The sequence below is a fragment of the Cicer arietinum genome, chromosome 6, assembly GCF_000331145.2.
Source record: "Cicer arietinum cultivar CDC Frontier isolate Library 1 chromosome 6, Cicar.CDCFrontier_v2.0, whole genome shotgun sequence".
Taxonomy (NCBI): domain Eukaryota; kingdom Viridiplantae; phylum Streptophyta; class Magnoliopsida; order Fabales; family Fabaceae; genus Cicer; species Cicer arietinum.
This window is the reverse complement of record NC_021165.2, coordinates 14432860-14504320: the sequence shown is the minus strand read 5'-3', so window position 1 is coordinate 14504320 and position 71461 is coordinate 14432860. Positions and strand designations below refer to the sequence as shown.

Below are 71461 nucleotides of genomic sequence, written 5' to 3'. Positions count from 1 at the left end.
TGTCTCCCTTACTTAATTCTAAAATATATTTCGATTATTTACATGTGTCTTCTACTGTTGACGTGTCTGATAAGAACATTGACTGAGAAAATATCTTTGGATTGCCATTTATTTTTATTGAGTCAAAATCTTTTGAATTAATACACTAATAACATGCATGTAATTAAAATACTAATTTAGCAACATATGTTTTTGGTGACGATATCATTTCATTTTGAAGCATGTCCTCTCTTGAATGTGGATTCAACAATATATACTTTTTTGTTGGAAAAATATTATATATTCTTTTGGTGTATCAAAAGGCATTTCAATATGATGTGTCATATATACTCAATTCAAAACTTTACAAACTATGTTTAAGAGATAGAAATTTATTAGTTTGAGAAAGAATACCATCTTTGTTACAAATACAAGTACATGTAGAATTTTTATTCTTATATAAGTCTCATTTTTCTAAATATGTATTTTTTTATAGTTAAAAATAATATCTCAACTCTTACAATACAATTGATTAATAGAGTTAGCCATTAGAATTCTACAAAATTTTTGTCACGATACTCATTCTTTAAAATAATTTAACATATCATAAAGAGGTTCATAAGAGATCATAACATATCTATTTTTTTTTCAAAAGTAAAGAGGTTCTAACATATGACACATAAAATAAATAAATAAATAAATAAAAAACAGCATAAAAACCACTAACTTTATCCCATTGAATACAATCACAATTTCTAGCTATTGTGTTATCTTTAGTTAGCACCCATAATTTCACGGGAACACATTTGGTTATTTCCACTTTGTTGACCACGTCATTCCAAATATTATTAGCATACACTAATCCCAATAAAGACTCAAAATGTTTTTTTGATCATTATAAAAAATTTGTCAATTTTCATTCCTAACCATTTTATAAGAATGGAGAGTTTTAGGGACTAAATCATATTTAACCATCAATTCTATATTGTAAACAATACTCTAAAGATCAAGTCTTAAGAGAGCCTATCAAATAGATAAAATATTATACATATTTTGACATATACTACAAATTCATAATTAACCATTCATTGAGACATATTATACTACTCATTATACAAATTTTAGGGAGACTATGATTCATCCCAACCCAAACAATATAAAAGATAACTTGGTCCAATGAAGAATTAATATTGGCCCCTCATATTAATTATATATTTGAAAAGTTTAGATTTTACAAATTATGAATTATGAATGTTTAAAATATCTTATCCCTATATTTCTTATTTAAAAATGATTTATCAATTATTTTACTCAAAATAATTAACTTCGCGATATTCATATCATCTTAAAATATAAATTAATTAACAATAGCACAACACGCGAGTCACAATCTAATTTCAAATGATATTAAAACTCTGATGCACAATAGAGTATCCCTATTTTAGAATTTACCTCATTTTAAACACCGTAAGGCCAAAATAAATATTTGCATCATAATAAAAATACATGACTGAATATGATAAAAGAGAAAAAATAACACGTTGAATGAATGTTCTCTCTTAATTCTAAAATGATTGATCCAAATATATATTTTAATTAATATTATTTGCATTATTTCTACTGCTCATACCTATTATACCTTTTAATTCAGAAATGTTATTTGAACACACAAATTGACACATAATTGAATACAATACAATAGTTATACATACTAATATGTCATTAAATTTGACGATTTACAAGTGCTGATGACAAAAGTGTGGGCCATAATCTCTCCCTCTCCCTCATTCCACTTTGTCTATTCCTTCTTTCCTTCTTTTAGTGTAGGTAATTTTTTGAGCCAATAGTTCTATCATCTATGTGTTTGTGGAAGGAGAAAGAGGGAGTAAGTATGACCCACATTTTTGTCATTAGTACATATAAATAATCAAATTTAATGAGATATTGTGTTTAATTATGTGTCCAAATAACATTTACGTTTGTTAAAGAATGAAATGACCAAGGTACTATTAAATTTTTTTGGGGTGTATCGAAATATTTTAGTATTTTTTTGAGTTCTGTTACTAGTTACTATGAGTATCTTGGGCGACGATATGTCAACTCTAGTTGTTCCAGTATGATCCTCCTCAATCTCATTCCCTCTAATAATTGCTTTCCAATGATAACCCATTCACTTGGTACAAACCTCAAAGATGGAACAAACAAGGAAGCTGATGAAAGCTGTTCATCAAAACGCCAACAACCCCAAACTAGCATGGCATCTCTTCAAACGAATCCTATCTTCACCTTCCTCTTCCACTTCAACTCATCATCTTCTTCCCACCATCACCCGCATCCTTCTAACCGCTAACATGCACCGCCAAATTGACAACCTCACCCAACTCATCACTAACAACCACCCCAACATTGCTCATTCTTCCCTCATTTCTATTCTCCGTGTATTAGCCCAATCACCCCACATCGATTTCGCCTTTTCCCATTTCAAATCACTCAGATCCCAATTCCCATCAACCCCTCTTCCTCTTCAACTCTACCATATCCTCCTCCGTTCAAGCCTCCATCATAACCGTCCACATTTCGTTACTTCTTTATATACTGACATGATTCAAGCCGGTGTTCACCCCCAAACGTATACTTTTAATCTATTGCTTCAGTCCCTTTGTGAATCCAATGCTCTTGACCATGCACTCCAATTGTTTGATAGAATGTCTGAAAAAGGGTGCCACCCAAATGAGTTCACTGTTGGGATTCTTGTTCGCGGGTTTTGTCGAGCGGGTAAAACCCAACAGGCTTTGGAGTTTATTGATAATAAGTTTTGTAAGAATGTTAACAGGGTTGTGTATAACACTCTTGTGTCTAGCTTTTGTAAACAGGATATGAATGATGAGGCTGAGAAATTGGTGGAGAGGATGAGAGACCAGGGTTTGTTTCCTGATGTTGTTACTTTTAATTCTAGGATATCTGCACTTTGTAGAGCGGGGAAGGTTTTCGAGGCGTCGAGGATTTTCAGGGATATGCAGATGGATGGAGAATTGGGGCTTCCTAAGCCAAATGTTGTCACTTTTAATTTGATGGTTAAGGGGTTTTGTCAGCAAGGGATGATGAAGGAAGCTAGTTCTTTGGTTGAAACCATGAAGAAAGCTGGTAATTTTGTCACTTTGGAGAGTTATAATACGTGGTTGTTGGGTTTTCTTAGAAATGGAAAATTGTTGGAGGCTCGATTGTTTCTTGATGAAATGGTGGATAATGGCGTTGAACCGAATATTTACTCTTATAATATTGTGATGGATGGGCTTTGTAGGAATCATATGATGTTGGATGCCAGAAGGTTGATGGATTTGATGGTGAGTAATGGTGTTTGCCCGGATACTGTTACTTACACTACTCTATTGCATGGCTATTGTAGCAAAGGGAAGGTTTTTGAAGCTAAAGCTGTTCTTAATGAAATGATTAGGAAAGGTTGTCACCCGAATACTTATACTTGTAACACGTTGCTGCATAGCCTGTGGAAAGAGGGGAGAAAATCAGAGGCTGAGGAAATGCTGCACAAGATGAATGAAAAGTGTTATCAGTTAGATACTGTGACCTGCAATATAGTGGTCAATGGTCTGTGTAAGAATGGAGAATTGGAGAAAGCAATTGAAGTTGTAAGTGAGATGTGGACCGATGGAACAAATTCCCTTGATAAGGAAAACTCGTTTGCTGGTCTGGTTAGCTTGATTCACAATGTATCAACCAACATGCCTGATGTGATCACTTATACAACCTTAATTAATGGACTTTGCAAGGTTGGGAGGTTAGAGGAAGCCAAAAAGAAATTTATTGAGATGATGGCGAAAAACTTGCACCCTGATTCTGTGACCTACGATACGTTCGTATCGAGTTTCTGTAAACAAGGAAAGATATCATCAGCTTTACGTGTATTGAAAGATATGGAGAGAAATGGTTGCGGAAAGACTATTCAAACATATAATTCATTGATCATGGGGTTGGGAAGTAAAGGGCAAATATTCGAAATGTACGGTTTGATGGATGAGATGAGAGAAAGAGGAATACGCCCAGATATTTGCACTTACAATAATATGATTAGTTGTCTTTGTAAAGGAGGGAAAGCAAAGGACGCCACTTCTCTTTTACATGAAATGTTGGATAAGGGAATATCTCCCAATGTAACTTCCTTCAAAATATTGATTTTAGCCTTCTGCAAGTCTGGAGATTTTAAAGTAGCATGTGAACTTTTTGACGTAGCTTTGAGTGTATGTGGCCACAAAGAAGCCTTGTACAGTTTGATGTTCAATGAATTACTTGCCGGGGGGAAACTCTCCGACGCAAAGGAGCTATTTGAAGCTTCGTTAGATAGCTCTCTCTTAGTAAAGAATTTTATGTATAAAGATTTGATTGACAGACTTTGCAAGGATAAAAGGTTAGATGATGCCCACAGCCTTCTTCAGAAATTGATTGATAAGGGCTATGGATTCGACCCTTCATCATTCATACCAGTGATCGATGGCTTAAGTAAAAGGGGAAACAAACAACAAGCTGATGAACTAGCAAGAATAATGGAACTAGCTTTAGAAGATAGAACTGCTGATAGGATTTATCGAAATGGAAAAACCATCTTTCGTCGAAAACTCCACAAAGATGGTGGAAGTGATTGGCAGGATATAATTAACAGGTATGACCTTATGGCTGTTATTTCTTTTTGTCCGTGGTTACTATTTCCAAAATCTGCATCATTTAATTACTAAACGCGACTATTATTTCTCCTTAAACATGTTTTATTTAATTGCTTCTTGTTTGATTGAGTTGAAGACTACCATGTGATAAAATGTGTGTATTCACTGCTATACCTTGTTTGTTTGACAGTTTCTAACTCAACTGGTTTGAAAATCTCACATAAACATATACGTTTAATATTGTTTGATTTGTCTTCATCTTTGAAAGAGTTGCTTTATAGTGTAACATAAAAAAGTTACCTCATTATTATTTGCTATCATTTCAAATATATTAGCTCTATCAAACTACATAACATGGATCCAGATATTATCTTGGAAGTTTTGATTGTCACGAGTTCTATGTCTATGGCTTTTTAATAAGTGCTACCACCATTCCTTCATGCTTCGTATTCTACAATATTTTCTAATGATCTGTTACCTATTACTTGACAGGGATGTTGGCAGTGGAATTGCATTGAAAACTCTGAAGCGTGTAGAAAAAAGCTGGGGTCAAGGAAGTATATCAAGTTTGCTGCCTCAAAAGAATGATTTTCTTGATTACTATGATGGTTAATGTTGGTTTTTTGAGGTTGTTTTCTTTTTATTTCAACCCCAGAGATGGGCAGAGGAGTGAGTAGCAAATAGTTAAATGTAAAGGTTTGAGATTGGAGATATTGAAGACCTCTTTGTAAGTAAAGCAAGTTTTCATTCTTTATCTATCATTCCTTTCAATCCTAAGATAAGCCACACAAATATTAATTCAAAGCCCACTATTAGTTCCGTGAGCATTTCTCCATCTTGTATGTACACACAGTACAGTGAATATTAACTTGCTGGCAAGTTACCAGAAAATTTGTTTGATATTTGTTGGTCTGAAAGGATTTAATTCAAGAAAAGTATTACACAAATTATTGGAAATAACAATTGAATGAATCATAAAAAGGTTGTGGTTTTATTCTAGAACTTGTCTCATATGACCTATGATTCTAAAATATTCCAAGAAACCATGTTAAAATTCCAACTACGTGTATTTACTTTTCATGGATGAGTTAATGCAGACAATAAATTTTTTCATGGATGAGTTCATTGTTACTCCCATTCGCATAAGCCCACTTACCGGTCAATGGATGGAACATTATATCAGACTTTTGAAAGGTTTGAGCTTGGATCTGCCAAATATTTCACATAAACACACTTTTTAGGCATAAATTTGAAGCCCATTTGAAAAATCATATTTATACATTAGGCTCATCACATAACATAATAACTTGTGGAAGTGTGGGTTAAAATTTATGAAAATAGCGTTGACATCTTCATCATACTATTTTGAGCTTATATCATTAAACACTTAAGTGATCACTCAAACATGCTCTATACACATATTAATAATAAGTTGTGCATATGATTATTTTAATGTACAAATATTTTTTACGTGAATGTGATAATGTGAAGTACTAGTATGTATTTATATCATATCATGTGTACCTTGAACCTTCTTATGGAGAAGCTGAAATTTCTTAGGGAATTTAGGGTCCTTGAAATTTTTCCAATCATAGTCCATTACAGTATATTATACGACTCACCAGCACCGATCATGTTATATCCAAATTCACTTCTGAATAAAGGTATGGGTTGTTGTTACTACTCAATGGATCCCTCTTTTTCTTTCACATGTCAAAAGAGAGATAAACACAAATAATTTAGATGATCTTATACACAAACAAAAATAAGTAAATAGTTATTTGTGTGTTAATATTTCTCTTGCAATGAGGGAGAAAAAGGAGACGATTCAAATCCCTACCCAATCCACTGGTTGCAAGCTCCACCTATCTTGGTTTCAATGTGTGCCTCGTACACCAATTTGTTAGTGAAGTTTAGATTAATAAATAAATGTGGGTTGCGTTTGGGAACCGTCTTTGCTCCTTGGCTCACGTACTTGTAGGCAAATTTGAGGCCCAACTCTTAGCAAATTCCTCAAGTCCATAGCTATCACCTTCGTATAACAGCAAGAATAAGGTATGTTTTTTTTACTAAAGAATACGAGTATATTTTTTTGACAAAGAAGAATAGGGGTATGTTAATGCAAAAGAAAAACGAAATATTTATATAATGTCATCATTTTATAGACTTTTATGAAAATCTTTATAATTTATTTATTTTTCAATAAAATACTAATATTTTTTAAAAGAAGTATCCAATTTTTAGTTTTTAAGTTCCTTTGCACATTTGTTAACTAAAGTATGACTAATTTAGTCATCTCTGTTAAAAGGCAAACCGAAATCTGACTAGACCTTTTGATGTGGCATTCTAATTGACATGTCGTGGTAAATGAGTCATTTTTATTATTTTAAAATTGTTAATTTTTTTTATACAATCATATTTTATTATAAAGTGACTATTTTAAACTAATAATTAAATTGAATGATACAAAAAAAAATAATTATATTGAAAAAATGTGTAAGAACATTTCCAAAAGAATTGATCATATGATGAAAGAAAATTAAATATTACTTTTATAAATGTAGTATCAATTGTTAATTCATTTATTATGTTTTAGAAATCAAAATAACTTTCTCTAAAAAAATATGTTTTAAAATTGAGGTGATTTTGTTCCAAACTGTTCATTAGTATTAGCCTTTGTCTTCAGGATGATTTTTTTTCTTGTTTTTGGTGAAATCCAAATAGCCTTATCATAATTATTATTTACCAATTATTATTGCTATTTGTGTTTAAGTCCAATTTCAATGATGTTATGCTCCTACTTTTGACCTAGCAATAGAAAGCCCATCAATAATACTGATATTTTTTCTCACTTTCCTTTTATTTAGTTTTGAAAGAAATTGGTCCAAAATAGTAAACCTATTTAAAAGGGTTAAAAGTTTAAAGTGTTTGAGTCAACTTGCAGTCTCCACTCTCCATATGAAAGAATCCTTGTCCATATAATCCCCACTTTTAACAATCTCTCTCTCTCTCTCTCTCTCTCTCTCTCTCTCTCTCTCTCTCTCTCTCTCTCTCTCTCTCTCTCTTGTTTTTCCCTTTTCAAAACATGAGAGGCTTCACTCTGTGTCTTCTTTGTCTCTCCACTTCAATCCTTTTTTTCTCCAAACCTTCAATCTCTGCTTCTGATACATTAACAACAACCCAATCGCTTAAAACCAACGAAACCCTCTTGTCACCAAACGGTATTTTCCAACTAAGTTTCTTTTCCTTCAACAATTTCACTTGGTACTTAGGAATACGTTACACCATCGACCATAAAAAAACAGTAGTTTGGGTAGCAAACAGAAACACCCCAATTCAAAATTTCAACGCTTTTCTCAAATTAACCGACGCAGGAAAACTCATCATCATCGATCAATCACAAAAAACCATTTGGGCCTCTAATCAAAGAACGAAAAATGCTACCTTTAACAACCCAATTCTTCAGCTTTTGGATTCTGGAAATTTGGTTGTAAAAGAATCGAACGAGAATGACCCAACAAAGTTTATCTGGCAAAGCTTTGATTACCCAACAGATACTTTGTTACCTGGCATGAAACTTGGTTGGAACTTCGACACAAACACAGAAACATTCATAAATTCATGGAAAGTAACAGATCAAGACCCTTCATTTGGAGACATATCTTTCAAAATGGATTATCACGGTCTTCCAGAAATTTTTCTTTTGGACAAAGGTAGAAGAATTTATAGAAGTGGACCTTGGAATGGTAAAAGATTCAGTGGCGTTCCAGAGATGCAACCTGTTACAGATTCAATAAAATTCAATTTTGTTGAAAATGAACATGAAGTTTTCTACACATTCTCAATTGGGAATGAATCTTTGTTTTCAAGACTGAGTGTGAATTCATTAGGTAAACTTCAAAGACTTACATGGATACAAAGTGGACAACTTTGGTCAACATTTTGGTATGCACCAAAAGACCAATGTGACAATTATAGAGAGTGTGGTCCATATGGTATATGTGACACAAATGCTTCACCTGTTTGTCAGTGTGTGAAAGGTTTTAGACCAAAGAATCATCAAGCATGGAATTTGAGAGATGGATCTGATGGGTGTGTGAGGAATAATGAATTGGATTGTGGAAGTGATAGGTTTTTGAAATTGGTGAATGTGAAGTTGCCAGAGACAAGCAGTGTATTTGTGAATAGGAGTATGAGTGTTTTTGAATGTGGAGAATTTTGTAAGAGGAATTGTTCTTGTACAGGTTATGCTAATATTGAGATTGTTGATGGTGGAAGTGGTTGTGTTATGTGGCTTGATGAACTCATTGATATTAGATTGTATCCTTCTGGTGGACAAGATCTCTTTGTCAGATTATCAGCTTCTGATGTAGGTATGTTTGTTGTTTCTTTCTTCTTCAATTTATATTTCTTTTTTAAATAAATGTTTGGTTTTGATTTTCTAGATCACAACATATGGTTTTGGCTGATTGAATTTGGTAAAAATTGCTCTTTTTTTTATTTATTTAAAAATGACTGGATATTTTTTATAACTTGACCCTTGGAGAGAATGGTTCTTTGTGGCATATAGAAGATGTGATTCAGAAGTTTGTGGAATTCATTTTGATAAAACATTACTAACTTTTGCATCAATGGAAAGAATATTCCAGCTTGTTTAACATGCTGATAATATTAGAGAATATCCTGGCTATTACATACATACATATAGGCACAATGATTATTGGTTATGAAAATATTATTTATATATCGGTTGAATTACTTTTTATGGAATAATTTTTTTTTTTTTTATAAATATTGTAAACATGTGTTAAAAAATCATTTAAAAACATAGGTGAGTGGTGACAATTTTCTAGGATAATTTTGATGTGCAGTAACACCATTTCCGTTTTACATAAAATAAGTTGGAATAATAGTTTTTAAAGACAATTTGAAATCAAGACCTCTTTAAAATTAGTTCATTATTCTATAATTCACTGAGTAAAATACCTAGGCGGAACTTTCTGTGTAAGAATTGAATGATAACAACTCAACAAGCCAAGATGATCCATGTGCTCTTCAATATTTTGGGTCCCATTACCTCCTAATGTTTTCATTTTCAAACTCTTCCTTTTTTCTCTCCAAAAATATGAAACGTTAAAGTGCCAAATTTCTCATAAAAGAAGGGATCTATAACAAGTTTCAAGGAGAATTTTTACTATATACTTATATATATTTAATCTTAATTTTTAATTAAATATATTAATTTTTTAAATATCATTTTTATTTATACTTTATTTCTAAGAAAAGTACTGCACAATTGAACATTAGTAACAGTAATTAAAATACTAACCCAGTCAAGACATTTATTGTATAAATTTTACACTCATAGAATCATAGTGAATTGAATTGAATTAAGTTTAACTTTATCATATATCATTGAATTTCACAGATATCATTAAAATATAGATTATGACTGGTCAGAATTAGATTAGCAAATTAGGTTTCACAATTATTTGAATTTATTATTATTTAGTTACATTAGATGATTTATCTTCTGACTAAACATCACAGATGAACAACCTTCCAAACTTTAATACTAAACATTACTAATATCTAGCTGTTTGTTGACGGAAAAAACATGTGCACAAAATGCATGTCTTGATTCGTTGCGTCAGTTAATGGGATCTAAATACATAATAATTTTAATATAGGATTTTTAATAAAGTTATGTGGGCCCACTAATCATCCAGGACGGTGTTATGGACCTTCAAAAATTAAATAATGGGCTCACGAATCGGTGGGTTGTGGGGCAACATTTTTGACTCATGAGTCTCTAAATTTACTTTTCACACCTTGCGCAATTAATGCAAAATACATGAAATTTTGTTGAAGTCACGTCAATGATCATGTATCTATTGGAATTTGAAAAAACTAAAGTAGTTCAAGGGGGAACAAGAAAAAGGTTGGAATCATCTTGCTGCTTCAGACCATTAAATTTGTAAGGATAAGGATCCTTGGTGATTAAAATGGAACCCCACCTTCTTTGGTGGGACCAAACGTGATTTTTTTTCTTCTACTTTGGTAAAGTTGCACGTTTTCCTCCAACGGGAGAGAGTTCATTAAATTAAATTCCTTAGCCTTTATGTGACGGATTATTTATTTTTAATAAGAAAATACATTATTAAAATATAAAATTTTGTCTGATTTTATATGTACATAAAAGGAAAAGTGGATGTTGTGTTTAGCAAAATCGTATTGCTACTTTCTTGCATTGTACTCTCTTAAAATAACAATTAATTGCACTTTTTACTTTGTATTATTGAGCTAATTGCTTTTATTTTTTAATTGGAAGATTTACATGCCTTTATGTCTACAATAATTTATTTATAATATACAGAATATGCCTATGTTCAATATCAATTAGTTTGTAGTTGCACATCTTAATGCTACATTCATTGTATTTCTCTCAGAGGAAGATGAGGCAAGAGAAAGTTCTGATCACAAGACAGCTAAGGCTATAGGCATTATGGTTGGGGGTGCAGCTATTATATTTTTGATAATAGGAATATGTTTCTTGTGGAGGAAGAAGAAATTGCAGTGTCTATTCAAAATGAAAAGCGAAAAAAGAGGTAATGTATACATGTAATGTCTCACAATAATATTTGTTACATATAAATGCATGAACTTTGTAGAATGATGAAATGTTGTCTCTAAAGCAGCTTCATTGGAAAGAAGTCAGGATTTGCTTATGACTGAGGGGGTGTTTACAAGTAATAGAGAACAATCAGGTGAAAATAACCTGGATGATCTTGAATTGCCATTCTTTGATTTTAATACCATAACATTGGCTACAAACAATTTCTCTGAAGAAAATAAACTTGGACAAGGAGGATTTGGTATTGTTTACAAAGTAAGTTTTTTATTTTTTTATTTTATAATCAATAAATTTTGTTACTTTTGATGTAATGATTTGTTTTTTTTTTATATATATAATATTTATAACTATTTATTATCACATCAAACATATTTCTTTGCATTGGACTTTGAAAACGAAGAATAACTATGAACAAATTGTGTTACTTTTGATTATGGTTACATCAGGGTAGGTTGATCGAAGGTCAGGAAATTGCTGTGAAGAGATTATCGAAAAATTCCGGCCAAGGGGTTGATGAATTTAAGAACGAGGTCAAGTTGATTGTCAAGCTTCAACATCGAAATCTTGTTCGGCTACTTGGCTGCAGCATTCAAATAGACGAGAAGATGCTAGTGTATGAGTACTTGGAAAATAGAAGCCTTGATGCCATTTTATTTAGTGAGTTAATTTAATTTCAACATTTATATGATTCATGTTTTTTTTTCACATGCTTGGCTTTAATGTGCATACAAATTGTTGACATTCAGACAAAACTAAAAGAGCCTTGCTCGATTGGCAAAGACGCTTCAAAATTATATGCGGAATTGCTAGAGGACTTCTTTATCTTCATCAGGATTCCCGATTTAGGATCATCCATAGAGATCTTAAAGCAAGCAACATTCTACTTGACAAAGAGATGAATCCGAAGATATCAGACTTTGGGATGGCTAGAATTTTCGGCACGGACCAAACAGAGGCGAATACAGTTAGAGTTGTTGGAACATAGTAAGTACCTAAGTATATATCACACTACCAATACAAAAGATTCAAACTTAATGATTTAATTATCGTACTATTTCTAACAATTATGTTACTTGCAGTGGCTATATGTCTCCTGAATATGCTATGGATGGAATCTTCTCAGTAAAATCTGATGTTTTTAGTTTTGGCGTTCTTGTGATGGAGATTATAAGTGGAAAAAAGAACCGGGGTTTTTATTCCGCGAACAAAGAATTGAATCTTCTTGGCCATGTATGTAGATGAGTTGCTTTATTAGTTATAATTTGTAATAAACTCATAGTATAATTTCTAACTTTTGCTAACAACTAAATAAATTTTTATTTTTTGTAGGGGTGGAATCTGTGGACAGAAGGAAAAGCTTTGGAACTTATTGATTCATCCATTGATAATTCATATTCACAATCTGAGGTTCTTAGATGCATACAAGTTGGATTATTATGTGTACAAGAGAGAGCAGAAGATAGGCCAACAATGTCTTCAGTGGTTTTGATGTTGAGTAGTGAAACAGCAACAATAACACAGCCTAAAAACCCTGGGTTTTGTCTAGGAAGCAATCCTATAGAAACTGATTCTTCCTCAAGTAAACAAGAGGAATCTTGCACTGTGAACCAAGTTACTGTCACAATGTTAGATGGTAGATAGTGGAAGGCTGTGTCAATATTGAACTTGTATGAATATAATACAAACTTGTGATTTCATGGGATTGGCAGTGAAACATGCTTACATATAAAAACAATTTACATGACTTGTTAGTTTTGCATTAGTTAGCTATTTTTTAGGTTTTTAGTTTGGGCTATTGCAACTGTTTTTACTTAAAGCCTTTCAGGCTGTTTTGTAGACTAGAATCTAGGCCCATTCTGTATTTTTTGAGTAATCAATTCAATGGAGAGGTATTATTCAGCAATTTTTTAGAGTAAGTAAAACTGAAATGAAAAAGTTAACTTTTATTAAAAAAAAAAAACCAATTTTATAGTTTTCATCTCTTTATTTTCACATAATCATGCAATTAGTCATTCTATTTTAAAATAAAATAATTTTGGTTCTTCATTCGGATTTTTAAAATAAAAATAATAATATGACATGTTTTAAATAACGTACATGTGATATGATTAACAATCCATAAAATCTCTAATAATTTCAGTAATAACTTTTGAAATTATTTATTTTTATAATTTAATTAAAAACGTGTGAATCATTAATGCATCGTATTGCACGAATATTATAAGATTCACATCATTTAAAATATGTTACGTCACTAATTTTAAGTTCCAAAATTTTAAGGAGCTATCAAAATTGTCATATTTTAAAATAGCATAATCCAATTTTATGAATTAATAAAAATAAGGGATCAAAATTACAAATAAGTCAAAATCTTAAAAATAACTTAATGTGACTAAGTTTTTTTTTTTGCAAAATCTGCAACGCTAGTTAGTTGTGAATCACATTTGATTTAATGATAAATTAAAAATAAAGAAAAGAACAAGTTTATAAATTAGGTTACTTAGTTCTTAAGTTATAATTCAACGGATAAATATCGATATTGTTAGATTTAATATTATATTTCGGGTTTGAACCAGGACCTCACAGTTGTGTGAGTGTTTTTTTGTGGTAATTATATCATTTTATCTATAAAAAAAAATCAATTACTTATTACTCACATTGTCTCAAAATAATTGAGTTATTTATTTATTTATTTAACACATTAAAAAAATCCCACCGTAGCAAAATAATTGAACTATTTGTTTATTTTACATATATAAAGAAAATATATAAATAATAAATATAATATTATTTTTATCAAATTATACTTCTTAAGTATATATGTATTATGAATGTTATAAATGTATAATATAAATAATACGTTCTTGTATAAATTTTTAGTCCAATTATAAGAAAAAGATACACATTTTAAAGTGCATTAATTGTTAAAAACAATTATACCTTTATTTATTGTGAGATATATATTTACTAAAAACTCATATAATGTGATAAGACATTTAATGCTAGGGTATATTTGAAATACCATTTAAATTTTAAAGCATTAAATAAGTTTATTCATCTTTGCAACTTTTATAATTTCTTCTTATATTAAGGACAAAAGGAATATTATATTAAACATAATATTAATTAAATAATATAATTATAAAAATGTATTAAAGATTAAATAAATAAATAAAAGTCAATTATTTGAAACAAATTTTCCTTACAAATAGGTAAATTGGTTTGTAACAAGGGAGGATTTATGATGAGCTGTTGTTCCAACTGAGTCATTGGTAGTTGATGATGACTTGGGGTACTCATGTGGCTCTAGAGAGAAGCACGTAGTTTTCAGCAAATCTGTTTATTTATGAATGAAGAAGATCTCATCTCACTTGAATATTCATGTAAATATGTTGCGGGTTAACAAATATTCTAAAGATATTTGTTAAAATATAAATAATAAATAAATAAAAAAGAAAAATTTTACTGATCGAAATTTTAAAGTTTTAATTTTATAATTTTTTATTTTTATATTTAAATTTTTAACAATTTGAAACACTTTTAACATTTGTGATAAATTAATTAGAGCTGATCACTGTGTTATCGGCATTGCATACATAAGTTAGGGGCATAAGGTTAATATTGTCTACAGAATAAGCTACCTCATCTCAGGAATATATATATCGAGTTACTATAGAATAAATCATAGTTGATATTGAATTATTAAATAGAATAATTTATCGAATTACTCGTAAAGCCAACAAATTTTTAATATATATGTATATAGTGTTTGTTATTGGGAGAAATTAGTTAACAAGTTATAATGGTAAATAAACTCTCTAGTTATATTTATTTTTATTCCTTCTAAATATATTAAATTTTATTTTTGTCCTCCTAAAAAATTCATATGAACTTTGGTTCTTTTAAATTTTTTGTTATCAATTTTAGTTTTTATAAAAATTTATGTCGAATATTTCAAATGACTTTTTTTTATGACATGTAATTGATAAGAATTCAAAATATTATTAGTTTAATAATTTAAATATTTAATGTTTATTAGTTTATCAATAATTTCAAATTAAATATTAAATAGCTAAATGATTACATTAGTAATATTTTAAATTCTTAATAATGAACTATTATCAACAAAAATTAATTAAAACATAAGACATGAATTATTTTAAAAAATTAGAGATTAAAAATGATTAAAAAAAATTTAAAAATCAAAATTTAAAAGAATTTTATAGAAAAATTACAAATGTAAATTGATATCTCATACCAATTAAAATCATATTTAACCCATGTAGGTATCGTTATTTATACAGATTTCAAAGTCAAATTACCGCACCAGACACATGTAACATATCTTTATCTTTATTAGTGGCGAATTGAAAGCATTGAACGCCCGTGAAACAAGTTTTATAGATATGTGCACTTTAAATATTCATATATATTTACATTAAATTTGTTGAGATTTGACATTATAAGTTACTCCCTCGAACCCTATAAACGTAGATTGCATATTTGACTTTTATCGGAAAAAGTATAGTTAATTGAGATGATAATTGGACTCATATCAATTACATATCTCTGTAAAAAATACTTAAAATAGATAAGATAAAAATATACAAACAAATGTGGGTAGGAGTAACTACTCACAAAAATACGCAGGTATGAATATATATATCTTAATATTCACTCATTCATTTTAGTATTCACTCGTTCGCATAACATATATAACATTTTTATTTATATTCTTCTTATTATTAATAATAAAAATGTTTAAATAATCATATACACAAAAATAACAACAAAAGTAAAATGAATAATTTGAGTATGTATCTGTTTCGATAAGGTTATCCGTTAGAATTGGTCTTTTAACACAATGTTACGACAGTGGTTTGATGAATTTAATGTAACTTAAATCATTCAATCAAAAACTTGTAACATGCATAAATTTAATTAGTTAACTATGTGTCTATACCAGATTATGTATTTGTTACTATACAAATCTGCAATGCTAGACCAATTGGGCATAAGTATAAATTCATCATAAAGGGTTTTTCTGCCTCTCAAATTTTTAAGAGTTTTAAAGACTATATAACGCATATAAAACTTTTTTACATAATTATCCATTTGATTTCTCAAAGATCAAAAGAAAGTAATATAATGTATACTATTATATTAACTGAATTTACATTTTTCGTACAAATATGTATCTAAAGATTTGTTTGTGGCTTTAACATACAAGGAGTAATGTAAGTTACAACACACTAACATCAAACAAGAAGCATGGGCCTTTAGCGAGCTTCAATCATAGTCATACTTACATTATTTACTGAGTAAATTCCTTCACTGGTTGATGGATTTGAACTCTCACAATTACTTTTCTTGAAACTAAATGCTGGTTGTTTTGGAATAGGAAGAGTTGAGTCATTACCCAACATGGAAACGACAGCTGACATAGATGGTCTGTCAACAGCATAATCTTGTACACATAGAAGCCCGATTTGGATGCATCTTTCGACTTCAACCTCAGAGAATGACTCGCCTAATGATCGATCAACAATCTTCATGGTTGTGCCTTCTTTCCATAGATCCCATATCTGCATCAACAATTATTGAACTTACTAGATTAATTAGACTATATGTTAAAAGGTGAATTTGAATTGGAGTATAGTTTCTACGAAATACTGACATGTCCCACTAAATTTGTGGATGCAATGTCTTCATGGTGACCACTATTCTTTTTTCCGGTAATAATCTCTAAGAGTAAAACTCCAAAGCTGTATACATCAGATTTTACTGAAAATTGTCCTTCCATCGCGTATTCTGGAGACATATAACCACTACAAAAGCAAAATATAAATAATTAAGATCGCTAAAATCTTATTTTTATCAAATAAGTCAAAGTGAGTTGCAAAATTTAGGAGTCTGAATAGTTATTGCTATTAGGATAATGTCATGACATAATACAAATCATTAAATTACAATAGAAATCTAAGTAACACGAAGCAAGGTAACAAATGGGTGTTTACGCGGAATACTTACTAGGTTCCAACGACACGATTAGTAACTGCTTCAATTTGATCTCCGCCAAACATTCTAGCCATACCAAAATCTGCAATTTTCGGGTTCAATGCATTGTCTAGCAAGACATTACTGGCCTTTAAATCTCTATGAATGATTCTTAATCGTGAGTCATGATGAAGGTATAAGATCCCTCTAGCAATACCACAAATAATATCGAATCGCTTTCTCCAATCTAGTTCTGAACTTTTAGATTTATCTATAGACCAAAAATCCATTGTATAATAATGAGTTAATTGTATCAATAGTTGTGTAACTTTGATGTATGACAATATCAATATAAATGCAGCAAAGGTGAAAATTAACAGCACATACCAAAAATGAAAAAGTCCAAACTTTTGTTAGGCAAATACTCATAGATTAACATCTTCTCTTCTCCTTGAATGCAACAACCTAAGATCCTCACAAGATTTCTGTGTTGGAGTTTTGAAATCAAAACAACCTCGTTTTTAAACTCTTCTACGCCTTGTCCAGAATATTTTGACAGTCTCTTCACCGCAATCGCCATTCCGTTGCTCAATATACCCTAAAACCATCATCCAAAGTAAACTTAATTATATGTTTAAATTTTCAAAATTGACATTGTTACAATTACAGTGCATTAAAACCAATGGACGCTAAAAAAGATTGGCTACCTTATAAACAGAACCAAAACCACCTTGGCCAAGCTTGTTAGCCATTGAGAAATTGTCTGTTGCAGAAGCTATGGAGTTAAGATCATAGAATGGTAAATTTGAACTGTTTGTACTCTCAAATTCTTGTTGATCAGAAGAGTCATCGAAGGTGAGACGAAAGGAATACTTGTGATCCTTTCTTCTCGTCCCTATCATCAAATAATGAAACAGAACACATTTGAAAACATCAATAGAATTAAGAATTTTCACAATAGCATGTTTGAAAAGAATTTAAAACTTACATTGTTTTCTGGCTTTTACTAACCAAGAGATCAAAATGATAGCAATAGACAATACCAAGCAAGTACAAATGACTAAAACTGCCACCAATCCCTTTTTGCCAAGAGAACCATAGGAGTGTTTTGCATACATAGCTGCAAATTGCAAATGCAAATAATCTAATCACTAGAAGAAACAATGGCCACCACCTAGATGAAAATCTGAATTGAAACATGAATTAAATAAATAAAAAATTAGAAGAGTAGCTACCTAATTCATGCTTATCTACACGTACGTACAAATCTTGTCCAAGTTGTGTGTAACTTCTCGTATCCTCCATATCTCCATGCCAAGTAACACATCCACTCTCACTGCTCTCATTTTCACTTGTATAAGCCACACAAGAACAATCCCCCAAACATTCCTCTCTACATTCTCTCAAACCCAAACTTCCATTCACACGTGCCTTCGAACTATCCGGCACCTTCACACGTGCCACTTTCACAAACCCCTCCCCACTTCTACACATGGAAGCATTCCCCTTCCTCACACACCCACCCGACCCGTCTCTCAAATACCACTCTCGCCCGAATTTCGGTTCGTACCCGGGAAAACACTCGCACTCGAACTTCTCCGCGTTATACGGGTCACAATTTGAGTTCGACCCGCATTGTTTAAAATTATCACATTCCTCTTTCGGACCGTGCCAGATTTGAAACCACCTATGTTCGTTAGGTTGCCACGTCAGCCTCCTCACTTGACCCGGTTCTTCCAGAACCATTCTAGACAACACATTCGGATCCTTCACATTATACTCTATCGAAATTTCATCTTTATTATTCACAAAAGTAACATTGAAGATGAAAATCGGAGTCATTTCGGGTACACCACTCCACCTTTGACCCGTCCAAGACCCGGTTCTCCAAATTGGAATTTTATTTCTGTAGAGAAATAGTTGGGGAAACCCGGTCGGGTCGATCCGGTATGTTAAATTCCCGGTTCTTGGATCATTTGGGGATTTCCACGATGTGAGGAACCGGTTCAAACCGGTTTTACGGTCCAAGCCGAGTTTCATGAAAGGAAGTAAAGTGTTACTTGGAGAATCAAAACTCTGCCACACAACGTTATTATTATGAGTCAAAATGAAGTTTCCTGTGTCCAAAAGCTTAGCTGAAGCATTCACAAATGAGGTAGAAACGTTGGAAGACCAAACGGGGTTAAGGTTGTTGTTGCTGTGGAGTACGAGGTTTCCGTTTTTGATGGAGAGAACAGACGAATTGTCGTTGAGAGGAGTGTCTCTGTTTGCAACCCACACAATGGTTTGCTCTGAAATTTTGTTGTACCATATACCAAGGTATCGAGTTTTGGAATCTGGGTGGAGGGTGAAGAAACCAAGTGCGAATGTTCCTCGATCGCTGGAGACCAAAACGTCGCCGTCTTTAATTGAATGGTTTAGTGTTATGGTGTCGAGTGAGTGGCAAAAAGGGTAATAAAGGATCAACAGCAGAAGAATAAGCTCTTTCATGGTGTTGCAGTTCTTGATTAATAATCGTCGGTTGTGATGAATTGCATTTGATGATAAATTAAAAATAAAGAAACTAACAAGTTTATAAATTCGGATACTTAATATTTATGACGAGTTGTTGTTCCAGATGGGTCATGTGTGTGATTGAGACACACAACTAATTCAGTCATTGGTAGTTGATTGATATTAATTCTAGAGAGAAGCACACACTTCAGCAAATTTCATATGCAACTACGGAGTTTTTCTTTGAAACATAGGATAGCCACGACTAACTTACTCTAAAATTTTCAATGTTTCTTATTGCGTCGACATCAAATTCGCAACACCGTGTCTTCAAAATATTGTCTATAATTTGAACTCTCACTATTTTATCTATTGTAAAAATGCAGCGGAATACTTTGTTAATGAGTGGACAAAAGGTTAAAATTCTCTTAAGAAGAAGCCACCTCTCTAAATAATACTAATATATATTCTTCGGAAATGGAAATGGAAATGGATCTCCTCACATTTAAATTACACGATGGAGTAAAATTTGATTTTACATTCTTCATAAAGAGAAAATAATACATAAGAACTTTTTCAATATATAACACTTTACTCTAACACGTGATATAATCATTTCTCAGACTCTCACCTCAATAACAAAGAGAGTATATATACGGTATTTGTTAATTTACACCACTAAATGATACTCACTCATTTCGATTTAATCAATACTCAGTACTCTCACCTCAATAATAAAGAGAGTATATATAGTGTTTATTAATTTACCCCACTAATATATACTCGCTCATTTTTTAGTTGCTCTAAATTAATAAGTTATAATTTAAATTCTGTTAATTTATGATCAAAATTAAAAAATCAGAATAAACAAAAAAAAGTTTTTGAGCCGTTAATTAATATATCTATATATCAAATGAAAAATTATGATTTATATATTTAGAGAACTTGAGAGCGACGACAGAGTGAGAGAATACATATACATATAAAAACAAAAATATATCAATAATATTATATAAAAACTGTTAAAACACATTAATTTTTCTTAAACTCTCAGTAAAACGACAATCTCCAAAACAAATATCTGAATTGTTAAAACAATATTGGGATCTGCAACAAGAATTAATCAACAAAAATAGAAGATTAACAATTGCAGAAAAAATTGAAACCAAGAACATTCTTGATTTTCTGCTGAAAATGGATAACGTTCTTGAACAGAATAGAAAACCAGAAAACGGAGATTATTTAACGTTCTCCTTTCTGCAGTTTTGAAAACCAATTTTCAAAAATTAAAGTAAATGAAAGTTAAAGAAAGATAGGAGAAGAATGGCACTCATATCTTTATGTGTTCAGTCTCAATTGATGAGACTTACGTCACGAACAAGCAAACAAGATTAATCCACTATTAATGATTGAACTTTACAAGATTAAGGTCTTCTCAAGATTGATCTCCTAGTATCTATCATTGTCTATGAATCAACAATACTAGCTTTTTTACTCAATCTCTCTTTTTCTTCTCTCTTAATCTTCTTTCTGATTTCTCATAAATCACGAATTGTATATGTCTATCTCTCAATCAACAATTACCACTTGCAACAACACATTACAACTATAGTATTTAAAGACAAACTTTTTAACTAACTATAACTAACATTGTCTTAACTAAATTCACTTATAACTAACTAACTAACTCCAAGTTGTTACTGATTTGAGACACACTTCCACATAAACTATATCTCACAACACTCACACAAAAAAGTATAAGAAAAAAGAAAAAATCAATTATAAATTCAAAGTGTTTATGACTGTTGCAATTTTTAATAAATAACTAAAACTATATATATATAAACTATAACATTGGACTCTATTTTCCTTTATAATTCTAAACAACGTATAATTTTTTGATAAAAAATTTCAGGACCACAAGAGATTTTGACACCACATTTTCAATTAAAATCTTAAAACAATGGATATATGAATCAACTATCTTATATATCCAACATTTAACTCATTCATATTGAATGTGAGATTTAATCACTTACACTTGAATCTAAAATATTGAACTACTAATTTCATTGCTGTATAAGATTTATCGCGCTAGATTAATAGATTTGCAGGTCCAACTATCATAACTCATTCAAAAACATAATCCAAAACATAATTCGTCAATTAATTAGCACTTAATAACAATCAATCATAAAATTAATTGCTAATATAATTAATTAGGTCAATCCAAAAATTAGCACTTAATAACAAATAATTGCTAATATAATTAATTAGGTCAATCCATAATTAATAAATTAAATAATTAATTTAACAATATCTTGTCTATAAAAGTTGATTAATTACTTCAGTAAACTTTCACCTCCTAAATTACAGGTAAAACCGTAAAATTATTTGTTTTTTAATTACAATAAAACATGTCCACTATTCTTAAAAATAGAAAAACATGCCCACTACTCTAACATATTCATCTTAAACTATCCGTCCTCTTAATTTTTTTTTCTCAAAAGAAAAAAAATTACTACTACTACTATTTTGTTTTTTATTTATTTATAAAAACTACATTTTTATTTTTATTTAAAGTTACTTTAAACTACATCTTTTTATTAAAAAAAATTAATTAAATATTTTCGAATTTATTTTAGACTCTTGAATTACAAATAATTATACACTTTGATCTCTTAATATATTATTTCCACTTATTATATTATTATGTATAAAATTAATTAAAAGTTTGTCTTTTATTGTATTCCTCCCACTAATTATATTATTATGCATCATTATTCATTCAACCACTTCTTTTTGGTAAAAAAAAAAAAAACGCATCTTATTTTCTATACTATTAACTCGTTTTGCTGACTCATTGGAATTTAGATATTGATTAATGAGTATTTAAGTAGCATAATGTTCTAACATTCTCTGCTTTTTATCCTTAAGTAGTATGAGGTACCCATTAAGATATTACGTTTCTTTTCCTTCTCTTCACAACAAATTATACTTATTTAAAAATGATTAATATTTTCAATTATAAAATAAAAGAACAAAAATAATTAAGTAATATAGATAACAAAATATCAATACTATTGTTTACCATTATCATAGAAAAATAATAAAATATTATACTGAGTAAATCTAATATTCTTCAAACTAGAGACTTTTTCACATGAACTTAAATATTTTAATTAAACTTAACAACAAAGTAATCAAAATATTAGTCAAATAAATCTATATCAAACAATAATAAGATGATAAAATTGTAAATCTCCCAAGACTATTGTAAATGCAAAAAATATTAAGATGACCTCTCAATAAAAATAAATAATTTATTTTGAGGTCTATTTTTAGACAACCCCTTATTTATTATCATAAAAATTCATGATCATTAAAATTTGTTGAGAAATTTGTCAAATATTATTATTCTATAAATAAATATAAACAACATTTGTGTCAAAGTAAATCCTGTGGATTGCACGAGTGAAACATGTTTTTGGCATCTCAATTTTTTTACTATTTACATCCTCTAATTTTGCATGAAATGTAATTTTTGTTGGTTTTGTTTGACTCTTAACATTCTATCACATAAGAAATAAGTGGTTTGGTTTTCCATTAACATAAAAACTTTGGTATTTTGCATTATTAATAAAAATAATTATATTGAGTAACAAATGAAAACAATTATATAATTTGTCTAGTTATATATTCTACACATTTTTAAAAGTAAAGTTCAATTTTTGTCGTATAATTTTTCTACCGTATAGAATATCTAACACACATCATCTTATTTTTGTTATATGTTGTCTTTTCGGTCCTTACAATTACTACCATGTTTGTTAGAGTTTTTTGGTGAAAAAAACTATTTTTTTAAAAAAATAATTACTTTTAAAGAGTTTTAAGGTCAGTTTGTTACATATAATAAAAAAAATTGATTTTGAGTTCTATATAATATAGATATTATTTGTAAGATATTTAAAAAAAATAGAAACTGCTTGTTTATTGTAACAAAAATTAATTTTAAAAAAGAATCATTTACAAAATAAATGTATTTATGAAAAATTACTGAAAATATCTTTTCATTTGAATCAGTTTTAGGTTATTTTAATATTTGAGTTTTTTTAAAACTGCATAAAAACAGATGTAAATTTCTAAAAATCGAGCTATTGATCTATTTGTTAAAAACATTTAAAATTATATTTTAGAAAAATCTAAAAATTGTTTTGAGCAATTTTTATGTGAAAATATATATACTTGTTTGAATAATCGATTTTAGAAGTTTTGATCTTTTGTTAAAAAAAAGTTTTCAAAATGAGATTTAGAAATAATAAATATAAACATATAAAACCGCTTCAAATAGAAAGTGTTTTTGAATGGCTTCTCAAGAATATTTTTTTCATAATAATTTTTTGTTAAAAAAATATTCATTGAAGTTAACAAAACATAACAAATTCTACTCTTTTTAAAAATCTCTAAACTATTGAAAATTAAAATCGTTTTATTTAATAATTTGTAGTAAATGACAAACAAATTATTTTCATTTACTAACAATTATTTTTTATATATATGGTATAATTTTTATTTATGATATATTCTTTTAAGCGATACAATTTCTTATTTTATTAGGATTTGGCGACACTACCTTCATATATATATATATATATATATATATATATATATATATAATAGTTGTAGTATTAATTTTTATCTAGTGTACCTTTAAAAATAATGAGTTGATTAGTTTTTCATTATACTATTTATTACATATTGCAAAACATTAAGAGTGAGGTAAAATATAAAATAAATCTTATAAAAAAGCGAGGGAAAAAAATTAGGAGTGTCGAATTATAGTTACACAAGATAGATGCCCAAATTAATTAATTATCTCCAGACACATTTTAACGGTACTAACAGTTCCAACGGCTTTACACCTGTCATTTATTTTCAAATAGAAACCTAATAAGTCCTTTTCAACCTTGATCTTTGAGGTAGATATTTCAGGGCTATTCTTATCCATTCAAATAAAATAAATGTTCCACCTCTTTTTGTCCAACCCACCTTTGACCCGTCCAAGACCCGGTTCTCCAAATTGGAATTTTATTTCTGTAGAGAAATAGTTGGGGAAACCCGGTCGGGTCGATCCGGTATGTTAAATTCCCGGTTCTTGGATCATTTGGGGATTTCCACGATGTGAGGAACCGGTTCAAACCGGTTTTACGGTCCAAGCCGAGTTTCATGAAAGGAAGTAAAGTGTTACTTGGAGAATCAAAACTCTGCCACACAACGTTATTATTATGAGTCAAAATGAAGTTTCCTGTGTCCAAAAGCTTAGCTGAAGCATTCACAAATGAGGTAGAAACGTTGGAAGACCAAACGGGGTTAAGGTTGTTGTTGCTGTGGAGTACGAGGTTTCCGTTTTTGATGGAGAGAACAGACGAATTGTCGTTGAGAGGAGTGTCTCTGTTTGCAACCCACACAATGGTTTGCTCTGAAATTTTGTTGTACCATATACCAAGGTATCGAGTTTTGGAATCTGGGTGGAGGGTGAAGAAACCAAGTGCGAATGTTCCTCGATCGCTGGAGACCAAAACGTCGCCGTCTTTAATTGAATGGTTTAGTGTTATGGTGTCGAGTGAGTGGCAAAAAGGGTAATAAAGGATCAACAGCAGAAGAATAAGCTCTTTCATGGTGTTGCAGTTCTTGATTAATAATCGTCGGTTGTGATGAATTGCATTTGATGATAAATTAAAAATAAAGAAACTAACAAGTTTATAAATTCGGATACTTAATATTTATGACGAGTTGTTGTTCCAGATGGGTCATGTGTGTGATTGAGACACACAACTAATTCAGTCATTGGTAGTTGATTGATATTAATTCTAGAGAGAAGCACACACTTCAGCAAATTTCATATGCAACTACGGAGTTTTTCTTTGAAACATAGGATAGCCACGACTAACTTACTCTAAAATTTTCAATGTTTCTTATTGCGTCGACATCAAATTCGCAACACCGTGTCTTCAAAATATTGTCTATAATTTGAACTCTCACTATTTTATCTATTGTAAAAATGCAGCGGAATACTTTGTTAATGAGTGGACAAAAGGTTAAAATTCTCTTAAGAAGAAGCCACCTCTCTAAATAATACTAATATATATTCTTCGGAAATGGAAATGGAAATGGATCTCCTCACATTTAAATTACACGATGGAGTAAAATTTGATTTTACATTCTTCATAAAGAGAAAATAATACATAAGAACTTTTTCAATATATAACACTTTACTCTAACACGTGATATAATCATTTCTCAGACTCTCACCTCAATAACAAAGAGAGTATATATACGGTATTTGTTAATTTACACCACTAAATGATACTCACTCATTTCGATTTAATCAATACTCAGTACTCTCACCTCAATAATAAAGAGAGTATATATAGTGTTTATTAATTTACCCCACTAATATATACTCGCTCATTTTTTAGTTGCTCTAAATTAATAAGTTATAATTTAAATTCTGTTAATTTATGATCAAAATTAAAAAATCAGAATAAACAAAAAAAAGTTTTTGAGCCGTTAATTAATATATCTATATATCAAATGAAAAATTATGATTTATATATTTAGAGAACTTGAGAGCGACGACAGAGTGAGAGAATACATATACATATAAAAACAAAAATATATCAATAATATTATATAAAAACTGTTAAAACACATTAATTTTTCTTAAACTCTCAGTAAAACGACAATCTCCAAAACAAATATCTGAATTGTTAAAACAATATTGGGATCTGCAACAAGAATTAATCAACAAAAATAGAAGATTAACAATTGCAGAAAAAATTGAAACCAAGAACATTCTTGATTTTCTGCTGAAAATGGATAACGTTCTTGAACAGAATAGAAAACCAGAAAACGGAGATTATTTAACGTTCTCCTTTCTGCAGTTTTGAAAACCAATTTTCAAAAATTAAAGTAAATGAAAGTTAAAGAAAGATAGGAGAAGAATGGCACTCATATCTTTATGTGTTCAGTCTCAATTGATGAGACTTACGTCACGAACAAGCAAACAAGATTAATCCACTATTAATGATTGAACTTTACAAGATTAAGGTCTTCTCAAGATTGATCTCCTAGTATCTATCATTGTCTATGAATCAACAATACTAGCTTTTTTACTCAATCTCTCTTTTTCTTCTCTCTTAATCTTCTTTCTGATTTCTCATAAATCACGAATTGTATATGTCTATCTCTCAATCAACAATTACCACTTGCAACAACACATTACAACTATAGTATTTAAAGACAAACTTTTTAACTAACTATAACTAACATTGTCTTAACTAAATTCACTTATAACTAACTAACTAACTCCAAGTTGTTACTGATTTGAGACACACTTCCACATAAACTATATCTCACAACACTCACACAAAAAAGTATAAGAAAAAAGAAAAAATCAATTATAAATTCAAAGTGTTTATGACTGTTGCAATTTTTAATAAATAACTAAAACTATATATATATAAACTATAACATTGGACTCTATTTTCCTTTATAATTCTAAACAACGTATAATTTTTTGATAAAAAATTTCAGGACCACAAGAGATTTTGACACCACATTTTCAATTAAAATCTTAAAACAATGGATATATGAATCAACTATCTTATATATCCAACATTTAACTCATTCATATTGAATGTGAGATTTAATCACTTACACTTGAATCTAAAATATTGAACTACTAATTTCATTGCTGTATAAGATTTATCGCGCTAGATTAATAGATTTGCAGGTCCAACTATCATAACTCATTCAAAAACATAATCCAAAACATAATTCGTCAATTAATTAGCACTTAATAACAATCAATCATAAAATTAATTGCTAATATAATTAATTAGGTCAATCCAAAAATTAGCACTTAATAACAAATAATTGCTAATATAATTAATTAGGTCAATCCAAAAATTAGCACTTAATAACAAATAATTGCTAATATAATTAATTAGGTCAATCCATAATTAATAAATTAAATAATTAATTTAACAATATCTTGTCTATAAAAGTTGATTAATTACTTCAGTAAACTTTCACCTCCTAAATTACAGGTAAAACCGTAAAATTATTTGTTTTTTAATTACAATAAAACATGTCCACTATTCTTAAAAATAGAAAAACATGCCCACTACTCTAACATATTCATCTTAAACTATCCGTCCTCTTAATTTTTTTTTCTCAAAAGAAAAAAAATTACTACTACTACTATTTTGTTTTTTATTTATTTATAAAAACTACATTTTTATTTTTATTTAAAGTTACTTTAAACTACATCTTTTTATTAAAAAAAATTAATTAAATATTTTCGAATTTATTTTAGACTCTTGAATTACAAATAATTATACACTTTGATCTCTTAATATATTATTTCCACTTATTATATTATTATGTATAAAATTAATTAAAAGTTTGTCTTTTATTGTATTCCTCCCACTAATTATATTATTATGCATCATTATTCATTCAACCACTTCTTTTTGGTAAAAAAAAAAAAAACGCATCTTATTTTCTATACTATTAACTCGTTTTGCTGACTCATTGGAATTTAGATATTGATTAATGAGTATTTAAGTAGCATAATGTTCTAACATTCTCTGCTTTTTATCCTTAAGTAGTATGAGGTACCCATTAAGATATTACGTTTCTTTTCCTTCTCTTCACAACAAATTATACTTATTTAAAAATGATTAATATTTTCAATTATAAAATAAAAGAACAAAAATAATTAAGTAATATAGATAACAAAATATCAATACTATTGTTTACCATTATCATAGAAAAATAATAAAATATTATACTGAGTAAATCTAATATTCTTCAAACTAGAGACTTTTTCACATGAACTTAAATATTTTAATTAAACTTAACAACAAAGTAATCAAAATATTAGTCAAATAAATCTATATCAAACAATAATAAGATGATAAAATTGTAAATCTCCCAAGACTATTGTAAATGCAAAAAATATTAAGATGACCTCTCAATAAAAATAAATAATTTATTTTGAGGTCTATTTTTAGACAACCCCTTATTTATTATCATAAAAATTCATGATCATTAAAATTTGTTGAGAAATTTGTCAAATATTATTATTCTATAAATAAATATAAACAACATTTGTGTCAAAGTAAATCCTGTGGATTGCACGAGTGAAACATGTTTTTGGCATCTCAATTTTTTTACTATTTACATCCTCTAATTTTGCATGAAATGTAATTTTTGTTGGTTTTGTTTGACTCTTAACATTCTATCACATAAGAAATAAGTGGTTTGGTTTTCCATTAACATAAAAACTTTGGTATTTTGCATTATTAATAAAAATAATTATATTGAGTAACAAATGAAAACAATTATATAATTTGTCTAGTTATATATTCTACACATTTTTAAAAGTAAAGTTCAATTTTTGTCGTATAATTTTTCTACCGTATAGAATATCTAACACACATCATCTTATTTTTGTTATATGTTGTCTTTTCGGTCCTTACAATTACTACCATGTTTGTTAGAGTTTTTTGGTGAAAAAAACTATTTTTTTAAAAAAATAATTACTTTTAAAGAGTTTTAAGGTCAGTTTGTTACATATAATAAAAAAAATTGATTTTGAGTTCTATATAATATAGATATTATTTGTAAGATATTTAAAAAAAATAGAAACTGCTTGTTTATTGTAACAAAAATTAATTTTAAAAAAGAATCATTTACAAAATAAATGTATTTATGAAAAATTACTGAAAATATCTTTTCATTTGAATCAGTTTTAGGTTATTTTAATATTTGAGTTTTTTTAAAACTGCATAAAAACAGATGTAAATTTCTAAAAATCGAGCTATTGATCTATTTGTTAAAAACATTTAAAATTATATTTTAGAAAAATCTAAAAATTGTTTTGAGCAATTTTTATGTGAAAATATATATACTTGTTTGAATAATCGATTTTAGAAGTTTTGATCTTTTGTTAAAAAAAAGTTTTCAAAATGAGATTTAGAAATAATAAATATAAACATATAAAACCGCTTCAAATAGAAAGTGTTTTTGAATGGCTTCTCAAGAATATTTTTTTCATAATAATTTTTTGTTAAAAAAATATTCATTGAAGTTAACAAAACATAACAAATTCTACTCTTTTTAAAAATCTCTAAACTATTGAAAATTAAAATCGTTTTATTTAATAATTTGTAGTAAATGACAAACAAATTATTTTCATTTACTAACAATTATTTTTTATATATATGGTATAATTTTTATTTATGATATATTCTTTTAAGCGATACAATTTCTTATTTTATTAGGATTTGGCGACACTACCTTCATATATATATATATATATATATATATATATATATATATATAATAGTTGTAGTATTAATTTTTATCTAGTGTACCTTTAAAAATAATGAGTTGATTAGTTTTTCATTATACTATTTATTACATATTGCAAAACATTAAGAGTGAGGTAAAATATAAAATAAATCTTATAAAAAAGCGAGGGAAAAAAATTAGGAGTGTCGAATTATAGTTACACAAGATAGATGCCCAAATTAATTAATTATCTCCAGACACATTTTAACGGTACTAACAGTTCCAACGGCTTTACACCTGTCATTTATTTTCAAATAGAAACCTAATAAGTCCTTTTCAACCTTGATCTTTGAGGTAGATATTTCAGGGCTATTCTTATCCATTCAAATAAAATAAATGTTCCACCTCTTTTTGTCCAACCTTTTTTCTTTACTCTCTTCCACAATATATGTGAGAAAAAAAAAATTATCTTAAAATAAATAAATATTATTCTAAATTTTTAATATAATTTTAATCATTTTTTTAAGTACTATTTAATAATTATTATATAAGTAATTTTGAAAATAATATTATATCTTATATTAATAATAATAATAATAATAATAATAATAAATTCATAAATAATTAAAATAAATAATTTAACAAAATAATATTCTCTTTTAATCATTATATTTCTTGATAATTTAAATTTTGACGTCTTTGCATTGTACACAGATGTTGCTAGATGATTGATTGTAAGAAGCAATATCAGCCCTTTGCTTTGTGAATAACACGAAATGTTGATTTCATTCACAAATTAATGATGGACAAATCTTTGGGTAACCTTCTATGTGACTTTGACCACCAAAAATCACCTCATCAAAACTTGCAATAAATATATGTAAAAGTATAATGAAAAATGTCTGTTGATAAGTACTATAAGATTGCTTTTTATTAAAAAAAGAGAGAGTATAAGATTGCACGTAAACTAAATTTAATTTATTTAAAAAATTAAAAATTGACGTAAAACGAATCCACCCACAGGCAGAGCTAAGATTTTTTTTTCAAATTAGACAAAGGAAAGTTACAAATGAAAAAAGTAAATAACATTTGATTCATATTACAAGTATTATTTTTATTTTATGATGGATATAAATAAAAATAACAAAAGTTTGACTATTACGTCTTTTTATAAAAAGAGATGTGCCTCTTATAAATAAATAGTTATGATCCTAATCGTAGATTAACATAGTTATAATTCTCTTTATCTCGTTAAAGAAAAAATAAAAACAATTTATAAAGAATCTACAATTAAAATTTTAAGACGTTTCAAGTACATTTCTATATTCATTATTTTGAATTGACATGAGATTATATAAATAATTTTATTTTTTAAACATGTTTCTTATTAATGTTGATTTGGTTTATATAATATTGATTGTCTTGTCATCTAGATTTTAAGGCTTTGTAACTGTGAATTTAATTTAATCAACAACAAAAAAATACTTACTTCCACAATCTTAAATAAAAAATCAATCTCAATGTATTGATTGTTGATTTGGTTTATATAATTTAAAATCAATCTCAAAAAAATACTTACTTCCACAATTTAATGTTGATTTGGTTTATATAATATTGATTGTCTTCTCAAATTATTAATTTTTTTCTTTTATCTATTTATTTGTATTTGTATTTATGTAAGACTTACTCATTAATTAACATTAAATATCATAGAAATCATTAATTAATGATAAATTTTAATCTATGAAAATGAGTCTGCTATATTCATAACATTTTAATTAAAAATGTTACTTGTCTCTAAATATAATATTTCATTGATTAAGTCATAAAAATTAAAAGATTTTGTAGTAATATTAAATTTATTAACAAAAGGTATTGATTTTTTGAATTTATCATTAAAAGAAAAAGCCAAAACAATTTTTTTTTATCAAAACCCAAAACTTAATAGAAAAAAGTACTAACAAATATCAAAATGAACCAAGATCTCCTAAATAAGAATCCAACCAACTCGTGAGACTCTCACAAATTCCCTTACACCCTGCACCCCAAGCAAACTAGTGGACTACACCATCGTTGGTATAACCTCATATTAAACTTCTTTCATCCACCACCAAGATAATTTTTTAATACATTCAACCACCATTTTTAAATTGAAAACAATATGATTAAATATAACTTTATTTTGAATTCACCGTATAGATCAAACACCTACAATTCAAATAACTCTAATTCTTCTCGAATCAACTTTTCTCTCAAAACTAATTCAAAGAAAAGTTAAACATGTCGATAAATCTGCATTGAGCACGACATATAAATTTATAGAAATTCAAAGCAATTAAATAATAAACTTTTACACTTGACCAAACAACAAACACACTAAATGCATAGAAGATTTCTCACACCCACACCCCATAAAACAAAGCCTAACCTCATGAGAAATATTAGCACTAATCACCAAATTAGACATTGACGGGAAACAATCCTCTAATAACCTCTACACGCCTTCAAAACGATCTCTTGTTCCAAGTGATGAGAGCAAATGGGATCAGGGTGGCATTATGGCTCAACGCTATCATTCTATATGTTCCTTTGATAGTGTACTCATAATTTTGTTAATTAAGTCAAACCCAATAATCAACAAACATTTCTTGCAAAACAAAGTAACCGACCAACGTGATGCACTGCCTTAACAACTACTCTCACTGAAACAAAACTCGCCTCCAACGCCACCCTATTTCACCCCTCACCATCAATGCCACTATAACATTTTTATCTAAACCAATGTTAAAACATTCTACTAAACCATTCTTTAAGAGATACACCCCGACCCATGGTTCTTTTCAAAACGCAATACTCAAACTATCCACCCACGTATTTAGCCAAATTACCACAAAACCGACACTCTTCCTCACCCACTCCTCAGCTAGATTACCACCAAACCAATACTCTTTTTCATTCACTCCTTTCTAAAAAATGGCCAAAACATCTCTACACCACAAATACTTACCATTGAATCCCTCAACTACTTCATCCAACTTATACTTAAATTTCAACACCTTAAACCACAAACCTCTTCATCCAATTTTTTCTTCTTTCTCCATCCCTCATCTTTTTTGTTTTTATAAAATTATTATTTATTAATTATTTAGTTGTATTAAAACAATATTAATAGCTGCTTTTTTTCAGAGAAATATTAACAAATTTGTTTTTTAGGTAGAAATATTAATGATTCTTTTACGAAAATATTATCAAATAAATAATTATATATAAAGTAATAATATGTTGTTACATATAAATAACTTAAAAATATTATATAACTATTGACATTTAAATTAACAAAATAAGGGTTGAAAAAACGATTGACTGGAGGACATTATCGTCCTAAGAAAAACCATTCCTGGTGAAGCTAAAAAGGAACAATGGCGGAAGGAAAAGAAATTAGAAATTAGAAATCATATCCCTGATTTAGGTTACAAAAACCTCATAAACCCTTCGCTAACTCAGTGAGTCAGTCACAAAGAAAGCATAGTACATGGCGAGTCATCTCCCTGACCACTTCAAGTGTCCAATTTCTCTTGAAATAATGTCCGACCCAGTCATCCTATCTTCCGGTCACACATTCGATCGTCCTTCCATCCAACGCTGGTTAGACGCCGGTCACAGAACTTGTCCAATTACCAAACTACCCCTCCCTAATAATCCTTCCCTCATCCCTAACCACGCTCTCCGAAGCTTAATCTCAACTTACACACTCCTCCCACCACTTAACCAAATTGTAATTTCCCAACCCGAAACCCTAATTTCATCTCTAACTTCTCCTTCGTCTTCCTCCGATTTCAAAATTGACTCGCTCCGACAACTCGCACGCTTTTCTAAACGCGACGCCGTCTTCCGCCGCCGTCTCGTTGATTCCGGTGCTGTCTCCGCCGTTCTATTCTGCCTCGATTCCTCCTTCGGTGATCCTAAGCTTCAGGAGAAGGCTCTCTCACTTCTTCTTAATCTCAGCCTCGACGACGACAGCAAGGTCGGACTTGTCGCCGAGGGAGCCATCGCCCGCGTCGTCGAATTCCTTCTCCGCGCGGCCTCGTCGGACTGCCGCGCTTTATCGGCGACGATAATCACGAGCCTCGCCGTGGTAGAAGTAAACAAGGCGACTATCGGTGCTTACCCGGGGGCAATCGGATCTCTGGTGGCGATTCTCCGGGACGGGAAGGGAAGAGAGAGGAAAGAAGCTGCCACCGCGCTTTACGCACTCTGCTGTTTTCCAGATAACCGAAAAAGGGCCGTGGATTGTGGCGCGGTGCCGATTTTACTGAGAAGTGTTGATTGTGGACTTGAAAGGGGTGTCGAGGTTATTGGTGTTTTGGCTAAGTGTAAAGAAGGTAGGGAACAATTGGAAAGTTATCGTGGTTGTGTGCAGATTCTGGTTCGTGTATTGAGAAATGGAAGCTCCAGAGGGATTCAGTATGCACTATTGGCACTTACTTCACTTTGTTTTCATAGCCAGGAAATGCTTATGGTTACCCTGCATGAAGGGGTTTTGGAAATCACTATTGGGTTGCTAGAGGATGATAATGAGAAAGTTAGGAGAAATTCATCCAATTTGATTCGGGTTCTTCGCGGTGGATGCAACCACCACCGGATGAGCTGATGATGGAAAAGAAGATGTGTTTTTTCCTCTGGAGGTTAGTTTTATTTATTTTTTTGGTTTTTGGTTTATTGGGTCCGCCATGTTGGATGGGTCCTCTGTACAAAATGAAAAGAAGATCAATTTTTTGTTGTGAATGTGATGATAGGGTTCTTTTGTATCTTGTATATTGAATAATGATGATTTGGGCTAGCTCTTTGTTGTTAGCTTAGCTGTTAAAATGGGAAGGTTATTGACTGATCCTTTGAAATTTGAATTGTATTGCTTCATCACAGTTAGAAAATTTCTCCTGGCTAACATTTTACATCTTGATTCCAATTTCCAAGTTGTTTTCCATGTATATCTTTTCTTTATAGAGAGGGAAAAAGAACTGTTATGAGGTTTTAGTGTCAATGTATGTATAGCTCAGGTAAACAACATCACTCGTTATCCTTTGGGGATGAAAAAAAGAAAAAAAAAAAGACCGAAACGGGATATTTATTTTGAAATTTACAATGAAATGAAAATAACTTGAAAACATTTTTTTGGCATAAAATCTTGGATGTGAATTTGCAATCAAAATTTATAATACTTGTGCACAACTTCTTTTAAGATTCCCACATTGGATGAGATATGGTCCAATAGTGTGATTATAAGAGGGACCATTCTCACCTTACTAGTCGGTTTTGTAAGGGTTGAGTTAGGACCAACCCAACTTCTAAGATGGTATCAAAGTCTATTCAAAATCCGTTAGGCCAATTGCTCTCTGGCCACCGCCATTGAATCACTCGGGTCACGGTCCAGATGTCCAGTCCTGGACGTTAATAAATGTGTTTAAAGTCTCACACTAGATGAGATAAGGTCTGGCAGTGTGTATATAAGTCGGGGCAGTCCTCATCTTACAAGCCTATCTTGTAAAAGATGAGTTGCGCCCAACCCAAATTTTAAGAACTTCTAAAAATATTTCATCAAGTTAGAACTGCTTTGGATGGTCGATTTTGAAGAGAATGCTCAATATTTATGTTAACTAGTGAAGGTCCTGTGCTCTGGATTTGGGTAAAAATGGTGGAAATCAGAAGAAATGTGGGAAGAGATTTCTTAAGATTGATAGATATAGGAAGGTGATCAAAATTTTCTTTTGCTAGGGAGGCATGCTTTTGGTTCACTTTTCACTGTACTAATCTGCTATGCAATTAGGTATTTCCACGATATTCATGCAAATAAAACCTTTGTTTTCTCTTGAATTGCTACACACTAATATAGTTAGAGCTTTTAGTTTTATTTCCGTTATTATTGTGTGACACAATATTAGCACTTTGAATTGTTCTTTCTTGCATATAAGCATTGTCTGAAAATGAACACCCAATAAATGGAATTTTAGATCCATCCCGATATTCTTTAATATTCAGGAAAAAGTTATAACTTTGATTTATCGATTCTTTGCTTTTGATTTTAAATCAAGGAGTCTTTCAGATAACTAGAAGCAAAGTAAGTTGAAAATGCAGTAGTATACAGGTTTTTTTTCTAGAATAAACAGCACCTTTCCTTGGATCTGAGCATGAAAGGTTGGATAATTTTGTTGGGGGGTCTGTTGTGGACTAGTGCTTAAAATCATCTGAAATTCTAATAAAGATCGACGACACTTCTCAGAACGTTCGTCTAGTATTTTATGAATGAGACAATGACATGATCAATCCAATAAATAATGAAAAATGAATGTATTTCACAATTCAATTTGTCGAAACGACATCAATAAGTTACTGTCTCAAACGTTAAGACAAAAAAAAAACTTTTATTTTTAAAGTGTGTTGTCGATCTTCATTAATGTTTCGAATGATTTTTAAGCATTCACAGCAATGTCCCTTTTAGAATTTGCCTATCTTTGTTACCCCAACTTACACTTGTTACAAATATACTTGAATGTCATTTCACTTCAATTTTTTATCAGGCTTTTTTCCATTGAATGGGTTTTGTCTTGATTGTTTTTTTATATTTTAATAATAATGTAATGATGAGTATTTTTAAGACAAGCATCTGCTATTAGGATTCTTCTTTGCTGCTTTTTCAATATGGGGTAAACCACAAAGAACATTGTTATTTTAGTTTTTTATTCAACAAAAAATCTAAATTCATCATTGAATCATCAAAATATCAATTAGTTTAGTCTTTGACGTTATATACTATTTTGACAATAAATTTTATCATTTAATAACTATTATGATAATAAATTATGTATTTCAATGACTATTTTGATGATTCGATAACTAATTTGAACTTTTTGCTGACTCAAAAACAAAAATAATAGGTCTTATAATTTTAAGAATTAAAACGATGATTTAATTATTTGTGTATGGGAATGATGATTTACTTATTTGTGATGGGTGGGATGGTTTAGTTCAAATATTTTTTCTTAACTCTTCACCACATATGTTGGACAAATTGGGTACAGGACCCTGCATCATGTGATCAATACTGCTTTATGCATATTTAAATATTTGGATAGGTGGTTGGTGTGTAGCACAGAGTTTTCTACTAAATATGTTGTCTTGAAGCAAGGGAACAGTGATAAATAAATGTTCCTTGCATGACTTCAGCATTGTAACAAAAATAATTAACAAAAATTGATCAAAGAAAATTGATGTATTTGATGTAAATTTTAGAAGGAAAAAAACACAAACTTTTTTTACTAATTTTTGCATACATTTGAAACTGGTATACGAGTTGGTATATACCACCTATTTTTTTGTCATTGAAGTACATTAACTCAGGCTTCATTGGTTTGTTAGCATACAATTTTGCAAAAGCTAATTAGAACATACAATGCAAGTCTAGCTGAAGACTTCTCTCCATACTAAATAAGCTGTAATGTAAATGCTGTTTCTAATGTGATATCAAAGTTTTATAGGAGATTCCAACTAAAGATTGAGATTGTGCTACACATTAGCATATGGATACGTCTGTTGGTTTAAAAGAGTGAGCTATAATATATTTAATGAATTCAACCACGTTATATAAATTCATTTGGTTTCATGTCTGAAAAAATCCACTATTGATGTATTTGTATGAAGGCTTTTCAATACCTTGAGTTAAACTTGTGGATACCAACACGAGTAATGATCGGTACTATGGATACCAACACAAGTGTTAAATTTGATTTGATTTTTTTTATTTTTGGTTCTAATGTGTTTACAGAAGTTTTTTTGTTGTCAAATGCTTCCAGAACATATTTAAGAAATGGAGATATGGTAACTGTTGCTAAATCACATAATAGTACCAAAGTGAATTAATGTTTTTGATTGGTTATTTTATACACTCGTACTGTCAAATAAGTACTACCTCAGGATTCTTGCATTCTGTGGAACAAAACAGTCGTACTCTAGAGCACTGTTCCTAAGAAATGATGTCAAGATGCATATTTTTTTCTTTAAAACACGTGGTTAAATAGTATAAATGATGACTAGTCACAGATATGACAAATTTTGTAAACAGTTGGTAGTTGTAGAATCAGCGCTGCACCTCCTTTCTAGTGGTAAATAGATTTGACTCTATTTATAAGATAAAATAATAAAAAAATATTAAAATTGATATATCATTTATTGTTGTTTTTTGTTTAATTAATTTCAGATATATCTTATTTTTAAGACATTAAATATTCACTTATAATATTAAAAAACAAATATATTAAATAAAGATATAAACATAATTTTAAAAATAAATATACTTTAAAAATCATAACATTTTTTATTTATAAAATTAAAAAATTCTTCAATTTTTATTTTATTTTATACCGGGGGGAGTATATGATAGAATTAATTCAATTGATTTATATATACAGAATCTCACTTAGTGAGAAAAACTGTGTTATTGTTATTATTTTGTGAAAATTATGAAGCATTTACCTTTAAGTTTTAACAACTCATTTTTATGTTATTCAAGAAAAGGTTTGTTTTATCGTGGTTCTGGATTTTATGGATTATATGGAAAATTTGGCTAGAAGTTAAACTCTTTTATAACTTTCTTTTTAATTTCATTCGTAAAAGTTTTCTATAATTTATTTATGATTTTTACAAAAATATAAAAATAACAAAAAAAATAAATTTAAATAAGAAGGTGATATGCACAGTTTCTCATAAAAATAATCTATATAAACTAGTTACTAAAAAGTGTTTTCATTATAGTAAATAATTATTGAATAACAATTTTTTTATTTATAGAAACAACTCTTTGACAAAAATATTTATATTAATAAGATGTTTATAGTTTGGCTTATTAGAATAAAAGTTCTGAAATAATGTGCAAATAAACACTTAATTTCTAAATTATTTACTAAAGTTGATATTGTATTGATGTTGACTCGTGTGATAAGAAATTGAGAATGGAAATGGTTTGGTCAACGCTAACTTTTTTGTGGCTTTTGGAAGCTTTCTTGATATCCTTTTATTCTTTTAAAATACTCGTGCAACTTGCAGGCTCCCAAATTTTCCTCATCTTTTTACCTTTCTTTAATTTTCTGTTGAACGATTCTTCACCTACTCAGAAAGTCGGAGAGATTTTTAAAAAAGAGTCGTCTTTGGTGGCCGAAGTTGACATGGATTTGTTTTATTTTAGATTTTAAAACAAGTTTAATTTTTGCCTAAAAAAAAAACAGGTTTAATTTTATTAACCTCATTTTCTATCATTCCTTATTGAAATTTTCTAATTAGCTAACAAAATTAGGATAGTTCGAGTGGAACAGTAATCAAATTTATTGAAAAAAGTTAGGAGTTTCAACTTTGTGGATTAAAAAATATGGTTGAAAGAAAATATCTTATTAAAGATTAAAGATCTCATTAAAATTTAAAGATCGTTGTCTATATTCTCGTAAAGATTAGTCTTTGGCCAAATGTAAGTATTAATATTAGTTGATTTTATTTATTTATTTTACTGTTTCATTTATTTTTTATATAATCAAAAGAGTAATTAGATCTATTTTTCAAAATTGCTATTTTTTATTTAATTTTATGACAATATTGGTAATTTTAACCAAATATCATTTTAGAATGATAATAATTAATTATGGGGTTAAAGAAGATGCACTATAAGTATATATTTATACTTGTTTTACACTCATACCTAATATTAGATCACAACATCAACAAAGTTTTCAATAATCACTTTTGATTTTAAAATTATTTAATATAATGTGACAAATTTAAAATGGTATGAGTGAACACCGTTAAGCGAATATAGAGTAAAATTAATTGGAATTTTCTCTTATTTTAAACTACCAAAATACAACCTTTTTTTTTCGGTTTATATTTGAAGTACCAGGAAGTATATTCCATAGAAAAAAGGTACGAGGAAATATATTGGTTGGTGGTGATCGAAAGAATCCTCTCTCAATAGGTATGGATTTGGATGCAGTAGCTAAAAAAAACATTATAATATATTCAATTCAGAAGCTATTATAGCAAAGTAAGAATATTTAAGGTATGGTTAAACGTGTAAATTGTTTTATATCTTTATAAAAAAAAACTTTTATTTAATTAAAAAATTTCAAAAATATTTTACTTAATAAAAAGTCTTATATTTTAATATTTTTAAAATTAAAATATATAATTTTTTTAAAATTTAATATTGTCTCAACAATATTAAATCAATTGATAAAGAAATATTAGATGACATCAGTTATATTAATTTAATGATGTCAAGTTAAAAAAAAAAAAAATAGATTTCATATTAAAATTCGTTTTAGACATCTATATATATTGTATCGGTCATGTACTTAGGATATATAGTAGTGGTGGATAAGGGATTTTGCGTGTTGGTCTTAGGACTCGTCCCTTAACTCAATCGAATCCGACGAAGTACGAATTTAATAAATAAAAATAAAATTAGGTTAGTCTCAATACAAGTCACCAAATAATAATATATAATTTTTTTTATATAAAAAATAACTAATCAATAAGTAACTCATTTTATAAGGAAAAATAAGACGTAATTTAAAATATTATATTATACAAAAATACATGAATGGAATATTCTTAAATTTTTAGGTGAGAGGTATGTGTATTTTTTTTTTACTAAAGACAGAGGTACGTGTATTCTTTATATTATTCGAACTACTCTTCTTTTAAAAATAAACATTCTCAAATTACTATTTGATCTTGAGTAATTTGAGTGTGTCTATCATCCAACCCACTTTGATTTTAACTATATGAAAATTGAATTTTGTAATTCTACAATTAGATTTGTATCCCTCGTTTATCCTTTAACTTAAATACTTTTAAGTAAATAGTAAAAATTAAAATAAATTCGGATAAATTTGGAAATTTCATTTCATTTTTCTGAAATTTTCAGTATTTGTATTGTGTACCAAACGTTTAACCTTAAACCGTAATAAAATTACATACCAAAAATTTAAAATTTTCAATAAAATAGAATAACTATCGTAAATTTCAAATTTTAATTTTCTAAAGAGTAAATAACTATCATAAATTTCCACAAATTAACACTACCAAAAATTTTGTTTTTTCAAAAATTTAGAATCTTTTGATAATCTAAAAAAAATTGCATATTAAATTTTATGATAATAAATTTCTAGTAGTATTAATTTGTGTACCGAAATTTTGAAGAAAATATTTTATTCCCAAATATTTTATCTATACAAATATGTTATTTGTATAGATATTGGCCTAAAGCTCATAACAGTAGTTATCCTATAGTGACAGTTAAGGTAAAAAATAGTTGAATTTACCATTTTTGTGAACTTGTATGTTTATGATTTGAATAATGATGGTATGATTTGATTATTTTCGGTTTGTAGAAAATTAATTCAGACACCAAGAGATGATTGATTGAGTATCTTTGCCATTCCAGTCTCGGATAGGGAAAATAATGAGTACATAATTGACTATGATTTTGACCATTAGCTAGCTGGTATCTATCTACTCATCCCTTAACATTGACTACATAATGTTTAAAACTAAGGCTTTACAAGTTGATCAAATGAAGTATGGAGTGGTTTATATTTGAGCTTCCTCACAACCTCTAAATACTTATGTAAGGATGCAAATAAAATTTCATAGCATTAATAATGGATAAAACTAAAAACGGCCACCTATAACTAAAATTACCAAATCTCTATTTTAAGGATACTTTTAAATCGACATTACTTTAAAAGAAAAATGATATTTATATGAAATTTGTAGCCACAAATTTTTTATGACAAAAATCAAATTGATTAAATCATAATAACTCAGTTTAGACTTCTAAAATCAAAATCAAAATGAAAAGTTTTAGGATTAAATGAATAAGTTACAAGCCCAAATAGTGAATGTGATGCAAAATAGAATAAAAGCTCATTTGCAACTGCTTTGATAGTTTAAAATATAATGGGTATAAAAAGAGCACAATTCAAGTTGTTAGAACTCAAATTATAGTTATTTAGTGGCGTTTTTAAAGATATAAAACAAAAGCCCGTCTAGCTCAGTTGGTAGAGCGCAAGGCTCTTAACCTTGTGGTCGTGGGTTCGAGCCCCACGGTGGGCGATTTATTTTTCTATTTTTTATTAAAAAATCTTGTTTTCTCTTTTTTATTTAAATACCTTTATTGTAAAATTAATTTACATGCTTTTTAGAAAAATTTAAGTGAGTCAAGATCTTTTATTTACACATTATTTATTAATGAAATCCTTACATAAATAGTAAAAACTTTATATTAACTAATCTACTCACAAAATGTATGTCAAAATAATAATATTGTATAATTTATAATATTATAGAGAGTACATCATGTTATATAAATATTTATATATTATTAGTAGTTAACATGGGTGACTATTAGTCACGTAAATTACTCTATCATTATCTTGTTATTAATTATAATTTTTAAATTTTTTTTATTAATCAAAGTAGCACTAACAATTAATTTATAATTTTTTTTAACGAGATTTGAATTTAGTACTTTAAGCTGACAATTGACAATGTTAAGTTCTTATCACTAAATTTAAAAGATATTTTATATTTTATTCATACATAAAATATTTAAGAGGAATTATACTTGTTTTTTAGTCCAAATAGCTACGACTTTTTATTATTGTTTACATAAATTTTTGCTTCTATTCATTATATAATGTTGAGGCTAACTTTAGTTTTAGTTTCTATTTATACAAATATGATGGTTAAACCATAATTTTATTTTTTTTAGCTTACTCAATGTTCTAGCTTCTATTCATAAAGATGATAGATTGAGCAAAATATTTATTTCTTTTCTTAGCCTATCTCTATTTTCATATTCATTTTAACCAATAAATTTTTGACATTTTGTACTTTTTCAATTGTTATATTTATGATGTTTTATACTTTTTCAATTGAATAATATTTTGACATTTTGTAGTTTTTCAATTGTTATATTTCTGATGTTTTATACTTTTTCTGATTGTTACATTTCTTTTCTTATGTATATTGAATTTTTAAGCTGAAAATATAGTAAACACATTCAAACTTACAAGTACATATAAAATACATTAATTAGTTAGTTATACATTTAAGAATGTTAGTTATCTAGCTAGTTGTTTCTCACTATGCATCATTTGATCTAAATCATCCTATCATTTTCTCATTATTTAATATAATCTTTATTTTACTTTTGTCCACTTTTCTTTCTTCAATGAGTTCTATTAAGAAAAGTGTAGTGGAAAAAAAAAAAAAAAAAACCATTTTATTTTACAAAAGATAACACAATTGTTAAAAGAAAAACAGGTAAATAAATAAACAGCATAACAATGAATATGAGATTAATTGTCATGTCAAGATAAAAGTTTATATTTATATTATATCACAATAATTAATAAACATAATTTTTAAAATAAATATGTTAAAAATCAAATTTTTATAATGCTTTAATGGTTTAAGTTGAAAGTGTAAAAAATAAAACAATTTTGCTAATCACACTCCCTCTTTAGCTAGTTACCCCCTTTGCATTGTTGAAAAGATTAAATTGTTCTTATCATTAAATTAAATTTGTCAACCTGTCTTCTCTTTTCCTCTTCCATCGTGAAACCCACAATCTTTATTGAATTGAGTACATTTACGTGAACTAAATTCAAATACACATTTCTCCTCCCCATTACAAAATTTTACATGTACTTGAATTCAATTTAAGTACATGTATGTGAACTCAGTTTACATATACGTGAACGCAATATACGTACGAATTGAGTTCATGTACATACTTCCTTCACTCAAATTTTTTACATGTACTTAAAACTTAATTTACGTACATGTATGTGAATACAAAATATGTAAGTACACAATGACAAAGCTTCTCGGGGACATAGGGTGACCACAACTACCCCAAGATTTTTTAAAAAAATACCACTAATTTCAATTTTTTTATAAGAGACATTTGAGTTATAATTTGATCAACAAAAAATAATCTATTTGACGCATGGACCAAATACATCAATTTTCTTTTATCAAATTATATCACAAATGTCTATTATAAAAAAATCTTGTGGAAATAAATTATAAAAAAAATTACAAAAATAACTACAGTAATTATAAAATAAACTAAATTTTTTAACTCCAAATCCAACTTGTGAGTTGTAAATTTTATCTAGAGAGATAAAAATCAAATCAAATGATCCCAAAAATTTAACCAAAACTAATTAAAATAATTTGATATTTATTTATGGATTTGAGTCCAAGTTGAACTAAACCAATAAATTTGACCTTTATTGATTTTAAATATCGTTTCACGTAATTTTAAAATAGATAGTGTAATACTCAAATCAAACCATTATCTTTTATCAACACTCTATCAATATTGGTATTTTAAATAATTTGTTGTGTTTAAATGTACTTTAATAATTATATATATTATTTTTTGTCCTTGTAGTTAAGAAAATTGTATTAATAATATAAAAATTTGGATTTAATTTATATACATAGACGATATAATAATATTTTATAATGTCAATTAATCATAAATATCATATTTTTGGATGTTTGGGATATACTAATAATATAAAACTTTTTACATTGACAAAAACATAACAACTAAACTCTAAAAACTTTAGTGTTTGAAAAAAAATTAGATTTTTAAAAACTAATTTTAATTATTAAAAATGTCAACAGAAATTTGATTTACTACATCTCTTTAATAAACATGAGTTTAATCATCAATATATTTTTAAAATTTGGCCACTCCAATACAATATTATACTTTTTTTTTTGCCACTCCAATGTTTGAGTTCAAGCTTCCACTAAGGATACATGATTTAACTTTGCGTACAATATGTAATTTACAACATAAGTGAATTCATATCACATTTTGAAAAAAAATACAAACTCAACGTATCATAAAATATATACCTTGTTGATGACTTTAAGCATAATAATAATAAGAAGAAAATTGTTATGAGATGTAAATTATGAGTGGGGGTTTTAGTTATGAATGAGTATGAATTATAAGGTGTGAGTCATGAGTATGTCGTATAGATTAGAGGTGTGTAAAATATATGATTAATTGGACTATTGATAAATTGGATTGCTATGCACCAACAAAATCCAAATAAATTAAACTACATATTTAAAATAATTTAGTTAATCAAATTTAATTCAAAAATCAATTTAACAGTTTTAAAACTTTTTGAACCTCAATTAATAATTTTTCTTTTAAAAAATTTTTTAAATGAATTTTTTTTGAAAATTTATATAGCAAATATCAACAAAAAAATCAAAAAATATTTTAAATCATTTTTTTCTTTAAAATTTTTTTGAAAAAAAAAATTAAAAATATTTTTTTTGTATAGTATTTTCAATATATTCTTTAAAAAACAATCAAAACTTTTTTATATTTATTTTTCTCGAAAAATTTTAAATTTTTTTGTGAAAAGAATTTTGAATTTGTTTTTTTGAAAAATAATTGAAACTTTTTTATCTTGAATTTTTTTTTATATTTAATTTTCTTGAAAAAAATTGATATTTTCTTTTCGAAGGAATTTCAAAATTCTTTTTCAGAAAAATTAAAAATATATTCAAAATATTAAATTGATTTATATTTATAAATCGATTATAAACCAGTTCAGAATTTCATTAAATTTGATTCAAATGTAATTTTTAAATACTGAAACAAACTATTAAATTGATCAAATTCAATTTAATTTTTATCTCATATATATTTCTAATATAAATATAAAATATTATGAGATTAGTTACGGTGATAAAGAGAAGAAAAATAAAATAGAATTTCAGAATGATTAAAATAGTAAATGATATTTTTGGGATTTTTAGCAAAATAAACTCTCTGCACAATAAAATAAAGTTAATGATTATATACATATGCACTAAGTAACTACTATATAATAATAATGCGCTATAAGCACAGCCTGTGAACTTTCTCATCCACCATCATCTCCTTCTTTTCCATTTTTCCACATACAGAGCGAAACAAAGCATTACACTTTCATCATCATCAATGGCTACCACCAAAGTTTACATTGTGTAAGCCATTCTTCCTCTTTTATCAGATTTCTTTGTTAACCAATTTTCTATCAGCACTCTAATTTTCCTCTCTTAATTTCACTTTTTTATTCTAAAGTTCACTAATTTATCACTCTTTGAATTTTGGATTTATTGATATGCTTCCCTTCTCACCTTATCAATTTGGTATATTGATGAACTGGGAAATTGGTTGTCTTTATATTTTATGATTTTCAATTTTCATCCATTGAGAAAAGTCAACTGTCCGTGTTTGTACCACTTAATCAGTAATTCCTCTTTTGGGTATTTGAATTGAAGCTATCTAAGTCTTTGTGTTCATCAAAATTAGTTCTCAGAATTTTATGCTGTTTTTCCACTTTGAAACTTGCAAAAAAAAAAAAAAAAATCAACAATTTGGAGGATTGTGCTGTTTGTCATCAATTGACTTTTGTACTCAATTTTATACAGTACTTATTTATATTGGATCTATGCAGAATCCAATTAAATCATATTAGAGAATCAATAACTTGCAAGGTTTTTGTTTTAATTTTTGTATTGAACACATTATTATCAATGAAATCAGATAAGCATTTTTTAGTAAAAAAAAAACTTCAAAACTCTTACTACTGAGCTGATTAAATTAATGTTTGTCCAATTCCTTCTTACATTTGTCCCCAAGGAAGTTTTTTTGAGTCAGATCTGTTTTCAGATTCTTAATTGATTAGTCATTTCTAAAATTTACATTCCTATTTCTTTTTCATTCAAGAAGGGAATGGGGTTATGCAACTAAGAGAAAGATAGTTTTTTTTTTTATGTTGATGAAATAATTGTTTTTTTGTTTGGGTAAGGGGAGGGTGCGGTGGGGCTAGACTAGACCTAACTTTTGTGTAGAAGGTTGTAAAGGCAATAACCATGTAGACTAGAGTGTAAAGGTCCACGCACTATTGATGGAGTGTGGTCCTAACAATGCATCATTGGTGATGACTCTTCCTTTGCTTGCAATTCTTATAAGACTTTTGTGTTTGAATATATGTTTCTTTGGCCCCAACAACCTCAATTATTTCTTACGAAAATGTAAAAAGATGGAAGCTTGATTAAATGGTTTCTTACTTTAGAAAATGTGCTGTCATTGTCATCATGCCTTGTCTGGTACTAAATTGCTTTTGGTGGTTTCATAGAATCATAGTGCTACCATATTCCTCTGTTGACTCATTAGTAGTAGGTATAGTGATATTATCTGAATATCAGAATCACACTTTATCTGGGTTTTGTTGGCTATGATCTTTATGTTATTAACCCAAGTTTCAACATTGGCTACTGAGTTCTTTCTTCTATGTACAAGTAAAGGGTGTCTCAATATGTAACACCGACTTTTTATTTTGAAGACATGTCAAGTGTCTAACACGACACCAACCCATTTGCTTAATGTCTATCCTAATGATCTCACATGAATCTGATAAAAGAATTTATGTTGCATGTTTAGTTACTATTCTACGTACGGACATGTTCATAAGCTAGCTGAAGAGATACAAAAAGGGGCAGCTTCCGTGGAAGGAGTAGAAGCAAAGCTATGGCAGGTATATAGTGATAATTGACTAGTCTCCATTTCTCTTTGGAGCACTTGTTCTCAGTTTTTTCACATGTATAGAGGAGTTAATGTCTGTCTTCCACCAATTTTACATTAAAATGTTCAAATAAAAAATATATATCTCTTAAGACGGTTTTAACCGAGTTATACCCTTCACAATGTAACTCATTAGATCTTGTGATTTAGAACACATAGGCATTTACAATATTATCATCCATACATACAGGTACCTGAAACACTGCCTGAGGATGTCCTTGGGAAGATGGGAGCACCTCCAAAGAGTGATGTGCCAATTATTACACCCAATGAACTACCTGAGGCTGATGGTTTGTTGTTTGGTTTCCCAACAAGATTTGGAATGATGGCTGCTCAATTTAAAGCATTCATGGACGCAACTGGAGGCTTATGGCGTACACAGGCACTTGCAGGAAAGCCTGCAGGAATCTTTTACAGCACTGGTTCTCAAGGAGGCGGACAAGAGACTACTCCGTGAGTTACCGAATTTCACCCATTTATGTTTCCCATGCTTGTCTTTTAATTACAGAAAAGGAAATTTTCTTTTATAAAAGTACAAGCTAATAGGCTCAATATAATCAAGTGGTTGAACTCAAATAGTTAATGAGCTTCAATGAAAGTCAAATTGAACGGAAGTATCTGAGTCAAACCTTGACTAGAGCAATCCTTGGTCAGACTTTACTTAACACCCGACCGAATTTTGGATTACCAAGATCCCTTTTCCTTGGCAATCAGAAGGTTAAAACCAAAGAAACCTCAAATATGAATTGCTTTACTTATCTTAAAACTCTGCAGGTTGACATCCATTACTCAGCTTGTTCACCATGGATTGATTTTTGTGCCCATTGGTTACACATTTGGTGCTGGGATGTTTGAGATTGAGAAGGTGAAGGGTGGCTCTCCATATGGTGCAGGCACCTACGCCGGGGATGGCTCGAGACAACCTACCGAGTTAGAATTGGCTCAAGCTTTCCATCAGGGGAAGTACTTTGCAGGTATTGCAAAGAAGCTCAAAGGATCTCAGTGATTTTTATTCTCTATACGTAAGCAAAAGAGTGCCGTGTTGTGCATTACATTCAGTTTCCAGTATGTTCAACAAAATAAGATGTTAATTGAAAAAGATGAAAAATATCTAATGCTTATGTTCAATATTACTTGTTACAAAGTGAATCCTCAAATACACTGTTATTGTTAATAACAAGAATTTGGTAATTGTTACCTTTTTCATTGAGATCACAGTAGGCACAAGAAACAATTGGTGCTGCTTTGATCCATGTTTTGGAAGTGGTGTGCTGTTATAGTAAATGTGTTAACTAAGCATCTGGTACTTTTTTGTATCATGACCTTTGGACTTTTACACGTCTTTTTCTTGATTATATAAATATAATTATTTTGCTTATTAAAAAAGGTACTATCATTCGAACTTTTAGTTTCCAGTTTTTAATTGGTAAAGTGGCTGATTCTTTTTCAATTGGAAGTTAAGCTATCAAATCAAGTTGTCATTTGAACATGTAAACTAGACAATATACTCCTTCCAAGCAAATATCATGGTCACAGCTAAAAGATACCAGCATGCCCTTAGCTCTTGTCTATTCACTATATATTATTACGAATTAAAAGTTGATGAAAACATTATTTTCCAATTGATAAATGCATGGTTGGAGTATTCTTTTGTGAAGAAATCTGATAGGGTATTGTGTCTGAGCTTTCAAAGAGGTCAATGAAACTAGTCAAGGAATCAATTCCCTCTTTTCTAAATATGACTTTTTTTTAATTAATTTCTGTATTGGGTATGGTTATGGACTATGGTTGGTCGAAAAAAAATCACCAGAGAACACTAATTAATTTAAGTAGAAGTGTTTTAGGTTTAAATTTATATTTGATTAAATACCAAAATTAGTGTAAAAAATATATATATATATATATTTGGTCCATGAAAAATATCAATTTGACTTTCAATAATTTGCAGTATGGGCTGGATGAGTCTTTTTTGGATTTTTGTTATTAGAGATGAATTTTTTCTCTAAAAATTTAGCGGCAAAACTTTCACACATTTAGTATGGAGAAAAAACAATTAGAGAAATTTTAGAATTGAAAGAATTGAATTAGTTTGTTTATTTATTTATTTGATTTCTCATAGTTTTACTCGTAATTCTATTCAAGACACTATATACATTAAATGTGTGTAATTTTATGACGGAAATTTAAATTCAAATTTACCGTATTATAGAAATTTAGTTCATTCCATTAGACTTAATTAGATTGTTTATTTATTTATTAGAGATTAACTAGTCTTTGTACCTTTTGCTAGGACAAATTTGTACAAATATATAATTTTTTTATCAAAATGTTTATATCTCAGTTTTAAAACTTGTGAGATAAACCTTGCTCAGAACTAGTCACCACTCCTTTTATCTAATTTCTTCTTGTATTGATGTTATTATTACCGATGAAAGACTTTGAGCAGCCTTTTTTTTTTTTAAATAAAGGAGGAAAATTAAGGAATTATGATGTAAGTTGTAAGTCAAAACCTTTGTTTTATAATTTCTATGAATGGATAAAAGTTCAACTTTAAAACTTTAATCTCTTGCTTTCTTCACAATTTCCATGGTAATATTTGATAAATTAGTAACTATAATGTGTTTAATTTGCCTAAATTAATGAAGAAAATAAAGCTATATTTTCAACATTGCAATTTTTAAGTTCCAGTATCCTAATAAATAAATGGATGGAGGTAGTTCGAGTCAATTCAACAATAAAACAATCTAAAATTTATCCCAATTGAATGGATTAATGCATAAGAAATAACTTTTCTGGTTGCTCTAATTGAACTTGATAATATTTGGAATTTGATGAATGTCAAGTGCACCAAACATGCTCTGCAAAATAGCAAATATAGAATCAACATATATAAAAGCCTTACATTTGTTAAAAATTTAAAATTAAAGCAAATAATAATAAATTAGCATGTATTCCAAAGTTTTTCAAAGATGATATAATCATAGTTCATGTATTTCTAGGGTTCACCTGTAAAGAGGCTGTAATAAGATATGCTCCATGCATTGTTGTAACATTAGGGTCCATCATTTCAATGCCTAAATCATTAAGGGCCTCCATTAATCTAGTGAACCTTCCCCTCTCATTCTCAAGGATCATCTTGACCCAAAACTTATTCTCATCAATTTTTTTCAACTCCACCACCTCTTCCTATATATTGTAAGTAACAATATCAATATAGATTATAATTAATTTAATTTTGTTAATGAAAGAGTTGAATTTGTATAAAATTAACCTGGACCCCCCATTTCTTCATCTTTTCTGCAGCAGAAGGTTCATACATTTTTTGCCCTGCTTCCTCTGCGGTTGTTCCCATTTCTTGAAGCTCTTGTGCAAGACTCTCAACTTCATTTTGTAGCTGCATGATATAACTGATAGCATCCTCAATAATAGTTGCTTTGTTCATCTGACATCAAAATTAAGATTCATATACAGTCAACTTTTCATAACGTACTAATTAAAATTAATGTTGAATAAATATTCGTTAGATAAATCATAATGGACTATATATGTTTGATTATGCGATAATAAAAATATATTAGATAAGCAAATGTTTGTAAATTGTGGCAATATTTAAACTCGAAACGTCTTTCTTAAAAATAAATAATTTTAGTGGTTCTTAGTTCAATAAAAATTAATTTTGAAATATTAATTTTAATTAAAAGAAAGTTAAATATAAAATAATTGATGTTTAGATACATTTATATAAAAATGAAATCAATAATAAATTAGATCATAAAAATTACGTCTTGAGTTAAAAATTAAAAATTTTAACTTCAAATTCAATTATAGAGATAAAATAAATTTTACTTAAAAATATCTTTTAATTCCTTCAAAAATAGATAGAACATGCAGTTATTCAAAGTAAATTGAATCCAAAACAGTTTATATTTTTATACATTAACATAAAATAGAGTTCAACAAAATAAATTTGAATGTAAAAATAATGTTTAAAATCAAAAGCTAAACAAAATTAATTTATTAAAAACAACCAAACATCTCAAAACTAATTATATATATATATATATTTTTTGATAGGCATGATATGAAAGAAAATGAGTGAAGTTCAGGCGGTTACATTTGTGATGATGGGTACTAAAGATCTAAGCTTCAAAAGTCTGGCACTAAGTTTCATCCTCCTCTTCCTTTCTGTCTCAAGGTTCTTTGATGTGAACACTTTATTGCCATCATCATCATAGTGTTTCTTGTTCATTATTCTCCTATTAGTGCTTCCATTTTCAGCATTAAAACACAACTCATCTAGAGACACACTTAATCTATTGTCATATCCTTGTTCCATTTTGGAGAAACAACTATATTGAATAAAGATGTTATTTAATTTTGTAATAAAAAAATGATTATTTAAATGTTGGAGAGAAAGTATATAACCCAATTTTTTATTCTATCAATATATGTAAATATATACTTCTCACAAAGGCATCATGTGTTTTGAGGGGGTTTTCCTATGGTCCCAACTTCCAAGTTAATCCATGTGTTTCTTGTGAGAGAGAGAGAGAGAGAAAAATATGTTCCTTTTTGAGACATTGTTTGTTGCATGTTTGAATATGAATAACTAAATTGATTGATGCCATTACATAACGAGTGTTCTGTTATAAAATGCAATGAGTGGTCAAAATATTCCTTTTGAAAATAAAAATATAAAAATTATACATTGTTAAATTATGTATTAACTTGTAACCATTTTTGTTTAACTTAGGAATTGAGTTTGTGGTGTTCCATTTGTGTCCTGATGATTCTATTTAATAGCTGATACTTTAATTGTAATTCATGTTACATGACTTCCTTATCACCAAAACCAATATTATATTATTTTGTTTTTGTTTGCAAATACTTATTTTTTCTTCTTTTTATAAATATAATTATTTGTATATTTAGTACATTTTTGGGATATTTACAAACAAGAATGGTAAACAAAAAGAGGGTCGTTAGAGTAGAGGGGCAGGACCAGAGATTTCTCCTTCCAATTTTGTTATCAAAATCTTCGTACAATGATATGATTTAAGCCTAAAATGTCATGTGGTGTACCAGCTCCAATGCCTGCCACAAAACATGTTAGTACTCATGGCGATCATAAAATAATATTTGCATAAAAATAAACTACAAAATCAATTTAAATAACATTTATATGTATCCACTCTTCACTCTTATTGTTTCAACTATGAATGGAACACCACTAAACTGTCCATTGGAACATAGTCGAGATCCTAACTAGCTAAAAGTAACAATTTCATCTTTAAAATTTTGGTTAAATCAATATATTTTAAGGACATTTTAGTTCGACTATTTTGACCTACATTACAACAAAATATGACCAGATTAGTACCGTTTATTTTGTATGGGCCTAGAGAGAAACAATTAGTGAGACCAAAATAATTTCTATTGACTCTAGTTTTTTGTTTACTCGTATGATTATTAAATAATAATAATTATAAATCATTCAAAAAAATATAATAATAATAATAATTATTATTATTATTATAATTAGCGGAGAGGTGGATCTCCCTTTTATGTACTTTATTGTAAATATATTTTATTATATTTGTTTACATAATATTTTTTTTCATTTATTTTGTTTCTTTTTCAATTTCATAATATATATGTCATCGTTGTTTATCTAAATTTCTGTTTTAATATTTATGATGTATGCTTTTAATTTTAAATTTGAAAATGAGTTGTGTTGTTATGGTCAAATTCATGAAAGAAAATGTCCAATCAAAATCCGTTTTAATGCAATTCATTTTTTTAAATTTTATTACATCTTCTGTTATCAAAAGTTATCATTAACTTATAAGTTTTTTATTTATTTATTTATTTTAATTTTAAATTTAAGTTTGAAAAATAAGTGTGTTGTTTACGATAAATTTCTAAAACAAAAGTTCGACCAAATTGTTAGTTACGTTTTAAAGTCCCTTGTATATTATAGCATAACTTAGTATACCTAGTCAAAATAATAATTAATAATAATAATAGTATAGTATATATAAATTGAAATTTGGACTTCTCCATAAAAATTAATTTGGAAAAATATTATATTGACAAGGAAAAGTTTATAAAGAAAAAGTCCTACCAAAATCGATAGTTACTTTTGGAGTTCTCTTTATATTATAAATATAGAAAATAATTTATTTGTCAAGGACAAATTTATAAGGAATATATTCGTACAATTTTTTTTTTTCAAATGACCAAAATTGGTACTTAACTTTTTTGTTCCATTTATATTACAATGTATATGATAAGAATGATTTTAGATTTAAATTTGAAAAAAATAATGTGTTGTTAAAGTTAAATTGATTAAAAAAATATTTTCAATCAAAATTTATGGTATTTTTTTTGAAAGAAATTTAAAGTGTGGAAACGATGTCAAGTATAAGTTAGAAAATTTAAAAGGTAAGTGAATATTTATACTTGTCTCATTGGAAATAATACTAATGAAAATTTGTGGTTACTAATAATTACATTTAAAGTTTCTTTTATATTAAAGTATTTTTTAAAAAAGTTAATTTTTATACTAAACTGGATTTTATTTTTTTACAATTACCATACTTAAATTTTATACCATTTTCAACTTTAAATCTTCACATATTCCCTCCAAACTTAGATATAAATAAAAATATATGTTTTTTGATTAAATATATATTCATCTTTAGATTAATATATATATTTACTTTTATTTAAGTTTTGAGCAATAATATTAATTTTAAAAAATAGAGTTCAAAAGAAAGATTGTGTAAGTTTATGAAATGAAATACAAAAAAATTGACACGTTTTCTTGAAATAGAATATTAATAAATATCAACAATTTTTTGTTTGATTTAATTACAATATATTTAAAATACCTATGTTTGAGTTAACGGTTTCCATTTTCACCGATTAAATTATTAGTCATAAAAGATAAATTAGATAATATATTAGTTTTTTTAATATAAATCAAATGTGATCTTATATATTTTTAATATACATAATTTAATTTATGTTTAATTGTATTTTTAGTCCTCTTATTGGTATTGATTTGCGAAATTAATTAGTCACCATATTTTCAAAGTCGATAATTTTGGTCTCTTTATATAATTTTTTTAACTAAAAAATAATGATGTGATATGATTTAAATAATGTAATATATGATATAGTGATGTAAAATGATTAACATTTATGGAATTAAAATAAAATACTATAAAAATTTAACTTTCAAATTCAATTTTTTTTCTTCATATTTTCAATTTTATAAATGACATATAAATGATTAATGCATCTATATGACTCTATATAATAAAATTATATGTCACATCATTTAAAATATGTCATCATTTTTAGTTCAAATATCCGAGTGAAAGATCAAAACTGTCAACTTTTAAAAATAAGAAAATCAATTTCGTAAATTAAAAAAAATAGAGACCAAAATTATATTTAAATATTTAATTTAACCTAATTTATTTTCTTATAATTAATAAGAAAATGCGGAATACATTATAAATATAAAATAATTTTTGATTAACAGGCAAGTAAATTTATAGTCATTTTAAAAAACAGTTTGACAAAATATACTTATATGACATTAAGCTGAATGAATATTAAATGACCTTGGTTAAAGTCATAATTAATATGGAATCGAACTGAATTGAAGGGCAGTATCGTCATTATAATCCTGATTGCTAATTTGTTGCCAGCTCAGATTCAAAAAACTCAATTGAGTGTCTTATATGGCACTTACTTCACGTTACAATCACATCACATTTCTAACTCAAAAACCTTAAAAAAAAACAAACCTCAAAAGTCTCAGTGTTCCCTCGTATCACATCACCACCATGTCTCTGACACATAGGTTTTGTGTCTCCATTTTCCTTCTTCTTGTTGTTTTCATTCTTCCTCTCACAGGAACAGCTGAAGATTCTTCTCTTCTAGAAGTTCTCCGTAGACATGGCCTCCCAGCAGGACTCTTCCCTCAAAGTGTGAAATCATTCAAATTGGACCAAATGGGTCATTTAGAGGTACATTTAGATCGACCCTGTTTGGCTCAATATGAAACAACAGTTTTCTTTGACACTGTTGTTAAAGCCAACCTTAGTTTCGGACAGCTTAAGGTTTTGGAGGGTATGTCTCGTGAAGAGCTTTTTTTGTGGCTACCTGTTAAAGATATCATTGTTACTGATCCATCTTCTGGACTTATTCTCATTGATATTGGTTTTGCTTATAAACGTCTCTCTTTCTCTCGTTTTGATGAACCCCCAATTTGTAGATCTCATCGTGGTATAACTTTCTCTTCTCTCTTTTTCAATCTTTCAATTTTCTTAATTAACTTGCGATCAAATTCAAATAAACTTATTACACTTGCATTTATTTTTTGTGCTTCATGTTCTCATCAATTTTAAGGGTGGTTTTATTTTGTTGTATGACTAGTACTCTATTCGAAATCAAATATAAATAAAAAGGTATTTGAAAAAATTAACGAGTCTAGTTTGAATTTTAGATCAGATACATTCAATTTTTAAAATATTTTTTTTGTTTATAGTGAGTATGAATCAACATGTGGAGATAATTGAAAATATAATAGAAGAGTTCTGATTTTTGAAATTGAATGTGGAATGCAGGTCTTTCATTTCGTATGGTTGGAAGGAAGAATATTGGATTTAAAGATCAGAGATAGCAGGTTGTATCAAAAGATAACTTCTGCTTCTCCCATTTTTAATTTTGGGGATTTTTAGGAAAAATTGAATTATGTAGAGTAATATACAACTCATAAGAAATATAATGCTATCCAATAATTGCAACAAATCACATGATAATCAATTTTATAGACCTTCAAGAGAAGAATTTATATCTTACTATTAATTAAGAAGGACTTCAATTTTTTTAGCAAGGCTCCATTTTAATGCTTCAAATTGGTTGTTAGATATTTAGTCCATCATGTTAATATTTTTTGTTCAGTTTTAAATTTTTAAGATTTTCGTATTAATTCCCATGATGATTATTTCATACCTGTCATTGTTCTTCAATGTAATTTAGATACATGGATTAAAATGTTGGGAATCTGAATTTTGAAAAGTAAATTGATAAAATGAATTTATAAGGGACTAAATTGATAATAGATGTGTTTAGCTGTCAACAGTACACACATTATATACTATTTTGTCTCACTGTAAAGTTCAAAAAGGATCATATACAATTATATAAAATCTGGTATGTGATCCCTTTTCATTTTTCTACATAAAACTTACTCATTTTATTTTGACTACCATACTCTCTGTAAGCTGAAACTTATCAAGTTTTGTAGCAAATTTTGGAATGGTTTAAGAGAAATATGGTCCTTATAGACTTGTACCATTATTATACTCCTTGTGCTTATACAAGTTTTCAATTATGGAATTGACATTCACTGAAAGTTATACATGAAATGATATATGTTTGGATCGTGGTTTTGAATTGTGATTACGGTCGGATTGCGGTTACGCTGTAAACTTTTATACTGCAGGCATCATAAGTTGAGTCTGCGACGCAGTTGCTTAGATTTCAAAATCCGCAATATTGCAGTAGCCGATGCGTCTCAAATTGCAGTTGAGATGCTGTTGCTTAGACTTCAAAATATATAATATTGCAGCCGCAATTGCAACAAGTAGGGCTTGTTGCTCAATTTTCCCGTTATGGATTGCAGTCATTTTTGGGTTTAAACCTAGTGATGGATGATGCTACAAGCTATACAAATAAATGCTAATCACAAACGTGAATGTTCCATTGAATTCACATAATTGAGCTGAGTGATGTGTTTACAAAATGCAATGTGAAAGAGGTGGAGTCAAATTATTCCTTGAGAAAAATTAATATATAGTGACATTTCGCCTACAATCCATTTGTATAAAGCAAAGTTCATAAGTTGGAAGTTGATATGATCCGAACTCAGGGACTATCAAGAAATTTAGATAAATAGTATCACAATAATTTTGGATTAATGACAAATATGATATACGAAATAGGATGTGTAATAACAAATACGCTTGACACTCAAATTAATATAATAACTGAAGTAAGTAAATTAATATAATAACTGAAGTAAGTGAAACATTTAAAATGAGGCCTACTATAATTCGTGAGGATGTTAAAATTATAATAATACTAGAAATTATCCCAAAAAACCAACAAAACGCCAAAAGCCAACCCAAAAAAACAAAAAAACAATTCAAAGCAAACAAGAGGATTTGACCATAGAAGATTGAAATTATATCCAAATTGTTTTTCGTTATATCTAAGCCAATACCAACTTAATAATTTAACACGTTATGTCACCTCATAGATGTTAAATGCTTCATTTCGGAACAATTATGTTATTCCTCATTTTCTAAATTAGCTCAAATGCATACCTTATAATAAAAAAATGACATCCCTTCTTACCAATCAGTCCCAACCCTCCAAATTTTTGTGCATGAGGTACAACTATATTAGAAAATGTACCTAAATATTTAACCAATCAAGTATATTTTACCAAGTCAAATAAAAAAATAGACACCCAAAATCAAATATAGAGCGGACTCTTTAAAATGCCGCTTTTCAACAAGTCGGTAAATCACATATATAAGATTTTTTAAGGATAAAGAGTTTTGATATCATATATAAATAAATAAAAAAATTAAAATTTGATTCATTATCGTTGATGTTTTTAAACACATAAAAGTAACTTGATTAAACGATTAACTTAAACACAATACAAATACAAAGATGTAAAATCCGTTTGAAACTTTATATCAAATTAAAGGATATTTGATGAAGTTTAAAATTTTATTATTCAAAGGACACACTAAAGGCTTTTTTCTCTTCAAAAAGTATCTCTTCTACATTTTCAAAGAAAAATAAACTAATTTTAATTTTGTCCCAATTATAAATATACTCTATCTTTTTTTACGATAAATATCACTTTAGTAAATCAAATTGTTTCAGAGTAAATGTCAATTTTAATTTTTAATTCAACTCTAATTATTTTTTTAGTTATATTATCTAATTATTAATATATACACTATTTCCAAAAATTAATTCTATCTTACATTTATGATAGTGAAAAATACACTAATAATTTTGATAAAATAATTTTAATTTTATTTATTACATTTCTTAATATGTGTGGCAAATATTCAAACGTCATTTATTTCAAAAACAAAAAAATATATTTTATAAATGAAAGTTTTTATAAGTTGTGTTCCAAACTCACCGCAATAAAAATTGATCACAAGGTTCAAATAAATTGACAAAGATACTTTTAAATTACTCATCACCAGAATTTTGACGTCCACCACACCACAACAGTTGAATTTAGACTCATGTGAAGTATGAGTAAACTAGCTATAGACTAGGCTTTGTTTTCACAAATATTTATTTTGAATTACTCAAAATGATTTTTAAAATAACCAACAATCCAATTTATTTTCTATATTTTTGACTTTATTTAATTTATTTTTATAAGAGTTAAAAAAAGATTTTTTCAATAAGCTGAATGCTCCAAAACTGTTTGGGCCAAAGTTGGGGGATCCAAGCCCAAAGTTAACTACAGAAAGGGTGTGGCATTTAAAAACCGATGAAATGAAACCATTTCAGTTCCCCACTCTTTTGAGTAGACAATAAACAATACACCATACGATGATGCACCGCGTTCTTCACCGCAGCTTGTGTACCATAACAGAATCAACCACCACCACCAGCATCAAATCCATTTCACAGGACCTCTACAAGGAAGTGAACCTCAAAACCCTCGTTGAAAAATTCAAGAAAGCTTGCGAAATCGACCGCTTCCGTAAAAAAACCGGCATCTACGAAGACACCGTCCGCCGCCTCGCCGGAGCTAAACGGTTCCGATGGGTCCGTGACATTATCGAACACCAGAAGAATTACTCAGACATATCCAATGAAGGTTTTTCAGCGCGACTCATCACACTATACGGGAAATCAGGAATGCACAGACACGCACACAAACTGTTTGATGAAATGCCTCAGAAAAACTGTGACCGTACAGTGCTCTCTCTCAATGCTCTCTTGGCTGCTTACCTTCATTCCAAGAAATTTGATGTCGTTGAACAACTTTTTAAGGATCTTCCTGTTCAGCTCTCTGTGAAACCTGATTTGGTTTCTTACAACACTTTCATTAAGGCGTTGTTGGAAAAGGGTTCATTTGAATCCGCTGTTTCAGTGGTTGAGGAAATGGAGAAGAATGGTGTGAACACTGATCTGATCACGTTTAATACTTTGCTCGATGGGCTGTACTCAAAGGGTCGTTTTGAGGATGGTGAGAAACTGTGGGAAAAATTGGGTGAGAAGAATGTTGTTCCTGATATCAGGACTTACAATGCAAGGTTGTTGGGATTGGCTGTGGTGAAGAAAACTGGTGAAGCTATTGAGTTCTTTGAGGAAATGAAGAAAAAGGGTGTCAAGCCTGATCTTTTTAGCCTCAATGCTTTGATCAAAGGGTTTGTAAATGAAGGGAACTTGGATGAAGCTAAGAAATGGTATGATGCAGTTGGAAAATCTGAGTATGACCCTAATAAGGCCACTTATGCTATCATTGTTCCTTTTCTGTGTGAGAAGGGTGATTTGAAGACGGCCCTTGAGATGGTTAAGGAGATTTTTAACAATCGCTGCCGTGTTGATGCGTCGTTGCTGCAGCTTGTGGTGGACAAACTGGTGAGTGAGTCGATGGTTACAGAGGCCAAGGAGATTGTGGAACGAGGGAAAACCAATAGTTCCGGTCGCTATAAGCTAAATTTGCCAGGAGATGAGTGAGTAGTAACTTATGTTTTGTTGTGTCCATTATTATTAATTTTGAACTTTATATGTTTTATTTACTAGAGTCATAATGGTAAATTGGCAATTGCCAACATGAATGTATCTTGTTTGGCTCTCTGAGCTTTGTAACTGATTGCTTGAAAACGCCATTTTGCTGTCTGATTACTGTTTCTTTTTCTTGTTGAATAGCAGCCCTTAAACTTTTCCCCCAACAATATTTTTTTCTTCTTTTTAGTTTTGAACTTGCCTTGAGCAGTTTTCATATGTGATATATACATGCATGAAGAGACTTTCTTTAGTTCACCTATATTCTATAACTAAAATGTAGTTTGAGTATGTAGGTCTCATATCACACAACACCTCTAAATTCTCTCTCTCTTTTTGTTTTTCAATTTAGTTTATGCAACAAGATACTACTGTTATGATACACATTTTTATGATATTTTAGTCTTTAGAACTCGAATAACTAAGAGTTGTGTTTTCTAATCCTTCCTTTGACGAGAAATTCAAGTAAAAAACAATTAGGGTTAGCAACGAAACAAGGAAAGCAGAGCAACCATTGATGAAACCAAGATAAAAAAAAAGAGCCTATCCAATGTGTTGTCACTATAGATCATAAAAGAAAGGGCAAAGCTATGACCTTTCACGGGGAAGAAGTGTATGAACCAATCATGGTTCTTGAGCATAGAAGGGACAAAAAATATAGAGCAGGGGAGAAGGCAAGACATATAGAAAGAGAGGGAAGGGGGAGGAGAAGGTCTTCCAACCAAGAGGGAGAAAATCACAGCCAAATTTTAAAAAAGTAACGGAGGATTGCGATACCAAAGAAAAATGTAGGAAATTATTTTGCTGATGAATTTAAGTCTGCTACAAGTATCGATCTTGCTTTCTTTACTAGATACAAATTATTATTTTAGGGTAATTTATGTTTTTGATTTGTCATATTATGTTCAGTTTCTTTATGTTCTTAAGTCCCTTGAATTTGTTTTTAGGTTTCATGTAATTCTAAGATTTTCATAGTTTTAGCCCTGAAGTCATCTTTTCGGCCAACTTAGATGACATGGCAAATAGAATCCATGTGGCATCATGATACGACATATCACATGAGATTTTGTGCATTGACAATCATCAGTGACATGTCAAACATCCAATGGATGACATGTATATGGGAGAGACGAAAAACAAAATTGAACACATCTACATGAATTAAAAGCAAATATTTATAGGGATTAAAAAACAAATATTATAAATTACATGGAGAAAAATGAAAAGAAAAATAATAATTTCAATTTTTAATTTCAACGTGTGTCACCATTGTAAAATAATAGACTTTTTGTTTATATGGGTATCTTATGTTCTTTTTTAGTGTAAATATTCTTTAAATTGCTTTATTTATTTTTGTTGTCCATATTACTCTCAATATGATTTCATCTTAAAGTTTTAGATACATTTAGTGTACGGTTCGATTATTACATGTTCATATGTGGGAAAGAAAGGCTAGACAATGCAAAGAATGTAATTGAATTTATAAAATTGAGGCATTAATTTTTATTCATCGAAAATTCTGTTTCTCACTCTAAACATAAATTCTCACTAGATATGTTCCAAGGTTGTAATTTTCAATTTCAAAACATGCTACGCATTCTTAATAAACATAAAGGTCAAAATTTTAACATGTTCCTATATCGCATTTTTACAACAAATGTGAGTTTCCACATAGGCCTTAAATTGTCTAAATCTGTATGAGTTTGAATATTAGTATTTTTTTTCTTTCAAAATGTGACAGGGTAAGAAGACAAATAATATATTACTATATCATAACACTATTAATTAACATTACTAATAATGATGCTCTACCAAGACACTGTTAAGTTGCAAACTAATTTCGAATTGCTTCCGTTATTTGTGAACCCTAGGTATGGTGGTAATGTAAAACTAAGGTGGTGTAGGTAACATTGTCTCTCTTTTTTTGTTTATGTGAAAGTTTGGTGTACTTTGACAAATGTTAGGAGTTAATTTGTTCATGTGAGGGAAAAATGTTAGTAGCAGAAATCCCATATCTGATCCCTTATATTTATTTTATATGATATATTGTTGTTTTAGCCCGTACAAATTCCACCAAAAAAAAAACAATAGAGTATAAAATCCAATATTGACAAACCAATAAGTGCATATGTTGTCTTCCCTAAAAATATGAGAAGTATTGAATTGTATTTGTCTTGTAAGGAAAACACAATTCAACCATCTAGTCTTCAACTGCCGTGATACAATATTTGAATTAGTAAAAGATTAAACGAACAACAAGAAGTCACACACTTATTTTTTAGAGACCCCAAAATTTTAGTCGAACAAGGCCCCAAAATTTTAAAGGTGTAACACATGTTTTTGATGAAGACAAAGGAATGTGATCAAAGTTACAAAGCTTAAAAAGAAGTCAAATAATCGAAGTTAACTATGTTCACACATATTAGAAGATACATAATGCAATCTAATATTCTTATATTTTAAATGCACATGAGAACCTTTCATCTTAGCATATGCATAAAAAGGATTTTCATGTGTCAATAATGCATAAACAATGTTTGAAAATATTTTTTTTGACAAAATGCAATGTCGTATTCGAATACAACATATTGTAACCGAATACAGGTGATAAGTCAATAGCTAAAACTGAACATCTGTATTCGACTACAAGATGGTGTAGTCGAGTACAAGTGTTAAGTCAGTAGCTAAGACTGCACATTTGTATTCGACTACAACCTAGTGTAGTCGAATACAACAAGTTAGTGGCAAAATCCACTGAGTTGTATTTGAATACAAGGTTTCGTATTCAAATACGATGTTGAAATTTCAAATAAAAACTGAACCTTAAAGAGATGTATTCGACTACACACGAGCTGTAGTCGAATACAACTGAAAACAATGCAATTTTTCAATTCTGAAATGGTTTTGGATCATTGCATTTGTTCATCAAACTTGTAGGAACGATAGCCAATGATATGAAGTGATGTCTATGGAGTATAAATACTCCATAACTTCAGTTTAAACGCAATCAATTCCACTACCAAACCTTGAACAACTTTAAACAATTTTCTGAAATATTCTCAAAGTTATTTTTCATATTTCAAGTACTTGCATTACATTTTCACATCATTGAGAAATGTTCTCTAGTATACTTTAAATATTATTGGATTGATATCATTGTACAACTATTATACTCAGATTCTTAGTCAAGAACATTAGTTAAAAAAAAAAACATTGAAGTTATTGTATTGTGTAAGACCCATAATTTTAAAGTACCATTTATGTATTTTTGATGTATTTTGGATTTTGGCTCGGAGGTTTTTAAGCCAAAGTTAATTATATTTTGGAGTTTTATAATCAAAAAGATATTTCGATGCCAATTAGAATTTCTCGTCGATAAATAAATTGAATTTAACTGCGGAAAATCCTTTACGGAGAATTTAAGGCGTTTCGGGTGAAACGGTAATTTAATAAATATCTAGATTTTGAGATATTTGTTAAGTTATATTTATTATATTTATTTATGTTTGTTTGGAGGGAAAAAGAAAGGAAAACTAGAAGGAAGGAAAAGGAAAAGAAAATAGTATATAAAGGAAGGAAGGAAAAAGGAAGAAAGGAAAAACAAAGGAAAGAAAAAGAAAGGAAGGAAATTTCAAATTTCCATCTCCTTCCTCTGAACTTCACACGAGAACACCAAAATTCCATCCTTCTCCATTTTTCATTTTCGTTGCTTCCTTTTCTTCAAAGCTAGTGACCCAAGGTTGGGTGAGAGTTAGATCAAGGTTTTCGCAACTTCACTCTTCCTCTTTGATTCGAAAACGAAGAAAAACGGTTTTTGAGATCCAAACACAAACCCCTCCGTTTCTTCTAGATCCAAACCTCATTTCTCGAAGAGATAGAAGGGAAAGTTGCTCACCACCACGCTACGGTGCTAGTGAACTAATTTGGAAGCGGCGTTGCGAGCGGAGATTTTACCGGAATTACTCGCGGTACCGGAAACGCGCGTTAAAGCTAACGTTGAGGTAAGGGCTCCTTCCAAACTTCTAGTTTGCATTAGGGACTTATCTGTGGTTGTGTGGGAAGGAATTTGTTAGGGTTTAATGTATCGATTTGGGGAAAAACGAAACTAATGCGTTATGGGTAAAACCTTAGAGTTAGGTTTTGTTTATATTGATGAATGGTTCGTGGTAAATGAATTTGAAGTCATTGTGTAAGATTTTGGGTAAATGAAACTTGTGTGTTTTGAGTAGTGGATTGTGTCGATTTGTGTTCGTTGTTTTTGACATGCTCTTAATTGATATTGATGAAATTTGATATGTGTATGGTTGGATTTGTGAATAAATGAATTGATATGTTTTGATGTGAGAATTTGTTGAGTTTGTGTTGTGTGAAATTTGAAAACCATTAAGTTAAATGAGTATTAAGAATGGGGAATCTCTTAATGTCTCGGTTACTTAATATTTTGTTTTGAAAATCGTTTAAGTTAACTGGGCGTTAAGAATGGGGAATCTCTTAATGTCTCGTTTACTTAATGTGCGTTTGTTTGTGAAAAATCGTTTAAGTTAACTGGGCGTTAAGAATGGGGAATCTCTTAATGTCTCGGTTACTTAATATTTTGTTTTGAAAATCGTTTAAGTTAACTGGGCGTTAAGAATGGGGAATCTCTTAATGTCTCGGTTACTTAATATTTTGTTTTGAAAATCGTTTAAGTTAACTGGGCGTTAAGAATGGGGAATCTCTTAATGTCTCGGTTACTTAATATTTTGTTTTGAAAATCGTTTAAGTTAACTGGGCGTTGAGAATGGGGAATCTCTTAATGTCTCGGTTACTTAATATTTTGTTTTGAAAATCGTTTAAGTTAACTGGGCGTTAAGAATGGGGAATCTCTTAATGTCTCGGTTACTTAATATTTTGTTTTAAAGAAAAATCGTTTAAGTTAACTGGGCGTTAAGAATGGGGAATCTCTTAATGTCTCGGTTACTTATTATTTTGTTTGGAAAATTGTTTAAGTTAACTGGGCGTTAAGAATGGGGAATCTCTTAATGTCTCGGTTACTTAATATTTTGTTTTAAAAAAAGTTGTTTAAGTTAACTGGGCGTTAAGAATGGGGAATCTCTTAATGTCTCGGTTACTTAATATTTTGTTTTGAAAATCGTTTAAGTTAACTGGGCGTTAAGAATGGGGAATCTCTTAATGTCTCGGTTACTTATTATTTTGTTTTGAAAATTGTTTAAGTTAACTGGGCGTTGAGAATGGGGAATCTCTTAATGTCTCGGTTACTTAATGTTCGTTTTTGAAAATCGTTTCAGTAAATGAGTATTAAGAATGGGGAATCTCTTAATGTCTCGTTTACTTATGTGTGTTTCGGTAAATCGTGCTGACCCGGGATAGGTGGCACCTTGGTAAACAGTACGGGCCCGTGATAGGCAGTACGTTTACGATTTACGTTTGGTAAGTTGTGCTGACCCGGGATGGGTGGCACCTCGGTAAACAGTACGGACCCGTGATAGGTAGTACGTTTACGACTTACGTTCCTGCGGGAATTGCGTTTGTCCGTGAGAGACTGCGCAGGGGTTTGTCCGTGAGAGACTACGCCCTGGTTTAAGTTAGATGAGAATTAAGAATGGGGAATCTCTTAATGTCTCGTTTACTCGTGTATGTTTTGGTAAGTTGTGCTGACCCGGGATAGGTGGCACCTCGGTAAACAGTACGGACCCGTGATAGGTAGTACGTTTACGACTTACGTTCCTGCGGGAATTGCGTTTGTCCGTGAGAGACTGCGCAGGGGTTTGTCCGTGAGAGACTACGCCCTGGTTTAAGTTAGATGAGAATTAAGAATGGGGAATCTCTTAATGTCTCGTTTACTCGTGTATGTTTTGGTAAGTTGTGCTGACCCGGGATAGGTGGCACCTCGGTAAACGGTACAGACCCGTGATAGGTAGTACGTTTACGACTTACGTTCCTGAGGGAATGGTGTTTGTCCGCAAGGGACTACACCCTGTTGATTTGTGAACTGTTGGTTCATTTTGTTTGGGTAGTAATGTGTTATAAATGCTAAGTGTTATGTTTTGGAATTTGGTGATAACATGTTTGATTGCAATACCATTTCGAAATCCATGATGTCGTAGTAACTGTGTTATCAGTGTTAAGTGTTAAGAATTGGGATTATGCATGAATGTGATTGAGTTAGTTTATGAATTTTTGAAAGAATACACAGGTAAATCGATTTCCCAATCGATTGGATAGTAAACAGGGACTTGGCCAAATGGACAAAATCGATTAGCCAATCGATTTTGTAATCAGTTTTTCAAAAATCATTTACGAAATCGATTGCCCAATCGATTGGGCCTAAGTCAGGGACTCATCCATATTCGACCAAATCGATTTGGAAATCGATTGGCCATTAAGTCAGGGGCTCAACTACCCTGTCAATCGATTGCCCAATCGATTGAATCAAGTCAGAGTTCAAAATTTCACTAAAAATCTTCAGGAAATCGATTTGGAAATCGATTGGCCATTAAGTCAGGGGCTCAACTACCCTGTCAATCGATTGCCCAATCGATTGGGCCTAAGTCAGGGACTCATCCATATTCGACCAAATCGATTTGGAAATCGATTGGCCATTAAGTCAGGGGCTCAACTACCCTGTCAATCGATTGCCCAATCGATTGGGCCTAAGTCAGGGACTCATCCATATTCGACCAAATCGATTTGGAAATCGATTGGCCATTAAGTCAGGGGCTCAACTACCCTGTCAATCGATTGCCCAATCGATTGAATTAAGCCCAGGATTCTATTTTCATTAAAATCCTTCACCCCAATCGATTGCCTAATCGATTGGCTCAGTGAAAATCCTCAGTTTTAGTTGTATGATTGTTTGCTCATGAAACTACCCATGTCTTGATTTGTTATGTTACAATTAGGGGATCGAGAACCTCATTTTACTTTCATTTTAACTGGCAAAGTATTGTATGAACTTTTCGCATATTGAAAATCCTGCTAAGGTGCATGCTTAGTTGAAAAGTTATTTTAGCATTTAAAACTTAAATGTTATGTGTTAACTGTTATTTTCGGTTGGTGACCTTTACAATTATTGTGGAAATCTGGGCTTTGCCCTCAGATGAGAGTCAGGACGATCTTACCGGTTCGTACCCTACGGACGGAAATGGAGATGGGAACGCTTGACTGCAGCTACGATAGGGGGATCTCACGGGGCACGTGGAGATCAGTCAGGGTGTTTAGTTGTTTTGTAAAATGATCAGACTAGGTTGTCACAGGGGGAACAGATGTCTTTCTTTTGTATTGCATTTATTTTAAAATGGAAGACTGTACCTATACTAATATCGTCAGCTTGACATGTTATTTTCGATGGGTTACATGTACCATTTGTTGTTGGGTAAATGGTTTTGGATTTATAATTGGAGTAACTTTTCCGCTGCCTGTAAATTATAATGACTCAATTATTTATCCAAAGGCATTTCTTTATTTATTCCTCTGTTTTAGTTTAATTACTTTTGAAAAAAAAAATATACCCTCGCTTTGAAAAACGGGGTGTTACATATTGAATTTAAAGAAAGTAGTGTACTTTCTTTAAGTATTGTAATCCAAGATAGTGGTGTGCTATCTTAGGAAGTGTGTTAGAAGTTTGTAGTAGAGATCTTATGGTGGGATTTATACATATTCTAACAATAGTGGAAAAAAATCTCTTGTGGTGTGTAAGAGTATTGGATATACCCTTCGTCATAAGGGGAACCAGGATAATATCTTTGTATTAATTATTTTTCTGCCATTTATCTTTGTCATACACTATCTTAATAAGAAAAATCAATCATTAAATCTCTAAAAATAAAAAAATTTCTAAATACCTAATTCAACACCCCCTCTTAGGTGCCCTTCTGATCTTACAAAAGGCACCAATTTTTTTTCACTAAGTATTTATATATACATTTAACACACTCATTTTTTAGGTTAAGGTATATAATAACAAATATATTGTCATAGTAAAATAATTTTAAATAAAAATTTACTCCCAACATAAATTATATGGACCAAATACATTAACTTTTATTGATTTAACTATCTCCTATAAAAATGATTGAAAAGAATATTCTATTATGTTATAATATAGCGTATCCTTTTATGTTCCAATCTAAAGTATACGTTTGGTATTTTTTATCTACTATAATGTTTTTACCCAAATTTCATATATTCTAGAAAAACTGCTAAAAGAAAAACAGAAACACAACCTCATTATCATTTATAGTCAAGATAAAATGTTACTTCCTTTTAGTGGAAAATTTATCTGAAGAAACACAATTAAACATTGAGCCGCTAAACACTCTTTTAGGATTCAATATTTTTTATATATCATAAATTAAACAATTGACTTAATAAAATATTCGAGCAATATAGAACATACGAGGATATTTTTGAATTTATATTTTATATTAAAATATATAGGTTATTTTCTATGAAAACTTTAAATTATATTGCAACATTTTAAAAACTTATTTAAAACATGGTGATTCTTATGATTTTGGTAGTGGAATTTTATTTTAACATTTGGATCAAAATCAAATTTTTTATAATATTAAATTATTTTAAAACATTTCATTGTTTTTCTAATACTTATATATTTTATAAAATAATATTAACTATATTTGTCAATATTGCATCTTTGAAAGAGTTTTTCTTATTTAAAATTATTAAAATCTTATCTGTGAGGGATATGGACTTTTTCATAGTTAGAACAATTTTTTTAGGGACAAAAGGCTAGTTTGGAACACTAAACACTAAAAGATGCAATATTTTAATATTCATTTTAACCAATGTATTTTCAATATTACATATTCTTTGTAGTCGACGTATTTTTAAAGTTAAAAGTGTAGTAAACACATTTCTACTTGTGAAGAGATATTAGACGTATTAATTAATTAGTTATACAAATTAAGTACAATTGTTAGTTACTATAGTTAGTTATACTAACCAGTTGTTTTTTATTGGCCATATATCTCTTATGTAATATTTGATGTGTTTTGAGAATTCTCTCATTATTCAATATTTTTTTCTCATAGATGATTTATATGGATCTGACTCCTCTAAAGTAAGATAATTTATTTTATACAATGAAGTGAATTACATTAAGGCTTGATGAATAAATCAATGGCTAATGTTAAATGAATATATATAATCAATAATGAATGGTTACAATTTGAACTCTTGTTTTACTTTTTATTTAATTTTATTTAAAAAATCAACTCCAATTTCTATATAGAATTGTAATAACTATAATTAGTTGAGTTAATATTGATATTAATGTGAAATTATAAATGGAAAAAATAATAAATATTATTTTTTTGAATTAAGATTTTTTCTATTAATTACGGTTGTATTAAAATAAATAATAAATATATATAGAAAAAATAATAAATATTTTTTTTAAAAATAATTCCTTTTTAAGATTATATTTATTATTATTTTTAAATAAACATATTAGGTTTGAAAAAGGGGTGATGAATTTAAGCAACGTGAAAAGCAATAGTAAAAAATGTTGAAATCGTAAATCGTATAAAATGAAATTATTTCACATTTAATAGCGATTTCTTTACTAGCCATCTTAATTTCATTGTCTCCCATTTTGTACTATTTGCTTTTGCTGCCAGGTTCAAATGGGAAACAAATTCATTTTCAATTGGGTGGTTTAATAGCCATTAAGATGGTATAAGGATATACTACAATGTGATTTTATAGTATACGTTAAGAAATTCAAAAAAAAAAATGTTTTGTTGAAAAAAAACGTTGGACATTTCAAGGAGTTAAATGCATAAATGATAAGATAAAAATCTCACATTTATTACCTTAAAATGTACTTTTGATTTTTAAATGTAATTTTATTTTTCAATTATATCATCAGATTAATACTCTCAATTTATTACTTTTTCACAAATTTTAATGAATAAAAAGAATGTTTTGATTTGAAAATGTTTGAATACATAATCTGCAATAAATTTTTAAAAGAATATTTATATAATTATATTTGTAACAAATTTCCAAAAATAGGTTAGCATTTGCTTATAGATTATATATATGTGTGTAGGTTTTGCACATTTGGCTCATTCTTGAATCAACTTTGAAACTCCAAAAATGTTAGCCAAATGTTACGTTGTTCTCTTCCTTTCCATTGTATTTGCTCTCTCCAATGCTTCAAGTGATGCCAAACATGAAGAAAACCAAATCGTGAATGAAACCACTTTCAACATTACCCTGAGAAGTGTAATGCCTAATAATGGAAATTGGGTGGCATTTACTTGTGGAAATGTGGGAAATTTTATATTACCCTTACGAAATTATTACAGCAAACTTGTTCCCATTGACAAGCCTGTGACGTGTAATGCTTATTGGGGTAATTTAAAGGCCACTGTCACTCTATTTGATGCCCAAAAAGACTTAGTCTCTGCTCATCAAGTTGTTTATTGGCAAATACAGTATGATGGTTTTTATCATAGTTTGGGCAATTTATTTGGGTACAAAAGGGCTAGTTGGGAATAATAAAATGTGTATCCATGAGTTATAACTACTTTTTTTTTTCCTAGACCCATCTCTGTAATTTTCTTTGATGTATGATGTTGGTTTAACTCATATTGGAAAAGTATCAAAAAAGTACTTTTGATATATTATATATTTTAATCATTGATTTTGACGTTATCAATATTATATATCTGAAAATTTAGGTACTGAGTGAAATAAAGATTTTAACTACATACTTTC

The 71461-nt window shown here is 29.1% G+C and overlaps 9 protein-coding genes, 1 long non-coding RNA gene and 1 other non-coding gene across 12 annotated transcripts; 7 read left to right on the top strand and 4 right to left on the bottom strand.

Moving 5' to 3' along the window:
• Positions 1–1824: 1824 nt before the first annotated feature.
• On the top strand, positions 1825–5555 carry LOC101499504 (pentatricopeptide repeat-containing protein At2g17140). The gene is made up of 2 exons (XM_004504898.4): positions 1825–4654; positions 5148–5555. Exons 1-2 carry the CDS (start codon positions 2172–2174, stop codon positions 5266–5268), a joined length of 2604 nt encoding a protein of 867 aa, XP_004504955.1. The 5' UTR covers positions 1825–2171; the 3' UTR covers positions 5269–5555.
• Positions 5556–5623: 68 nt separating this feature from the next.
• On the bottom strand, positions 5624–6742 carry LOC113787224 (uncharacterized). The gene is made up of 3 exons (XR_012163746.1): positions 6496–6742; positions 6180–6358; positions 5624–5863 (listed from the first exon to the last, which is right to left on the bottom strand). It is a non-coding gene; the product is annotated as an uncharacterized lncRNA (long non-coding RNA).
• Positions 6743–7646: 904 nt separating this feature from the next.
• LOC101504189 (receptor-like serine/threonine-protein kinase SD1-8) lies at positions 7647–13192 on the top strand. 2 transcript variants are annotated; one of them, XM_027335979.2, is made up of 7 exons: positions 7647–9028; positions 11105–11263; positions 11351–11544; positions 11736–11946; positions 12036–12273; positions 12369–12519; positions 12619–13192. In XM_027335979.2, exons 1-7 carry the CDS (start codon positions 7741–7743, stop codon positions 12928–12930), a joined length of 2553 nt encoding a protein of 850 aa, XP_027191780.1. In that variant the 5' UTR covers positions 7647–7740; the 3' UTR covers positions 12931–13192. The 2 variants fall into 2 exon arrangements, with proteins under 2 accessions (XP_027191780.1, XP_027191781.1); XM_027335980.2 differs by having other exon boundaries at positions 7652–9028; positions 11354–11544.
• A 3227-nt stretch (positions 13193–16419) lies between these two features.
• On the bottom strand, positions 16420–20054 carry LOC101503870 (G-type lectin S-receptor-like serine/threonine-protein kinase At1g11410). The gene is made up of 7 exons (XM_012717031.3): positions 18522–20054; positions 18275–18406; positions 17994–18181; positions 17674–17884; positions 17320–17557; positions 16967–17117; positions 16420–16874 (listed from the first exon to the last, which is right to left on the bottom strand). Exons 1-7 carry the CDS (start codon positions 19774–19776, stop codon positions 16569–16571), a joined length of 2481 nt encoding a protein of 826 aa, XP_012572485.1. The 5' UTR covers positions 19777–20054; the 3' UTR covers positions 16420–16568.
• A 4725-nt stretch (positions 20055–24779) lies between these two features.
• On the bottom strand, positions 24780–25864 carry LOC140920634 (G-type lectin S-receptor-like serine/threonine-protein kinase At1g11410). Its single transcript, XM_073369432.1, has one exon. It carries the CDS (start codon positions 25455–25457, stop codon positions 24780–24782), a length of 678 nt encoding a protein of 225 aa, XP_073225533.1. The 5' UTR covers positions 25458–25864.
• A 7268-nt stretch (positions 25865–33132) lies between these two features.
• On the top strand, positions 33133–35095 carry LOC101499184 (U-box domain-containing protein 8). Its single transcript, XM_004504897.4, has one exon. It carries the CDS (start codon positions 33674–33676, stop codon positions 34790–34792), a length of 1119 nt encoding a protein of 372 aa, XP_004504954.1. The 5' UTR covers positions 33133–33673; the 3' UTR covers positions 34793–35095.
• A 7129-nt stretch (positions 35096–42224) lies between these two features.
• TRNAK-CUU (transfer RNA lysine (anticodon CUU)) lies at positions 42225–42297 on the top strand. Its single transcript has one exon. It is a non-coding gene; the product is annotated as a tRNA-Lys (tRNA).
• Positions 42298–46159: 3862 nt separating this feature from the next.
• Positions 46160–49040, top strand: LOC101498862 (flavoprotein WrbA-like). The gene is made up of 4 exons (NM_001279219.1): positions 46160–46254; positions 47717–47810; positions 48048–48310; positions 48632–49040. Exons 1-4 carry the CDS (start codon positions 46229–46231, stop codon positions 48861–48863), a joined length of 615 nt encoding a protein of 204 aa, NP_001266148.1. The 5' UTR covers positions 46160–46228; the 3' UTR covers positions 48864–49040.
• Positions 49041–50470: 1430 nt separating this feature from the next.
• Positions 50471–52255, bottom strand: LOC101503543 (transcription factor DYT1). The gene is made up of 4 exons (XM_004504910.2): positions 51972–52255; positions 51129–51299; positions 50864–51043; positions 50471–50715 (listed from the first exon to the last, which is right to left on the bottom strand). The coding sequence occupies exons 1-4, from the start codon at positions 52191–52193 to the stop codon at positions 50659–50661; spliced, it is 630 nt and encodes a 209-aa protein (XP_004504967.1). The 5' UTR covers positions 52194–52255; the 3' UTR covers positions 50471–50658.
• Positions 52256–55646: 3391 nt separating this feature from the next.
• On the top strand, positions 55647–57740 carry LOC101503226 (uncharacterized). Its single transcript, XM_004504909.4, has 2 exons — positions 55647–56158; positions 56500–57740. The coding sequence occupies exons 1-2, from the start codon at positions 55717–55719 to the stop codon at positions 56553–56555; spliced, it is 498 nt and encodes a 165-aa protein (XP_004504966.1). The 5' UTR covers positions 55647–55716; the 3' UTR covers positions 56556–57740.
• A 1740-nt stretch (positions 57741–59480) lies between these two features.
• LOC101498517 (uncharacterized) lies at positions 59481–60856 on the top strand. Its single transcript, XM_004504895.4, has one exon. The coding sequence runs from the start codon at positions 59531–59533 to the stop codon at positions 60665–60667; it is 1137 nt and encodes a 378-aa protein (XP_004504952.1). The 5' UTR covers positions 59481–59530; the 3' UTR covers positions 60668–60856.
• Positions 60857–71461: the final 10605 nt, after the last annotated feature.

Bases quoted from the DNA above. Each gene is read 5' to 3' on its own strand.
- LOC101498517 (XM_004504895.4), top strand. From the start codon at position 59,531: ATGATGCACCGCGTTCTTCACCGCAGCTTGTGTACCATAACAGAATCA.
- LOC101499184 (XM_004504897.4), top strand. From the start codon at position 33,674: ATGGCGAGTCATCTCCCTGACCACTTCAAGTGTCCAATTTCTCTTGAA.
- LOC101503543 (XM_004504910.2), bottom strand. From the start codon at position 52,193: ATGGAACAAGGATATGACAATAGATTAAGTGTGTCTCTAGATGAGTTG. The intron at 51,300-51,971 runs GTAACCGCCTGA...TTTTGATGTCAG, and splicing joins TAGTACCCATCATCACAAAT to ATGAACAAAGCAACTATTAT. The intron at 51,044-51,128 runs GTTAATTTTATA...TACAATATATAG, and splicing joins TGAAGAAATGGGGGGTCCAG to GAAGAGGTGGTGGAGTTGAA.
- LOC101503226 (XM_004504909.4), top strand. From the start codon at position 55,717: ATGTCTCTGACACATAGGTTTTGTGTCTCCATTTTCCTTCTTCTTGTT. The intron at 56,159-56,499 runs GTATAACTTTCT...TGTGGAATGCAG, and splicing joins AATTTGTAGATCTCATCGTG to GTCTTTCATTTCGTATGGTT.
- LOC140920634 (XM_073369432.1), bottom strand. From the start codon at position 25,457: ATGAAAGAGCTTATTCTTCTGCTGTTGATCCTTTATTACCCTTTTTGC.
- LOC101499504 (XM_004504898.4), top strand. From the start codon at position 2,172: ATGGAACAAACAAGGAAGCTGATGAAAGCTGTTCATCAAAACGCCAAC. The intron at 4,655-5,147 runs GTATGACCTTAT...ATTACTTGACAG, and splicing joins TGGCAGGATATAATTAACAG to GGATGTTGGCAGTGGAATTG.
- LOC101504189 (XM_027335979.2), top strand. From the start codon at position 7,741: ATGAGAGGCTTCACTCTGTGTCTTCTTTGTCTCTCCACTTCAATCCTT. The intron at 11,264-11,350 runs GTAATGTATACA...TTGTCTCTAAAG, and splicing joins AATGAAAAGCGAAAAAAGAG to CAGCTTCATTGGAAAGAAGT. The intron at 11,947-12,035 runs GTGAGTTAATTT...GTTGACATTCAG, and splicing joins CCTTGATGCCATTTTATTTA to ACAAAACTAAAAGAGCCTTG.
- LOC101498862 (NM_001279219.1), top strand. From the start codon at position 46,229: ATGGCTACCACCAAAGTTTACATTGT. The intron at 46,255-47,716 runs GTAAGCCATTCT...TTGCATGTTTAG, and splicing joins ACCACCAAAGTTTACATTGT to TTACTATTCTACGTACGGAC. The intron at 47,811-48,047 runs GTATATAGTGAT...CCATACATACAG, and splicing joins TAGAAGCAAAGCTATGGCAG to GTACCTGAAACACTGCCTGA.
- LOC101503870 (XM_012717031.3), bottom strand. From the start codon at position 19,776: ATGAAAGAGCTTATTCTTCTGCTGTTGATCCTTTATTACCCTTTTTGC. The intron at 18,407-18,521 runs GTAGCTACTCTT...TGCAATTTGCAG, and splicing joins TGTAGATAAGCATGAATTAG to CTATGTATGCAAAACACTCC. The intron at 18,182-18,274 runs GTAAGTTTTAAA...ATTTGATGATAG, and splicing joins AGTAAAAGCCAGAAAACAAT to GGACGAGAAGAAAGGATCAC.